The sequence below is a fragment of the Pinus tabuliformis genome, chromosome 1_2 (assembly GCF_031772625.1).
Source record: "Pinus tabuliformis cultivar Carrire ecotype Pingquan chromosome 1_2, CPIR1, whole genome shotgun sequence".
NCBI classification, from domain to species: domain Eukaryota; kingdom Viridiplantae; phylum Streptophyta; class Pinopsida; order Pinales; family Pinaceae; genus Pinus; species Pinus tabuliformis.
In genome coordinates this window covers 664,117,238-664,189,326 of record NC_142298.1, presented here as the reverse complement: position 1 = coordinate 664,189,326, position 72,089 = coordinate 664,117,238, and the positions used below count along the sequence as shown (strand labels likewise).

The following is a 72,089-nucleotide window of genomic DNA, read 5'->3' as shown; positions in this document are numbered from 1 at the left end:
CTTCAAACATATAATAATGCATAAAAAAAATATTATCCATTGCAACATAAAAATTTACCAATCTCCTAGACCTTTAAAAAGATATTATCCATTACAATAGCAAAATTAGAACCACAAAAATAGCTACCAATAAAAGCTTTTGCAAGGGTGACCCTTAAGTAGCACCTTCTACTATCAATCTTTCCGCTTTATGTATGATAATTTGTTGGGCATACATTACAAAATATGATGCAATCATTTCACTCATTACTACCACACAATGTACATTTATCATTTTTTATTGAAAGTTTTTAATATATTATTATTATTATTTTTAAATATTTCATGTGTGATTTGAAAACTTCTATGATTAACTACACTAACAAATATATATATATATATATATATATATATGAAGAAGAAGGATTACTTTTATTTTTCAAATCTGATTTTAAAATAAATAAAATAAAATAAAGATCATTCATTTATCTTTTTCCTTTTTTTTACAGAAGGAAAACCAAATCCAATTCTAGCTTTTTGAAAACTTCTAGGATTAACTACACTAACAAAAAAAATATACATGATGAAGAAGAACTACTTTTATTTTTCAAATTTGATTTAAAAAAATAAATAAATATCATTCATATACTTCTTTCTTTCTTCTTCTTCTTTTTTCAGAAGGAAAAGTAGACCCAACTCTAGCTTTTAATAATATGAAAAAAAAACAAGTCATTCACACTTCATGATGGGAAGTAAAAATAGACTCCCAGTATAACAAGAATAAAAAGAATTAAAAATATTATTGGAAAGAAGTTGGAAGAAGATGCAAAGAGACCATACAAAACTTCTATATGATTTTATCATTTTTTATTGAAAGTTTTTAATATATTATTATTATTTTTGAATTTTCCCTGTGTGATTTGAAAACTTCTATAACTACACTAACAAATAAATATATAAATATATATGTTGAAGAAGAACTACTTTTATTTTTCAAATCTGATTAAAAATAAATAAATAAATAAATAAAGATGATTCATATACTCCTCCTCCTCCTCTTCTTCTTCTTCTTCTTTTATTTTTATTTTTTATTTTTATTTTTTTTTTTCAGAAAAAGTAGACCCAAATCTAGCTTTTAATAATCTGAAAAAAAAAACAAGTCATTCACACTTCCTGATCTAAAGGAAAAATAGACTCCCACTATAACAAGAATAAAAAGAATTAAAAATATAATTGGAAAAAACTTAGAAAGAAGATGCAAAAAGACCCTACAAAACTTCTATATGATTTTATCATTTTTTATTGAAAGTTTTTAATATATTATTATTACTAGCATTTGCACCACATGTTGCAAAGGAAACGCCGTAAGGCAATGGCATAAGAAACAATAGCATAGAAGGAAGAAGTCAAATTTTATGCAATTTTGTTTCTTTAGTGGTGTTTCCTTTTTATCATATGTTATGTTTCAGGGAGATTCCAACCAGTATATGTTCAAAGTGAAGGTAATGCAAAACAATTCACTCCAAAGGATTTATGAAAATTCACTTTATTAAGATTATGGAACCTTTATAAGTAAATGACTTAAATCAAACATTTCATAAGGCCCAAGACGTCCTCTTCATCTCCCAAGCTCATGTGGATCACATTGTAAGTGTTTTCATTATTAATTAGTGTTTTTTTAAGGGGTGGTTAAATTTCTGATTGCACAGCCTATGGTTCATATTGAAAAACAACTATACCTCAATCTTTTCAAATGTGTAAAAAGCTCCATGGCAATTAAAATTATAGTTAGAATGCTATTCATTTTGAAATATGCAACTATATCTCAATCTTTTCGAATGTGTAGAAAGCTCCATGGAAATTAAAATTATAATTTCAATGCTATTCACTTGAAATATGGGGTCTTAGATATTGACATGTTTATGTGTAGAGCTTGACATATGCCTTTCATATTTCTATTTGTGCTTACTTTTAAACAATTTGGCAATTTGTCATAGTGCATATTTCTCTTTGGCCTCAATGTTACTATGAGAATTTTTCGATGGATAATTAGTCAAATATCATAATTTGAATAATGGATAAATTGGTTTCAAGAGCATATAAAAAATAAATAATGATGTGGGTTCCTTTCACAAGTCATACAAACGCTAAACTATGCTCTAATATGGGGAATTGAAGTGAAAATTAGATGGGTAGTCAACGATATATAGAATTTTATTGTAATGCACATAAAAATTAAATGTCATTATTTAATAAACTAAAATAATGAACATTTCACAAGTCAAGCAACTATGCTCTAATATGGAGAATTGAAGAGCAAATTAGATGGGTAGTCAACCATATATAGAATTTCATTGTAATGCACATAGAAATTAAATGTCATTATTTAATAAACTAAAATAATGAATACAATTATAACAAAATGAACGGAATTTTAACAGGTAAAAATTTTGGTATTTTAACTTCAAGTAATAATTCATTTTTCTCCAAATTGTTATTTAGTATTTGTTGATATTTAAAAATTTCTAATGAACTCATATTTATATTTTAACCTGAAAAATAAATTCTTTGGGCGATCGTGTATTTTTCACACCTATGATGCTTTTCTCCAAATTGTTATTTAGTATTTTTGATGGATAAAAATTGATAATTTTTTGCAAAGTAATATTTAAAAATTTCTAATTTATATTTTAACTTCAAGTAATAATTCATTTTTCTCCAAATTGTTATTTAGTATTTATTGATATTTTTTTGCAAAGTAATATTTAAAAATTTCTAATTTATATTTTAACTTCAAGAATAATTCATTTTTCTCCAAATTGTTACTTGATATTAAAGAATACCAATAAGGTTCATTTAAGCTACTTGACTAAAAGAATCAATTTGTTACCGGTTCACCATTCTGAATACTAAATACTTTCATCTACATGGTATTATACGGTATGTTATCCTGTATAATCATATATGTATTTCTTAAAATTACAAATTAACATAAACAATACAAATTACAAATATTTATATATATCTAAACATTTAACCAACTTTCTTAATTGACATATTATTAATATGTTATTTTATAATAATTTATATTATATTTATATTCTTAAACTATATATATAATAATAAAATTTTATAATTTTATAAAATAACTGAAATTTAAAAGGATTAAATTGAACTTTTTCAAATATATCCTACAATTATGATAACAGCACGTCACGATTTATCGACCCTTATCCTCTATGTTAGGATAGAAAGCGCTCCCTGATTTATCGACCCTCATGCTTTGTGGACTACTCCATAACTGTGTAGTTATATATTCATGAATTTTGTTTACAAATGAGACTTTTTGAGGATATAAATGATGTGGGTAAAAGAAATTTTTTTTTAATATAAAGTAAATAATAAAATTTGTCAAAAGTCTAAATAGTTAAACATGGTAAAATTCACATAATTTTTTTTCATTTACATTACTGTATATATTACAAGGAATATAATATTTACAGGTTAACTATTCACTACAAGTCTTGGAACAGAGAAATTTAAATTATTTGCTTGTGTAAACCTTTACGAATTGAGTACTGCCTATATGACTGCATATACACAGCATGTGTGGTTCACAGTTATCATCCCCTTCTTTACTCATGGTACGTAGCACGAGCAACAGTGAAGCTCCTCGAACTCATGGTACGTAGCACGAGCAACAGTGAAGCTCCTCGAACTCAGCGTTGCATGAGGTGTGAGGATCCTAGGGTCAGAGTTTGTCTTAAGTCGGGTTCAAGCTATCTCTCGGCTTTTTGGTCTCATTTCCGATCTTCATTCCCAGGGCTCCGTTCTACCTTTCTCCATCCCTTCCGTGGCGCTGGTACTGCCTTCGGCGCAGGGCTGGGGACTCAACGCGTGGACTCCACTGCAAGGTCACAGGTTTACCCCCGCGCTGCAACTTCCTGGTGAAGGCAAGGTAACCCAGTTAAGTTGATTGACATTAGGTACAGTTTCTTTTTGTTGTTTTCATCGTTTCCCTTTCTCATCGCTAAGCAGCTGTGGTGATTTCTACAGGTTCTTCTTCAGAGGATCCCGGCTACTTTTGAAAGCAGAGAACTGTGCTTCCAGCCAAATTCCTCCGCTCACCATTTTTCGGGTAAGCAACTACCACGGTTTCTTGGTTGTTTGGAACTGGATGGATCCGGTTCGTCTCTTAATGCATTCTGCCTCTTAGCTCTTAGATTTCCAAAGTTGAATGTATGGGAAGTGGTGAAAGTCGAACAGCTCTGCGCTGTTGCTCGGTACTCTTGTCCGTTGCATTCAAGGTTTCGGTTGACATTTAAATCTAAGGAGTTTAATGTCCATTGAGGTATCTGTAAACTGATTCCTGAGCTCTTAATTTAAGTCTGTTTCGGGGAGACCTTGCAATGCAATCCGTTCAGTTGGTTAGCTCCACTTGTTACTAAGTTCACTGTTCGGTACACTGAGATGTTAAATTATTTAAGAAATGCACTCTGTTTTTGTATACCACGGTTTCCTATTTTAGGCCTCCGCTCACCATTTCTCGGGTAAGCAACTACCACGGTTTCTTGGTTGTTTGGAACTGGATGGTTCGTCCATTAAAGCATTCTGCCTCTTAGCTCTTAGATTTCCAAAGTTGAATGTATGGGAAGTGGTGAAGGTCGAACAGCTCTGCGCTGTTGCTGGGTACTCTTGTCCGTTGTATTCAAGGTTTCGGTTGATATTTAAATCTAAGGAGTCTAATGCCCATTGAGGTATCTGTAAACTGATTCCTGAGCTCTTAGTTCAAGTCTGTTTTCGGGGATATCTTGCAATCCCTTCAGGAAGGGGTTAGGGCTGGTTTATCCGGTACACCGAGATTTAAATTATCTAAGAAATGCACTCTGTTTTTGTATAGCACGGTTTCCTATTTTAGCGTGCAGCCAAGGGTTTTCGCTTGCTTAATTCAACACCATGCCTACTCTGGTGCATTACTTGTACTCTGATATAATTGTATGATTACCTTATTTGATATTAATGCTGTGCCGAGAATAGAAAATTCTTTATTAATATAATTTTTTTTTAACTGAAAAAAATGAAAGTTAAAATAATCGGTAACTCTTTTATTTTTTATTAAAATTTTCCAAATAATTTTATCACTTTTCTGTAAAGCTTGCGGCAGATAGGTTGGTATTTTATTAAAATTTTCCATATATTTTTATCTCTTTTCTGGAAAGCTGCAGCGGAGAGAATAGATATACGGCCAATGTAAGAAACCATTTCTTTATTAAAATTTTCCCTATATTTTATCACTTTTCTGTAAAGCTTGAAGCAGAGAGGTTGGTATTTTATTAAAATTTTCCCTACGGCTTTATCACTTTTCTGTAAAGCCGCAGCGGAGAGAATAGAGACAACGTCAAGGTAAGAATGGTACGACGAAAATGCACAATTTTCCCTATAATTTTATCACTTTTCTGTAAAGCTTGCGGCAGATAGGTTGGTATTTTATTAAAAATTTCCATATATTTTTAATCACTTTTCTGTAAAGCTGCAGCGGAGAGAATAGATATACCGTCACGGTAAGAAAGGTATGACAAAAATGCAAAGAGACCTGGTAAACCTTCTAGGTAGGGTACATGGTTCAATTGAAGAAATCTCCCATTTGGAATAGCTATCAAGTGTATATAGTTTAGTTCTGTTCGGATTGGATCACTGAATTTATGGGACCAAACTTCACCATAGGCTTGAGACTAAATCTTTTAATTGATATATGGTATATAATTTAAAAGTAATTAAAATAATTTTATTTTATTAGGTTAAATTAGATAGTGGTAGTTTATTTGTATTAGGTTTTGGAATTTTTTTAGTGTGTTTTCTAGAGTAATTTGTTTAAAATTTGGTAGAGATTTTTTAGAGTCTTAATTTTTAGTTGTAAAATCTTTACAATCTGAGTGCCTTGCTATTTTTAGGGTGTTGAATCCATATATGTAGTTAAAAACCCATTTTAAAAAACAAATATTAAGATTTGGCCAAAAAAAATTGTCCCATTGTAATTGAAATTTCAAAATAATATTATATAAAAATAAAACTATTTTTCAAATTGAAAATTATATTTATAATTTTTTAATCATTTTGATATAAATAATATTATATAAAAATAAAACTATTTTTCAAATTGAAAATTATATTTATAATTTTTTAATCATTTTGATATAAATAATTGTAAGTTATCATGACCATGGTTCAAATAATAAAAGAATCATCAACAAATATTTTCCATAACTTCCAATGTAATGGTGAAGAGGCAAGGCCTTGGCCTCATAGTACTCCATTTAAAGGTTTGCCACCACAAGGGAGAGAAGAGAGCCCATGGCAACCCCACAAGTCTTCTCATAGAATTGACCCTAGAAACTAAAGAAAGTGGAATTTTCCCACATCCCCACTAACTTAATTATGTCAACATTGGTTATGCGGTTAATAATATCAATGGCTTCATTAATGGGGATTTTTGCGAACAGAGTAACAACATCAAAACTCACTAAAATATCAAAGAGATGGATCTTGATATCTTTAATCTCATTGACAAACAAATAAGAATCCTTAACAAAGGAGTTGGTGAGACCCCATTTCATGATAAGTTAGAATTAGTGAAGCAACATCTTAATGATTAGTTTAATTTTATCAAGTTTACTATGGAAATTGAGGTTAATGGTAGTCTGCCAATGGTTGCATTTCGCACGAGGTGTTTTGTAAAGAAATCCATACAAAATAGTACCTTCACACAGAGTCTCATCATTACATGGACCAAAAATTTGATTTGTTACACACCCTAGCCACTCGAGCATTAAGGGTTTTTTTATGATAGCCACCTTAATGAGGAAAGTGCCTACCTCCTTGAAGTTTTTTTGAATAATGATTATAAGAAGCACCAAGGCATCATAGCCTTCCAAAAAGAGAGCAAGGATCCTAGATTTAGGAATGACCTTAGTGATCCTATTTCTAGTATTCAATTTTCCTTCATCCAAGTAAACATGGATAAGATTTCTCACATTTTAAGAAAGAACCAAGTGAGTCTGCTACTTTCAAACATTCTGACCCTGCAAACATGAAAGGTACTTACTTAATCCCATGCTCATGTGGGGTGAGGTAGGTTGTTCCATTAAGTTGAGGATTCAAGCACATGTTGCAAAGATTCAACATAGTTGATCCTATTCTTCAATTCATGTTGCAAAGATTCAACATAGTTGATCCTATTCTTCAATTCTAGCTAAGCATGTTAAGAGAACCAAACATCATATTTGCATTCAAAACCATAAAGTCATTTCCAAAATTGAGAATTATCATCATAGGAAGTTCAAAGAAACCATTGAGATAAAAAAGAATATGGGAAATCTAAAACATTATGGCAATTGGAAAATCAGTAAGTCTTAGATTCCCACCCTTACTTTGGGATTTTCTTCCTCCTCAAATCCTCTCCTTCTCGTGTATTTCTCACTTCGATTCTTGATTATATTTATTTTTATTTGAGAATGATCATTTAATCTTGTTTCTATTTATTGTTGTCCCACCTCTTCTTTCTCTTTATTTCTTTTGTTGATTCTATAATGGATTTTCTTGAATGGGTCCCTAATTTTTTTTTATTTTTATTTTTTATTATAAGGTTTTATTATATATATATATATATATGTATATATATATATATATATATATATATATATATATATATATATATATATATATATATATATATTCTATTATCGTTTCTCCCTTTATGTTTTCTAACCTAATCCCTTATATTAATCATTTACTTATCCTACTAGTATTATTAATTTATATGTATTTACCCTTGTTAATATACCACCTTAGATCCATCTTAACCCCAGAGCTCCTACGTCGAGAAGGATCAAATCTCTCGAGCTGCAAACCTTCTTTTTGGAGTGTAGAATTTGATGGAATGTTTGTAGTTGGAGGGATTTGATCCATCTTGATGCATGATAGGTTTGGGGTTATGATGGATCTAGGATGGTATGTCCATCTTAAAGTGGGGGTGAATCTAGTTCGTTGAGAATCTTATCACATTTTTTTTTAAAATATATATGTTTAACTCATACATTAATTCTATACATCTACATTTTAGCGAAAACTTTGAAATATTCGTGAATTTTTAGATCTAACTTCTATTTCTATATTTTCCTTTGTGTGTATTTTTATTCTTCCCTTTGTCTCCACCTTCCATTTCTGTGTCTATCTCCCTTCCTCTCTCATTCTCTCTCTCCTCCTCCCTCTCACCCCTATCTCTCTCTCTCCACCTCTCCCTCCCTCTATCTCTCTCTTCTTCCCTCTCTCCCTCTCCCATCTATATCTATACCTCCCTCCATATCCCCTAAACACATGCCACTCTCTCTCTCACTCTCTCTCTCTCTTGCCCCCTTCATCTATATCTTTCTATCCCTTTGTCTCTCGTTCTTTATCTCTCTATATCAACCCACAAACATACACACTCTCTCTCTCTTACCCTTCTCTCTCTCTCTCTCTCTCCATATATATCTTTCTAACATTTTTATTTTTCTTTTACTTTTTCTCTAGCATCTCTCACCATCTCTTTCGTAATGTGGAGTGCCTCTTGACATGAAAAATATAACGATACACAATTTATACTTCATAAAATAAATAAAGCATAGATGGAATAATCATGTTCATTCATATTTAAAAAATACAATGATGAATGACTTAATATTTATAGGAAGAAATAAAGCATGTGATAATTTTCATTCATATTAAAAAAATGATAAAAATAAGGACTATTATTGTTTTTTATTTATTTATTTATTTTTTATTTATTTTCTGAAAATAAACTTCAAATCTAATCAAAATAGAGAAAATTTATTTTTTATATTTTGCTGATAGGCACATTATTTCAATTCATGGTATAGAAGTCTATTGATGAAAATTATTTTTTCTTATTTTTCAATGATCGGGATGGAGTTTCAGCGTAATATATTCTTCATCTAACAGAAAGATGGATGGTTGGGATGAGAGGTAGGTCGAAAAGGCTTCGAGACGTGGTGGCATTGGATCGAAGGGTCATATGAGAGCGAAGGGTGGGCATGGTGGCGATGATGGCATGTCAAGAGGAAAATGGAAACATTCAATGTTGGCCATTGAAAAATAGATAAATTGTATTTCTATCGATGGAGTTCAAGTGTTGCAGAAGTGGATCAACCATGGCATGTCAAGAGGGAACCACACGTTACCAAATGGAACGTTCCAACACTGAAATAAATATGAACGTTTTAAATATGGAAGAGAAGAATGGTTTGTGTTGTTGTTTAGCCAAGTTTTTCTTATGTATTGTTGGATGTATTCTTCGGCTGGGGTTGATCAGATTTCTCATTGAGGTAGACAAACAATCTGCGAGCATGGATAATTGTGTGCAAGCTGTGGTTCTAGTTTTAAAAAAACTTTATTTTGTTTTTCGGTTGTCTCACCTCATTATAGTGATGGCGTAAGAGTAGTGTCAAAATTGGGATAGGTATGAATTGTATTTGGATATGATTAGAGTTTTTTCTTAGAGTGAGTGAATGTAAGAAAGGCCCGGAAGAGCTTGTTAAATTTTTAGTGACTCTTGTTATTTAAAATTGACGTCATGTGACAAGTATGGATTAGGAGATGACGTTGTTTGTTTTGTTTATATAGTACCATTTGTTATGGATTGTTTAGAAGAATCATGTTTGTTTGATATGTATTGTCATCGAAAAAGAGCAAAAAAGGATTTACGTTTCAGGGGCTACAAAGGAGAAACACTATATGTGCACGGAGATGAGGCGGGAGGAAGAGATAATGGGAAGGTCGAATTGAAGAAAATTTGATTTGAAGAAAGTATAGGAGAGTGATAGGCATTACACAAAAAACAAAGAAAGAATATTTGAAATGTGGTCAAAGATGGGGTGAGTGCAGTAGTCGGGTGGATGGAGGTCGGGAAGTTTGAAATGTGGTCAGATATGGATTGAGTGTGGTGGTTGGGAGGCAAGATGGAAATGAAGAGGAGTTGGATAAAAGCATCAGACCGACCTCGACATAGAAGGTGTTGCGGTGTTTTGGTTGCTTTCTATATATATATATATATATATATATGGGGTTGCATTTAAATTTTTTCTTTTATTTTTAGAAATGTTTTGGAAAGGATATATTTGTTTTCCATTTCTAAAATGAAAGTTTGAATGTTTTGATACTTGGAAAGAAGAGAAGGTGATTGGTGGCAAGGAAATCGGTTAAATTTTTTTTCTATTGGTGGTTGGACGTGGACACAGTCGGCTGGATGGAGGTCCGGATGGTTAAGCTTAAAAGTTAGTTGGTGGGAAGGTGGACTCCAGTGTGCACAGTTTTGGTCGTGCTTGTGTTTTCAGCATGCAGGGAATGTAATTTATAAAATGTTTTTTTCATGATAATGTTATTTATAAAGAATAGTTAATTGTAAAAAAAATAAAAGAAAAATGATGTTGATTTTCAGAGAAGTAAAACAATTTTCTATTACTCATGGGACCAAGTTAGGTGGATGTGGTTGGGATGGTTTTTGGTAGAATTTAGTTGGTTCAGAGGAAAATCTCACCATACATGGTTTTTGCCGTACTTTTGTTTTAGGCGTCCAGGGGAAATGTGCTTTAAAATATGTTTTTTTTTGGTTCTCGCAAATTTTATTTTGCAACATAGTTAGTTGAGAAGACGTTAAAAAAGAAGAAAGGGTATTTTTTTTTCAAGATTGGAAAAAAAAAATGTAAATGTATTGAAAAATACTTGTTTTCAAAAATGAAATATTTTCAAAGAAAAATGGATGGCTTTTTTATATGATGTTGTTAAATTAAAGAAAATGTGTTTTTTTAACAAATGTTTGTGTAGTATATTTTTTAGGTTATTTACTAGGGTGGTTTAAATGTTTGACATGATGCAAGTACAAGAAACTAGTTGGTGGCACATAAACTGAGAAAAAAATGAAGAAGTGATAATTTTTTATATCATGTTATTTGACGAAAATTGTGAATTTTTAACAAAATTTTGAACTGTGTATTTTTTTGGTTTTTTAAAATGGTAGTTTCAATGTTTGAGAAGATGGAAATAACAAAAAGTGTTTCTTGGAAAGAAGATTGGAAAAGATAGAATGATAGTGGTGGTGGAGCTCATGATAGTAGGGTATTCGGAGGTTGGGATGGTGTTCGATAGAAGTGAGTTGGAGGGGAGCCCGACCCCAACATGCAGCGTTTTGGGCATTGTGGCAAAATCATTTTGTCTTTTTTGATTTTTTTGTTTTTGTTTATGTTGTTTTTGAAGGGTTGTTGGTTGAAATGTTGTTTAAAATGAAAAAGGTTTGGTTTTTCAACAACGTTAGTAGTTTTTTAAATTGTTCTGAATTTTTTGTGAAGGATGTTTTGTGCCAATTTAAATCTAATAATTTGCACACTTGATAGGATGAATTTTTTTCTTTGAATTTTATCCTTAGCAATCTCACATGCAATCTTTGGTATGGTTTCAGGAAAGTAGTTGATTTTCCAATAGATCCAAGTATCTAGGAGTTTTTTCCATTTGATAATCTTGTTCTTGTAGTTCATTGGCTTCCTCTATCGGTGCTCATAAAATTGGGGCTCGTTTGTGAAGAATGGAATATTCTATTGGAATTCTTGCAATGGATGTAGCAACAGAAAATTTGGATTTATTTCTTTGGTAGCTTGTATGGAAGGTGTTTGCTTTGTTGGATCGTACCTTAACGACAAAGCACATATTTGTATGTTGGTTTTTTCTTTTCTGGACTCTGAGTACATAATTCAGTGTACCACTAGATCGATGGTTCTATTCACATGGCATAGAGGATCTATGCATTCAAATAATTATTTCATAGTAAACCATTTTACGAAGACCTATAGAAATCTTGGAAGTGTGACTATTGGAGAGTGTGGGTTCTTCTCTTTTTAGAGAAATTTGGTTCACGAAAGTATGATTGGGTTGTGCTGAAACATGTGTGCAAGAACATGGAATCACATTTTTTTGTTTGGAGAAGGACGAAACCCCCTTTTGGTGGTGTAACGGCCCCAAAGGAGGTTTCCTTTCATAAAGGGAAGTTATTTTGGCTATATTTAGACAAATATTATGAATGATACCCTTTCTATGGCTACACAATCTATTGGTTGGATGTTATAAGAAACCAATGTGGTATTCCATTTGTTCTTATCCCCGACATATGGTTTACGACATTAGGATTGCATGGGAACCAATTGGGTTGTCTAGTGAACAATGGTTCAACATCTGTTTAGTCGCTTGAAGAGGTTCAAAATTTTGAGTTTGGTGTAGTTTCAATTGAACAGAGCTTAGATTACTTTGAGCATGAGTGGGGTTCAGTTGGAAATTGCTTGATACTATGTCAATGGATATAAATAGTAAATGTGTAGGGTACATACCTTTTTGTGTAGTTCAGGGAAAAGTACTTATGTTGATTTTTATGGAAGTACAACTAAAGGTCTATGATATGGTGACTAGATTGTGCATACCGCAATTGTGGATGCTCTCTCGCTACCAGAAATATTTGGGTTCTGTGTGGATTCGGTTGAAGGTTTGAATGATGTTATTGGAAATGGAAATTTTTTCTCAGTTTCTCCAGATCTATATTCAATAGGGGATATGGCAATACTGCCTCTCGATAACCTCATTTAGCATTTGAGGCTTGATGGATTTTTTTAATGGGATTGATGTGTTTGTCATGTTTGTTTAATTGTGGAAATGTTTCCAAGGTGACTCATATATGAATTTGGAGTGCTTGGTGGAAACATATCCATGTGAAATTCTGTAAATTCTTTTGGACATTAGTTGTAATGGTCTACAATTTTTTAGGTTAAAGAATCTTGTTAAATGAGAATTTTTTGCAATGTATCAATGGATTGTGTGGAGTCTTTTGCTATATAATATAAAATGTATTTATATTATGGTTTTGTTTGTTTGTTTGTTTGTTTATCTTTGTTTGTTTTTGTTTTATTTTGTGTTTTTTGTTTTAATTCTTTCTGTTGTATCTTGGTTATGTAGACTTTAAAAGTAAAAAATTATTATTGCAATAGATGTTTGTACAATTGTGAAGCAAAACAATGAAATAAGTATCAATGATAAATTTACCAAACTTTTATTTTTGAATTAGTATGCATGTGAACTTTTTTTTTTTCCGAATGGAGAATGTGGAACTAACTGAACAATGAACAACTAAAAATCATGAGAACACAAGTAAAGGGAAAGTGGTCACTCTCAGCTCGACACCAATTTTTTTTAAATTTAACTCTAGTGAAAAGAAATAGATAATTGAATACATAGGTCTCAAAGGCCCATTAATTAATGTGAAAGGTTACATGTAGACCGCCTGTGTGGGAGGGGTTTCGCTGTTCTTCTCAGTTGTTGATGTCTGTGCTTCTAGGGTAGAGAGGGGATGGTGCACGTGTTGATGAAGTTATTTATTCTTCTACTTATGATGGTGCCTCAAGGTGCTTGAAGGAAGGCTTTTCCAACTTTCCATTTTTAGGAGATTGGGTATATGCTGTTAACATCTTCATCTTGGGGGCTCGGGAGAATAAGGTTGTGCACAGAAGTATGAACTTTCTTGGAGGCCCCAGAATAGTGCGGGAATAAAGGGTATGTTCGAGGAGAAGTGTAACCCATTCGGTAGTGGAAGCCAAACTCGTAGGGAAAAATGAGGGTTGGAGCGTTAGAGCTGTCATGCTTGGAATTAACTGTCCGAGCTAGCGAAAAGCAGAAGGTGTAGGAAGACATTTACGACTGTAGGGTCAAAGCTTAGGATGGGTAATACAAGAGAACATCTAAAATAATGAAACATGTTGGAACAAAGTAGAGGTATTGGTCTGGGAAGCTCTTATGAAGAGCCATGGTTGAGGAAAGCAACTCAAAATGGTGGATGTAGAGGTGAGAGCTATTTCGAGGGTGGGGATGAGGTATTTTATTTGATGCATTCAACATGGGAGGGAAGGGATCCTTTTGTCGATTCATGGTGAAGGTATAGATCGATTTGGACGTGCTTAAGAGAGAAGTGGTACGACTTTATAGTGTAGATTGGGTAGAGAAGTGGTATGGATTTATAGCATAGTGAAGTGGTATGGCTTTATAGCGTGTCGAGCATTGGTTGGTTCGTGTGACGGTTGAGGATTGTTGTTGGTCATAAAAGGATGGTATGCATGGTGATTGGTGGTTGGTTGGTGTACCGACTGAGGATTATCATTGGTCAGTAAGGACAGTACACTTGTCGAATGTTGGTTGGTTGGTGTGATGGCTGAGGGTGGTCCTTCATAAAAAATAATGGTATCTGTGGTGAGTGCTCGTTGGTTTGTGTGATGGGAAAGCATAGGTCCTTGGTAAAAAAAATGATGACACACATGGCAACGCCTAGCTGGCTGCTAGGGTGGCAAGCCCAGTGTTTTGTTAGAAATGGGCCATGTGTGAAGTCATCCTATGAATTTGAGGTCAGAGGGCGGAGGTCGGGTCGGGTGGGGAGGAATAGCGGGGGGAGGAGAGAGCCCACCTCGATTATGCTGACTAAGGTTGGAGGTTAGGACAAGTGGGGAGGAATAGCCAAGGGAGGAGAGAGTCAGCCCCGACGGTGCCAAAAGAGTTCGAAGGCTAGGATGGGTAGGGGGAATAGCAAGAGGGGGAAGAGAGTCGACCCCGACTATGTGGAAGTAGGTCGAAGGGTGAGAGCGATGGGGAGGAATAGTGAGGGTCGATGAGAGTGGTGACCTAAAATAGTGGACCATGTCATGGCACTTGATTGTTATTTTTCTGTGTTGTGTATATGTAGATTTTATAGATTGATTTCTTATTAGTTATATGAGACTACGAAAGTGGTGGATTTGTGTGTGTTATAGTGATAAAGATGGTGTTTATATATATGGATGTCTATTTAATATGCTAGGTTGATTGTAAGTATTTAAAGTTTATTTAGTATACAATTTTATTTCTTCTGTGAGGTTTTATGCTTAAACGATTATACTTGTTGAGTGTGTGGGATGGGAAAGAATATTGAAAAGTGAAATGAAAATAGAGTTGAAATCTATTCTAGGAATTTCAACTGAATGAACAAGCAACTGTGGTTCAAAAAGCGCTTGGTCACCTAGTTCACCTGAGAGAGCAAATGAATATTGAGCGAAGTGGTTTGGCTTTATAGCATAGATTGGGTAGAGAAGTGGTATGGATTTATAGCATGTCGAGCATTGGTTGGTTGGTGCGACAATTGAGGGTTCTCATTGGTCAGAAAACGATGATATAATGTGGTGATTGGTCGTTGGTTGGTGTACCAATCGGGGATTTTCATTGGTAAAAAAGGACGGTATGCATGGCAAGTGTTGGTTAGTTGGTGTGATGGACGAGGGTGGTCCTAGGTAAAAAATGATGGTATGTGTGGAAATTTTTGGTTGGTTGGTATGATGGGTGAGCGTGGGTCCTTGGTTAAAAAATTATGACACACGTGGCGATGCCTAGCTGGTTTTCAAGGTGGCAAGCCTAGTCGTTTATCAGAAATGGGGTGGGTGTGAAGTCATCTTATGAAGTTGATGTAAGAGGTCGAATCGGGTGGGTAGGAATAGAGGGCGGAGGAGAGAACTGACCTCGAATATTATGACTGAGCTCAGAGGTCAGGATAGGTGGGGAGGAATATCCAGGGGAGAAGAGAGTTGACCCTAACTGTGTTGAAAGAGGTCAGAGGCCCGGACGGGTGGGGAGGAATAATGGGTGTGAATTCATCCTATGCACTTGAGGCCAGAGGTCAGAGGTTGAGTCGGGTGGGGAGGAATAACGGGGTATGATGGGTGAGCGTGGGTCCTTGGTTAAAAAATTATGACACACGTGGCGATGCCTAGCTGGTTTTCAAGGTGGCAAGCCTAGTCGTTTATCAGAAATGGGGTGGGTGTGAAGTCATCTTATGAAGTTGATGTAAGAGGTCGAATCGGGTGGGTAGGAATAGAGGGCGGAGGAGAGAACTGACCTCGAATATTATGACTGAGCTCAGAGGTCAGGATAGGTGGGGAGGAATATCCAGGGGAGAAGAGAGTTGACCCTGACTGTGTTGAAAGAGGTCAGAGGCCCGGACGGGTGGGGAGGAATAATGGGTGTGAATTCATCCTATGCACTTGAGGCCAGAGGTCAGAGGTTGAGTCGGGTGGGGAGGAATAACGAGGGGAGGAGAGATCTGATCTTGACTATGTCAACTAAGGTCGGAGTTCGGGACAGGTGGGGAGGAATAGCCAGGGGAGGAGAAAGCTGACCCCAAATAGGCCGAAATAGGTCAGAGGTCAGGACAGGAGAGGAGGAATATCGGGAGGGGGGAGAGAGCCAACCTTGACTATGCCAAAGAAGGTTAGAGGGCGAGAGGGATGGGAAGGAATAGTACGGGGGGGCTAGGAGATAGGCAAACCCAAATATGGGACCATGCCATGGTTCTTGAGTGTTATTTTTCTGTGTTGTGCATAAGTGGATTGTGTAGTGTGATTCATTATTAGTTATATGAGACTATGGAAGTGGTGGTTTTGTGTGTGTTGAAGTGATAGGGATGTTGTTTATATATATATATATATATATATATATATATATATATATATATATATATATATATATATATATATATATATATATATATATATATATATCGATGTCTATTTAATATGCTAGGCTAATTGTAAGTATTTAAACTTTATTTAGTATTGAATTTTATTTCTTCTGTAAGGTGTTTGTGCTTAAACGGTTATACTTGTTGAGTGTGTTAGATGGGAAAGAAGATTGAAAAGTGAAATTAAAATAGAGTTGAAATCTGTTGTAGGAATGTCAATTGAAGGAACACACAACTGTGGTTTAAAAAGAGCTCGATCACCTAGTTCACGTGAGAGAGTGAATGAATATTGAGTGAAGTGGTATGGCTTTATAGTGTAGAGAAGTGGTATAGATTTTTAGCGTGTTGAGCATTGTTTGGTTGGTGTGACGGTTGAGGGTTTTCATTTGTTAGAAAAGGACGATACGTGTGGTGATTGGTGGTTGGTTGGTGTACTGATCGAGGATTGTCATTGGTTAGTAAGGATAATATGCATGTCGAATGTTGGTTGGTTACTGTGACAGATGAGGGTATCCCTTGGTAAAAAAGAGTGGTCTATCTGGCTAGTGTTGGTTGGTTGGTGTGACGGGCGAGGGTAGGTCTTTGGTCAAAAAAGGATGACACATGTGGCAATTCTTGACTGGTTGATGGGGTGGCAAGCCTGGTGGTTTGTCAGAAATGGGGCTGGGTTGAAGTCATCATATGAACTTGAGGTCAAAGGTCGGGTTTGGTTGGAAGGAATAGCGGGGGTAGGACAGAGCCGACCTTGACTATGTCAACTGATGTTGGAGGTCGGGACAAATGGGGAGGAATATCTAGGGGAGGAGAAAGTCGACCCTGACTATGCCCAAAGAGGTCGACAGTTAGGACAGGTGGGGAGGAATACTAGGAGGAGGGAGAGAGTTGACCCTGACCATGCGGAAGCAGGTTGGAGGACAGGTTGATGGGGAGGAATATTGGTGGAGGGGAGGAGAGAGTCAACCTCTACTATGGGATCGTGCCATGGTTCTTGAGTGTTACTCTTTTGTGTTGTGTATATGTGGATTTCGTAGAGTGATTCCTTATTAGTTATATGAGATAATGGAAGTGGTGGTTTTGTGTGTGTTGTAGTGATAGATATGTTTCTGTATTCAAGCTTATGTGATCCATAATGAATTAAAAAAAGTATTTTGGTAGAAATCACATGAGAGAATTTTTTTCCCAATGCGTTTCGATAGATACATTGTTTATATATATGGATGCCTATTTAATATGCTAGGGTGATTGTAATTGTTTAAAGTTTATTTAGTATTGAATTTTATTTCTTCTGTAAGGTGTTTGTGATTAAATGGTTATACTTGTTGAGTGCGAGGGATGGGGAAGAAGATTAAAAAGTCAAATTAAAATAGAGTTGAAATACATTGTAGGAATGTCAGTTGAAGGAACAAGAATTGGTCATTGAAAAGAGCTTGGTCCCTTAGTTCATAAGAGAGAGCGAATGAATATCATTGACAATGGTATCGAAAGAACAAGGATGCAATAAATGTGCACAGAAGAGGCATGTACCAGGAAACAAAAAGTGCATTAATAATTTGTCAACATGATGGACTGGAAAATGGTACGTACGAGAATATTAGTGGTATGATGGGAACAAGTTTTGCATGAAATTGTTCCTTTGCGTGGATGTTGAACACGTTGCAATTTGTCTTCAGAATCAAAAATTTCTTGCCATTAAGTTTTTTTACCAATGTTGTGTTTGCAAAAAAAATGTTGGTGCATGCGAGAATGATGGTTCCTCAATGAAGAATGGAATAAATGGACTATTAGAGTAGAGGCACATTTGTGGGGGTAAGCGGTTTGCATCATCGGGTTTTATTTGTGGTAACAATGTGGTCGGTGACATGGGAGGGAATTTTGGTCAGTCTTCTGGCAATGTATGTTCGGGAATTTTTTCCAAAAATTAAATAATCAATATCATGCTTCCACCAACTTCTATTCATGTTAGGCCTCCTGGAAGAGAACAAGTGCATCAAGTAGTTTTTTTTTTTTTTTTTTTTTTTTTTATTTCGATAGGATTTTTATATGTGAGTGGAATATATCAATTATTTTATGTTTTGGGTTCCTTCATTGGTTTGTGTAGAGTAATGTTGGAAGGAATATTCGTGGAGAGACAGAGGTAGAAGGAATAAAGAGTTTGTGCGTTCGTCGAGATGGGTTTTGGCCATCTGGGGCTTTTTATGATATTACTATGCTTTCTTGGATGGTTGAAAATTTGTGACATTGAGGTGGGAATGTCGGAGCAAGTGTGTATGAAAGCAAGTGTGTACTCAATGTTGATATTCCTAAAGATTCTATAGAGATTCCCTCTTGTCGGATAGGACAAGTCGTGCAACTAGATTTATTTTTCTACGATTTTTGCATTTGAATATGTGTTTGGAAATTGTTAGATTCATCTTTAATATATATATATATATATATATATATATATATATATATATATATAGATATATATATATTTGTTTTTGCTGTAGAGAAATATTGGAGTGGACAGTGGTCGAGAAGTAAATTAGGAAACAACGAAACCTTTTTCAACTAAGTCAAGTTCAGCTTGGTGGGCACATTAGGGTAGAAAATGTATGTGTATTCTCTGAAAAAGTTAGTAAGTAATCACTTTTTATATGTTTCATTTTGGAATTATGATTTTGATTTTGTGCAAGCAGAATGAAATGCACTGCAACCAAAATAGAAGAATACATTCCCATGAGTTTATGGAAAGAAATTTACAATCCAATGCTCAAACTTGGGAGGTTGTTTCAAATCATCCTCAATCTCATTTGGTGTTTTGCAGAGAGAGTGGTACTGGATGACGTGATTTTACCAAGGAGATGATTGGGGTGCATAAAATGTTATGTCGCAAGATTGATAACTTGTATATTGTGGAAATGTGTAGAGTCTGTAATGAATCATATCGTTGTATACATGTTGTGAGATCACGTGAAGGGCCCATCTGTAAAAGGTGTAAGAGTGAGAGGGTTCTCACCATTTCTACAATTTAAAAACATGGATCCTTGTGAGAATCCTAAGGTGTTAGGAGTTTTCAGCCAGGTTGAAGAAATGCTAATAGTGCAAGTGAATCCAATATTGCAAGTGACACATGCCCGAGGTGGGAAATATAAATATAGTGAGGATACAATTAGTTTCCCACAAGACATATCTTTGGTTGTGAAGAAGCCTACATGACGTGTAGAGAAACTAGATTTTCAGATTGTAAGGAGATGCAGTGTTGACTCCTAGTATTATGAATACTATGTGAAGAGGCAGTGTGTTATGGATGCATTGGTATAGAAAATTTAGATGGATAAATAGTACAGGGATATTAAAATTGATATGGATTATGTGGTTGATATGCTAGAATGGCTCACTAATGTGATTAATAGGAAATAGTATGTGGCTACCGATCTGGGTGAAACAAGGAGAGCTAATGAGGACATTGAAATGTTGGGGTTTGGTGGTTTGCACTTCCATCCATCACCATTTCACTCTCGGATGCCTAATGAGTGCAGGGAAGTGGAACAGATAAGGATATTCATAAGAAGTGCAGATTCTAGAAGCGACGAAGCAATTGAATGACCATATATTGGCACATCCCCTATCAAGGAATATAACACTGAGGGGTTTCTAGACATGGCATTCCCAATTTTGTTTCCCACTAGTGATGGTGATTGGTTGCATCCACGTATTTGCAATGTTGAAATGCATGAATATGGATTTCATCTACTTAGGTATTGTGATTAGAGATTTAGAAGGTACCCTCAGTTTTGGTATTTCCTATTGAGTATGATTATGTGCCATCATAGCCAGTGAACAACTTCTTTCTTCTTGAAAAATAATATTAATGAGAGTCGACCTACAACTGTTCAACAATTGCATAAGTAGCTTGGGGACTTGCCTCACAACAAACTGGCAGAGAAATTAATCTGTTTTGGTTATTGTTTTAGGGGTACAAGGGCATATTGGACAAAGTTTCATTCTAAGTTGACCGACATGATCACACAAATGGGTTGCCGAACATTTTTTTTAAGTTGAGTGTAGCTGACACTAAGTTGCCTAACTTTCATTGTCTTATGCCTTCCATGATGCATTCTCATACACGAAAAAAACATGTAAAAAAGATTGAGAATTTTATTCTGTAGCCGCACATATTTTCTCTCTACATATACCAAAGATTCAATATATTTGGCAAAGTCGTTCTTGAGAAGTATCTAGGGGCCAACGACTTTTGGTATAGATTAGTAGTTCTTTATTTTTAAGTATCGTCTATGGGCTTGGAATGGTGGATTTTTTTGTTTTGGGTTGGTTTTTAGATGCTAACTATGGGAATTCTTTTTTGGCAAGTATGAGTGGCAGCCCTGGGGCTCAACGCACATCCATGGTTTCATGTGGCTTCCAGGAGCTCCAAATTTGGAAACATTAGGTTGGACGAATTGTGTGCATGTTGATGAAGCCAAGTCCTACATTGAAAAATATGTAACAGTGTGGAACCCACGTGACATACATTGCCGTAATGTGATGGTTCCTCACAGTGTTAATAATGACCTAAGCCTTTTGAAAAGCTCACAGATTTTTTCTTGTGATCGCAATGAAGATTATGGGAATTTGGTCAACATAGTGACAAGACACACAAAATGTAGTGTTGATTCATGTTTATGAAAGAAGCGCTCTATCCTTTCATGTCGTTATGAAGCTCCATGTGAGGTTTGTGATGAGTCTACAATGTACGTAGATGAAAAAGGGAGGAAGAAATATGAAGCGACATGGAATGATGACCATTTGAATGTCTACAATGTAGACCTTCTCACTATGTGGCAAGAAAACATTGATTTTCAAGCAATTGTTTCTCGACACATAGTGTTGAAATATATTGCAAAATATTCTTCAAAGGTAGAAACAAGGTCTGAAATTGATCATGAGATGTTGACAAGGGTTAAAAGTGTGGGTGGATCTAACACCCATAGGTTGTCTTCATATAGGAGGTTTCTTGCAGAGATGCTTATTGAGTGAGACATTGGTGCATAGGAAACATGACATATGTTTCTCAAGATGCCTCTTGTTGTGTGCAGGTGCAAATTTGTTTCATTGAATGTTTGCAAGAAAGTGTTGCACATATTGTTGTTGCAGTCCGATGGAGTTTCATGTTAGAACAATTTTTTCGAGCTATATCAAAATCGCCCCCATTACCTGGAGCATTTTTTATTGATAGAAACAAGAAGATCATGGAACCATGATGAAACGTGGAGGCACGACTTGTGGAAATGCATCATGTGCATGTTATTATTCATGTCTGGCCGCATTTCTATGTTATTCTAAACGAGGGGTTAGATGAGTTTGAAACATTTTTTTGGAGTGAGATTCTTTTTTAGAAGTCGTTTCGCAACATTGGTTTAGACATAGGAAATTCAAGAAAAATTATCAATTAGAATTGGAGGATTCTTCAATATTATGCATGGCATATTGATCGAGGAACTTTGCCAGATGAGAGTAATGAAGAGGATGTTGAGCCCTTTTGTCATAAACATAATGTTGACAAATATTCTGAAGAGTGGCAGGTTCTTTCCTGGATTGTTCCTTCGAATAATGTAGCGATTTCCGACCTTGACAATATTGGGAGAAGGGACTACGATATTGATTGCAACTAGTAGTAAAGAATTCTGTGAGATGAACTTGTTGAACATGCTATCAATTCTATAAAATATTTTTGGTCAGTAGGTGTTGTTAATGGTGACTCAACTGGGGAGACAACAATTGCATACTCCTCTTTGTCTAAGAAACGACGATATCCTTTGGAGATTGTTATGTGCCACTTTGTTGATGCTAAAATGGATGATGTGTTGGGAATGACTATTCAACGTATAGGTGAAATAGGGAATTCTCCTCTTATTTAGTGTATTTGTCATGATCATTATGCTGCTGCAATGGGTGGTAGGAGTCCACTGCGGTTGCTTTCCACCACTACCATCATTTCTTTCAATATACATGGAAGGACATGTTGATACCTCAAAAATCGCAGCATCAACATCGGGAAAAACCACCTAGTCTAGACCTTAAAAGCAGATCCTTTTCCGTTGGGTGTGGTGGCTTCGACTGGATATAATGGGACTACTTTCCCGATGATATATAAGGGATGGATATGTGATCGATTTATAGTATCTAATGGGAAATTATGAATGATCTATTTTAACATGCAACAATATAAAAGTAATTAATCTACCCCGGGAAGTCTTTCTCCTAGTGCAATTTTTGATGGTTATTATCTACAAGTAGGCATATAGATGACTCATAAAAAAAACATTCATATGATAATTACTTTGTTCAAGTAGTTGAACAAAGTAATAATTAAAACGTTATTGCACTAATATTTATATATTACTGACACACATATATATGAAAGATAACAACTCTTAAACATTCAATAGTGATAAGTCAAAGAATTGTTGTAAGAACGTATACATATATCAATAATAGCAAAATAAATAAATGACGTTTCACATAAAAATATGAAGCGAAGACACAGATAGTAGTACTGTATGCATTTGAGTCTCTTTCGATATGAATCGCATTCAGATCCTGCCTTTTAACTTGGGAATACTTTCACAAGAAGCAATAGTGCATATCACATAAAAGAATTCTTTATCAAAACTTAGAATTCAGGTCCAGTTTTTTATAAAAATAAATATATCGGAAGCACAATAGTGCAACTTCTGATCTAAATCTTACTAGAAAAAGTTGAGGACATTTTTAGGTGTATCCCTTTGTCATCGCGACATGCGATCTCCGATCGCTTTATCGCAATGTAGAATTATTTATAATATTTTTCAAAGGAACACTTTATACTTTATTCAAAAGGTTTACAAAATGAATTACTTACATCGGGCCTTTTGATAAAGGCTTTTCTTATAATGAGGTTAATACCAATTTTATTTATCAAATCACAAATCTCACTAAGTTTATTTAATAGGGGACTCATTTTTTATTAAAAATTTTGTGTAAAAGTTTTTTAGAAATGGGGGGTTGTTGTAGAACACAGCAATTGGCAATTCACTGAAAGAAACATTTATCTCTGAGAAAGTAATGTAATATTTTAATCTTCTTAATCTGAAAACCTTAGTAGATAGAGAAAATCTAATATAACTAGGTAATCATAAACTCTAAATAAAATGAAAACTATTTTTGCTATCTCTTTCTGATGTCAAAATTACATACATTCTAAGTTTAAGTAAACATTTATTGGTTGATAATGATAAAACAAGAGACTTCTCCAACTTATCTTATATAATGATTCTCTTGTCACAGGTAGAGCCGCTGCTGCCATCAAATGTCTATAGTCTTGACAGGGTTACCTTTTAACCATTTAATCATTCATTGTCTCATCCATTTCAGAGTATAATTTAAAAGAATGAATCCAAAAGATATGTTTCCATACATTTTGTATTGAATTTTTCTTTTTCCTTATTTCTTTATTTTGTAAGATAAAAAGCCTTTGTCCTGGTTTGGTGGCCAGCTGTTGACAATGCCATTTACTGGTTGTAATTTAACTAAAAAAGCTGGCTCGTGATGAGACCCCTTGTCTTATAATTATAAGCCATTACCTTGTTTTGGTATGCAGTGTTGGTAATGTCAGTTGAACTAGTCCCCTATGATCATGGTAAGCAAGCTCATGATGAGACCTCTTATCTCTTATATCAAATATATTTTAGAATTACACTATGAAAAATCATAAACTTTGATGGATGGGGTGAATAATTTTCTCCCTAAGAGAACATGGATGACAATTTTAAGAGTTGAAGATGCTAATATTGGATCAGTCTTTGCTTTCTATTGATAACCCTTTTTGGGCTTTTAAAACTTAGAATGATTTACAATATTTTCAAGTTTTGAGAAGATTTTACAAAAATAAAAAGGGTTTTCAGAGTTTAATTATACTTAATTTCCTAGAACTTTTTTCTTTTCTTTCAAGGCTTCCATCTATCAAAAGTAAATATTAACACTATTTTTCTTTTAAGTAACCTTTTCAAAATAGTAAAAACCAATAGAGGGCTATTTATAACTTTATTTTCCAAGAAAGAAACTAAACTAATTATTCACACAAATATAGTTGAAAATTGAATATTTACAAAGTGAGAAAGGGTTACTTACTCAAGTGAAGAATTTTTTCAAAATAAGCCCATTGACAGGAACAAAATCTTTCTTTCCTGAGAGATCTTGCAAAATGAATGTTGATGGGCCTATCTTCTAGCTGATTTGAAATGGTCCGAGCCACATTTTCTGAAATTTAGTGTGTTTTCCTTTATCCTCATGGGCTTTGTCCCATTTCAAAACAAGATCACCAACTTGTAAAAGTTTTGGGCCGGTGGAAGTTGTTTCAAAAGAAGACTCAATAATTTGTTTATGCTTCGCATGTGTAGTTTGGGTTTTCTCTCTTTCTTCTTCTAATTTCAAGATCTGATTATGTCTCAATTGAATAGAAGATGATGGATTTTCTTCAATAAACTGCACTAAGGCTAGTGATGGAAGTACTAAGTTTACTAGTATGACAGCCTCCTTTCCATACACCAGATTAAATGGAGAAGTGCATATTGAGGCCTTCTGTGTTATACGATCTGCCCATAATGCAAATATCAAAGACTTATGCCAATTCTTATGATTCTGATCAATAGTTCTCTTAATTATTTTGATAAGATTTTTATTGGTGGATTTTTCTAAACCATTACCCTGAGGATAGTAGTTTGCAGAATATTTCAATTTAAATCCTCTTTTGATAGCAAATTCAAGTATGGAATTACCAGAGAAATAAGATGCATTATCGAAAATAAGAGTGTTTCGTACACCAAACCTAGTAATGATGAACTGGTCTATGAATTCAATGATTGTCTCAGAGTTTTTTGTTTCAAAGAAATTGCTTCTACCCACTTAGCAAAATAATTCGTGGCTGTAAGGATGTACCTGTGCTATTTGGATGAATGTGGAATGATTTCTCCAATGATATCCAATCCCCATTGTTCAAAAGGTTGCTCAATGTTGACTGGTTGCAAAGGAAAAGCTGGCTTTCTTTGTCTTCCACTGACAATTTGACATGTTATGCATTTCCTTACATATTCATGAGTATATTTAAATAAGGTGGGCCAATAATACCCAACATGTACAATTTTGTGAGTTTTTGTATCAGCTCCAAAATTTCCTCCTGCTGGACCATCATGTAATTCCTGCAAGACCTTTTGCGCCTCAGTTTTTTCTAAGCATCTTAACAAAATCGAATCATAATTCCTTCTAAACAACACATCATCAAAAATCATGAATTTTTTGCTTTCAGTCTTATGGCACGTTTATTTTTATAGGAAAGATTAGAAGGAGCATATCCATTTTTCAAATAAAATATCAAATCTGCATATTGGGATTCAAGATTGATGGTACTTATCTCATTGATTTCTTCAATATTGTTGGTACCTTCATGTTCCTGAATATTATAAGCTCCTGCTAACAACCTGCAAAAACCTTGGCCTTTGACAATCTTTTCTGGTCTAATGTCCAAATCATATTCTTGTAATGTCGTAACCCAGTTTGTCCTTTTTTCTCCCAATTCCCTTTGCACTGGCAACTGTCTTACTGTTGAAAAAGGGACTATAATTTTTGCGTGAGCCTTTAAGAGAAAGGGCCTAAAGTGTTTAATGGATTTGAATACAACAAAGGCTTGCTTTTCAACTTCAGAGTAATTGAGCTCAACACCTTGAAGATTTGAACTATAAAATGAAATTGGTGCTTCCAAGTTTTGATCATTGATTTGTGTCAGCACTGCTGCGTAAGATGAATCAGATGCTAGAGTATATAAAATAAAATGATTTGAAAAATTGGGAGTGTTTAAAGTGGGAGAATTTATGATTTTTTTCTTGATTGAATCAAAAGCCTCCCTTTCTATAGGCCCCTATTTAAACACTGAGTTTTTCTTGATCATGATTTGTAATGGTAAAACAATCTGTGAAAAATCTGGAACAAATCTTTTTACAAAATTTATTTGACCTAAAAATGATTGCATTGATTTTTTATTATGTGGAAATGGAATATCAAAAATCTCTTTGATTCTATCTGGATCGATAGAAATGCCATCTTTTGAAACAATGAACCCCAGGAGTTTACCTTGGTCAAGAGCAAAAAATGACTTCTTAGGATTAAGTGAAATCTCATACCATTTACAACATTCAAAGATTTGTTTCAAATCATGTAAATTATTTGATTTTTTCTTAGAGAAGACAGTGAAGTCATCCAAATAGACAACTACTGATTTATTAATTAGACCTTTGAATGCTATATCCATTTCTCTTTGGAAGGTAGCTCCAACATTAACTAAACCGAAATGCATTTTTTGATAGGCATAAGTTCCCCACTTAGTTCTGAAAGTAGTCTCGAGTCTGTCATCGGGGTGCACCAAAATTTGGTTATACCTTAAAAAACCATCTAAAAAAGACATTAATTCAGAACCAGCTACTGAATGCAGAGTTTGCTCTATTGTTAGTAGTGCGAAGTTATATTTTTGACTTGCCTTATTAAGATTTCTGAAATCAATGCAAATTCTAATGTCACCATTCTTCTTTCTCAAAGGAACCAAGTTGGACGCCCAATTTGAATGTCTAACATGAAAAATTATCTTAGCCTTCAAGAGTCTGTTTAACTCAGCTTTTATCTGACTTTCAAGGTTTGGATGAATTTTCCTTAATTTCTGTTGCATTGGTTTTTCTTCAGATATCATTGGAATTGTATGTTGTATGATAGAAGTATCATATGTTTTCAAGTCATCATAATTCCAAGCGAAGACATTTTTATATCTATTTAATAATCTGATAAATGAAAATCTTTCTTCTGAAGTAAGTCCTAATCCCAGATTCATCTTTTGTGGCTTGGCCTCTGTGCCAAGATTTATTAATTCAAATCTTAAAGTAGAACTTTGAAGCTTTGAATTAGTAACCTGTTTAAACCTATCTTTGATGTCATAAAGGTCTTCAAGTTTGACCACTGGTTTAGGTATTGAATTTTCTTCAAGTTTTTCCTTCATTTGAAGATCATGCTCACTTTCATCAATAATTTGATCATCATAGGACTTATCAGAAGTTAAGAAATTTAAGATGTCATTGTCATGATTGAATACTCGCTAGTTAGTGACATTATCAGGAACCAATGGCCTGAAAATTAACTCTACTGAAAATCTATCGGGACTGTAATCTTCAGATGGAAGGAGCTTAGAAGCAACATTGGCTAGTAAATCTGCTGCTGCATTCTAAGATCTAGGAATGGGAGAAATATTAAATGCTAGAAAATGAGATACAAGGTCTTGTACCAAGGATTGATAATGTTTAAAATGACTAGAAAGGCAATGTATAGTATTTCTAACTTGCTTTATAACAATTTCAGAGTCATAGAACACTTTCAAATATTGCACCTTAAGACCTATTGCTTTGTAAAGTCCTTGAATCAAGGCTTCATATTCAGCAGTATTATTTGTGCACTCAAATTCTAATCTACATGATAGCATAGTCTTTTCTCCCTCAGGACTAACTAAAATACATCCTGCTCCTGCACCGTCATTAGATTTAGACCCATCAAAATATAATGACCAAAATAAAGTTTAATCTACAGTTTTATTTACAATTTCCTCAGCAATTTTAACACACCTTGATGTATCTATTTGGGAAAAATTTTCAATTTGAGATGTGAAATTATTAACTAAGAAAGGTGATGATTGAGCACTAAAATTACCAAAGAATGATTCAGATGAGTAGTTACCAAGAATATTATTGTTGAATGTTATTGGCTGGTTTTCTTGTTCGAATTCTGTTACAGTATGAGTCATATGCTTCTCCCAATCAATCTTGATATGATTTGGCTTCCCTTTATAGGGAAGCCACATGTGAGACCAATCGGTAGATATGTAACCATGAAGTTTCTCAGACCAGTCTCTAATTAAAATCAAACCATAAAATTAAGGAATATTAGTAATTAATATATCAATTCTCTAAACCACTCTTGGATCAATTGATAGCCTAATGGTAACTGAGTTGATTTCTCCCAATACTTGGACCTTAGTTCTATCCAACTGCACAATATGCACTACAGATTGTTGGGGTTCAATATTCAATTTAGAACAGACCGAAGCTAGCATTATATTTTATGAAGCCCCTGAGTCTATCAAGCAATTGTGCAGATTTCTATTATAAATCTTGTAGGTCAAGAGAAAAGGAGGAGTATGGGAATTTGATCTATCCCTGATTAGAATAGCATCAGTAGCTTCTACTCTACCATCTGGTGGCTTACCTGTCTCATTAGCAACTTTGGACAATACAACATTTGGAAGAGGAGAAGAAGGTACCGCATTTAATTCATCAAGCAGCAATTTTTGTTGATGTTTAAGCCTACTAAGCTCAAACATAGTGATATTCGCTTTCGTTTTCTTCATGTCTTCAATGATGTTGTAATCCATAGAGTCTGCAACTATTAATGTTTTAGATGATGAAGGTGGATTGGAAGCTAATGGTTGATTTTGAGTAGGCATCACTGTAGACTTCTTTGTGGGAACCATTTCTTTAGTAGTAGTACCCTTGTTATTTTTCTTTTGAGTTTCTTAAACAGGTTTGCGAGTTCCTTTACTCCTGGTACTTACTGGAAAAGCTTCTTGTTCATTTTTAGCATCAGAATTGGGCAAAATGAAGTCCCACATCCCACGACATTCTATAGCTTCTTCTTCTTCATTTTATTCAGATGATAAGACCGTGTCTTCTTCTTCATCATTCTCAGGGTCTGACTCTGCGTTGGATATAGCATTAGGGGGTTTTGATTCTGGTTTCTTAAAGTTTCTAAATGGCTTCTTGGTTGAGGTCTCAGCTACTTGTTTCTTATATTATATCATTTCATTTGACATAGTTTTTAGAACCTTTTGGAGACCTTTCATATCATATGGATCTTTACCCATTTTCTTCTTTGAATTATCTTTGAAGGTAGCCTTTTTAGATTTTCTATCTTCAAGAGCAGCTTTCTTTTCTAAAGCGATGATACATTTTTCCACATCAATTACCTCTTTCATATTCTCTGCTAGAGTAGGTTTTGCAGCTCTATCTACAAAGGTAGCCATGTTTGAAGGTAAGGCTAATATGTACCATTCACTTCTAACCTGTTCACTAGGTTTTGAGGCAGTAGGAATTTTATTCAAGAGTTTATTAAATTGTGAATTGAACTCTTTTATAGACTCTCTAGATTCTGTTTTATGATTTGAGAGATCACTTATTAATGTTGCTATCAATCTGTCATCACCATATTTAATTAAGGACTGCTCTTGGAAAATATTCCAACTAGTAATGGATCTTGATGGTAGCGAAAAGTACCAAGACTCGGCTAACCCTTGTAGAGTATATGGGAAAATCCTGACAACCACTTCTTCAGTAACTCCTTTTAAATTCACTGACAACATAAAGTTGTTTATGTGTTCATCTGCCTAAACGACTGCATCTGGATTGAATTTTTGCAACTATTTCTTAGGATGGGCTGGCAATGGGTTCAAAATTGCAGGCATTGTGACTGCACCAGGATTGTTCCATGGGTTCTGTGCCATTGTTGAGCTACTGATAGATGATAGTTCAGATGAAGTTCCAGATGGTTAGGAAGCAGATGTTATTGAAGTTCCAGATGGTTGAGAAGCATATTTTGAAGTTCCAGTTCCCTGTTGAATGACAATCTGGAGTGGGGGAGTGGATGGTTGACAGGGAAAATTTTAATAACCTCCCCTAAATTTATATGTATAAAAAATTGTTGAATTTCCATGGTATATAGGAAAAATGGAAGGCGATTTTATCAATAATATAATATGTATATATAATTTTTTGGTGAATCTCTCACCAGGCATGGTGAATAATTTACTCAATTATAAAATCTTGTAAGATCTTGGCGAGTCTTTCACTAAATAATAAACTTTGTAAAGTCTTAGTGAATCTTAGCATTGTGAATTCTTAGATAATTTTTTGAAAAAGTATAAAACCATATATGACAAGAGCCACATGGTGACAATATCACTGTTTTTTTTTTCACATTTCCACGACATGGAACTTGTTTATAAAATTATAAAATAGCCAACCAAGTCCCTTATAATATGTAGGTAAGCTTATAACAGAGTCTGATAACTCTACCATGCTTGTCTTCATTCAAGTATCATAGCTGCTATACTTAACATTGTGAATCACAACTCTCTCAGAACTCAACTCTATAGTGTAATTAAAACCTTTGGAAATTGAATCTGACAACTCTATAAAAAGGATTAGTGAAATAGAAGCTTTTGTGAATGAGCCCACTAACTATCACTGCTAAACAATCAATTTAGACTATTAAGTCTTCCATCTTGATCACAATCGTGCTCACGATCAAGGGAGTGCGATCACATGGCCTGACATATTGGCCATCATAGCTTCCAATAATCAACAACCACCTTGCAAGGATATCCTAGCTCATGTCTCATGAATTTTATTCATCAATCTTAACTGATATAAATCTTATAAAGATAATATTAGAATCCTCTCCATATTCACTGTTAATACAAGGGTAAAGGAAATTTTCTAGCTCAAGGCACTAGCCAATACCAACTTTGGTATTTGTGACCCCTTTTTGGGATGCACCTACCCTGCCCCGTTGGGTTTTTGCCTTGTAACATAGTTCAAGGATCATAAGACTTTCCAACCTTCCTACTCCATTAGACACACTTTATATGCTATACATAGTGAATGGAAAAGAAGCATTATAGAACACACAATTTCACAGAAGGAAGAAAAATCTTAGCCAGTTCAATATCAAAATCTTAACCACTGATTAATAAAGAATAACAAGTAGTGTAATGAATTGTTCCGAGTTATTTATTTACAAGCTGTAAAGAATGTAGTGGAATGGAAAATATTACTTAGGAAACTCTTCAATATTTTCTACTAATATGTTTGTGCATGTACATATGAAATTAAGAGCAATGTTGAATACAAAGTTTCCTTTTCTCTTGCCTCCATTTTGACAAATCAGTGTGAAATCAGTGTCACTTTGAATCTCTTTTCCTGTGTGGATGTTTTGACAAATCAATGTGAAATCAAAGTCACTTTGAATTTCCTTTCCTGCGAGGGATCACATCCACAATGGATTAGTAAAAGATAATCTAATATATATTATGTTCAAGAAACTGACTACAATCTACAGTGGAAACGAGACCTCAATTCTTATTCTGAATTTGAATATCTTAGGACAACATAAGAGATAAAAATTCATATGGCCTTAGTAGCTAGAAAACAATCACTCTGTCATTACAAGACCACCTAGATTTTGGCACTTAATCTAAATAATGGCACTAGTTGCAGTGCTTATTTGCATTAACACCATGGAAAAGAAACAACAATGTTTCAAAGCACACATACTGGAAAAGTTGTAACATTCCGAGAACATTTAATGATAGCATCTGAACTTCGTAGCTATGGTGGGGAAACTAGGGAATCGAAATCTTGGAAGATATCTCATACCAAATCTGAGAAAAAAATAAAAAAGGGAAAAAATCAAAATCTATAAATCAAGCAATGAATTGTTTAGAAATCAAATACAATTCCTTTAACTAACAGTTAAATTGTGGTGATATATTTAAATATTTAGTAAGAGGGGAACTTCAAACCATGGAATATTACCTTTGTCATTACTGTCATCCCTTAGTGACTGAGATTACAAATCAATACCTATGGAAAGATTGTAAGAAATTTTGTGAAATAGTAAAGCATAACCTCTATTTTCAAGCAACAAAATCAAGACATTGTTACATCAAGAGGCATAATTGATACATAATCAATGAATCAAGTCCTTGTATGGCACAGGCTTGTTTCACAACCTCTATTTTCTCAATAACAAAATCAAGACATTGTATGTGGTTATTGCCAAAAGGAAATTGTGTTCTAATTTGGAAGAGGATCTTATCAAAAGACATGGATTTATTCAAAGCTACAAAGCCTAATGGGTTACTGAAAAATAAGTTGGAATATGGGATCATGATACTTAAATTGAAAAAATATGCTTTCCTTTTAGAAACATTACAATTATACAATGTTTTTTGAAAGCATTAGAATTTGAATTTGGGCCTTTCTATCAAGAAAAATTTGCATTAACAAAATGTAATTTCCTACCTGAAACGTTGTAGATATCCAAGAAAAACTTGAAAAGCATAAGAGAACTTAGCATAATGTACTTTCTTTCCTTCCTTAACATTCTTAAAGAGTTGAGGTTCCAAGTCATCAGGTAACTTTCGAAGGAAATGATAGTTAGTAATAATCCAACTCACAACTGAAGATGTGTCACAAATACGAGGGGCCATCTCCTCCAAATCACAAAAGTGCTCTAGGTTTAAATCTAGCATTATTGGAAGCTTAATGCTCATTGAGTGTTATTGAACCAAGACATTTTTCCAATCTTCACTAAAAGCTTAAAGATAGCTTGTCTAAGTTCTACATGACTCTACTATGCTCTTGAAGTGGGGGCACATGCAGCCTCTCCAAGTGAATAATCTTAAACTAAGTGAAGATAAGGCCGATAGATCATTTAGTGTGGATCTCTTTAACCCATAATGGAATACCATGTCTATCTTGAACCCATAATTGAATACTATTACAACTTTCAAATTTTTCATGGAACTCAAAAATTTTGGAAGAAAGTATTTGCTTCCACAAAAGAGTAAAACTAAAGCCTCTGCTTGAGGAGAATTGATGTCACACCACTAATACTTCTCCATGGAATCTGTATAGGTAAACCACAAATGCAGAATTCCATTAGAATATTGTGTTTATTGAATACACAAATGAAATCATTGCATTTCTTTAAAATATCTTTTGAAATCAAAATTACCGAAATTACATATTGATAACCTAGTGGGTGTAGGATAAAATTCACCCATGTCATTCACAGAAAGCATGAGAAAAAATCTAATACTATATATAAAACCAAGAAAAATTCAAATTCATCACTTCTAGGGACCTCATAACCACTCTGCCAATACACAAGTATGTTCCTATTTGCAGTTAGAAAAATTACCCAATTTACAATCTGTTTACTCCAGCCTATGTTGGAAAGTTATAGAAGGATGACTAGTGCAATCAATCCATTCCTTTTAGCCTTGGAGTTGTTTCAATTTAAAATAGAAGTATACAAATATACTTGTCCAATGTCTACTGCTACTGAGGATTAGTTAATTCATAAGAAAGTATGTAAAAATACAAACATAAATTCACACTCATGAATATCCCAACTTTCTATCAAGTGCTATGACTAGTGATGGAAATCACAATTATTTTCAAAAGCCTGGAATCATGCCTAAGCATCCTCTATGAATGACCCAACGCCTTCCTGGTTAGCTCTCTACATTAAAGTTGCAACAAACAATATGACATTAGGCATGGCTTGAAAGTAACAAACCACCGCAAAACTCAGGCATAGATGGAAAGTGCATACCACGTTTTCAAGATATCGGTTATAAAATCCATAGCATATAATAGCACAAATTCAGAAACTCATAATGTCCCGTCTGTTGAATATTGTAGCCAATTTTCTCACAGATTATACTGCAGAGCATAAAACTGCTCATAAATTAACGTAACACACAAGCTTCATATTCCTTGTATATGGCTTCATATTCCTTGTTTTTCTTCAAGTTTGTTGCCATTGAACACATAGACCAGAGATAAATCATGGAGGAACTTCATTGAAAGCAAGGATATATAACATTGAAATAGTAACTGCACATATTTTGAATAAAATTTGTAATGTTTTACGATTACAAAGAAAATTAAATATGTCAAAATAAAATGTGGAATCTGAATTTGCTTTACAAGACTTAAATTATTAAAGATAATAACAAATCTTCCCAACCATTCAAGATAAATCTGATTTAACTTGAATGCACATATTCTTTATTTCCATTATCTAAATGTTTTATTGTCATGAAAAATAGATATTTCCATCTCAACATATCCTTGATCATTTGACATTGCCCTTGGTTAGTTTTTAAAGGTAATGGATAAACATTTACAGAAGTTCTAATATTGTAAGCCTTACCATTTCCCTTTCATTTGTCAATTTTAATTTCCACATTTTTTATTTCAATGAAACATTAAAGGCTGCAAACTTTGTGGTTAAGATCAAACTGGTAGAAGAAGGATGACTTTCTATGAAGCTCAAGCCACTCACAGGACCCTTTAATACCACCATGCTTATTTAGCATGCCCAGGGTCTACAAAACCACAAGACTGACATAATAGATTTCATGCTTCAAGAAAACAGAAATACTTCAAGCTCGACTTCCATTACATTTTTTACACGCACTATATGGTCTACCATGTCCTCTAAGATGGACAGAGGTTCTTTGTGAAGACACATGAAATACAACTGAGTGATTTATGGCACAATGATTAAATAATGATAAGCCAACAAAATATGTACTATTCAACATAAGATATTCTCACTGAAGGGAAAGATTACTGGCTGAGGATTTAGACTCCAAACGCCTAATTGGAAGTTGGTTTATGTGGCGTCAAACCAGATGCACTTGGACTCATATTTTTTCCTTGACTAACCAGGGGAATGCCTGAATGCTTTTCCCCTCTGCGAGGGCTATGTGTCTGTCTGATCTCACTTATACGGGGGCTATATATTTGTTTAGCTTCTGTAATTTGGGGACTTAATGCAGACTCAGATCCATGAATTGGTGTGCAATCACTCGAGCTAGTTATCCGTGGACTATATGTGTGTTTGACCTCACTGCAACTTCATGTAATCATCTCATCCAAAACTTTGCCATCATTTGCACCTGTTCCCATGCTTCCTAGTCCGAACCCCTGAATTCTAGCTTCCTGCAATCAATATATGTTACAGTTCAATTTATTACTGTTCATGCTACAGGGCTTATGAAATAGAATTGAGTAATATTTTTAAAATTTGTTTGATATGTGTCTTGCACTCACTGTTATATTGCATGGCATTCCAGGGACTTCTTCATACTCTGCTACATCCAATTCTTGAAGATGTGCTCCTTTGAAAAACTTGGGAAGGATATACTGCCTCGTTGGGGCTAACAAGTTACAACATGATTAGTAGTGGGAGGAGAACACCATCTAGAGGCACCCATTGATACCAAAACATGCGAGCAAATAACATGTCTGGAAAATGGTGAAAGTGGCAATTGTCGTGAAAGGCATCGTTTCAAGAAATGTAGCATGATACTCCTGAAGTTCTCTGTAACCATCAGTTCAACATTGATCAGCTTTGAAAACTATATTACAAGCATTAAATTCAATCACATTATAGTTTGAATAAAGTTCATACTTGTATCTACGGCTTCGAGCAGTGAAAAGAAACAATATCCTTTCCAAAAATTGATTTCCTGGCAAACTCTCTATGGCCATGAAGGCAAAGTAACCCCAAATCACAGAAGTTGGGATCTTTCTAATGATGGGCATTGCTGCAAGGTAGCCAACCACCATCAGAGATTGCAACAAATTACTCAATCGATGTTCTTTCACCTCAACAGGAAGCAGGTCATCCACGTCCTTGTCAACATTAAAAATTGATTCATCTACTGGGGCATCCATATTCCCAGTACTTGTGGCCAACTGAATTATGGTCTCTTTCAATTCCTCAAGTGCTTGCACAAATGGTTGGGACATGAAACGAAAAATAAATAAAGGGAGAGGAAAATTAGATAAAATGAAACACCCAAACTCAAAAATAAGACCATTACCAAGGCAGGTGGAGGCTGATAAACCAGTGGGGTCTGCATTTGCTCATAGGCTTCTTGCATGTTTCCGGATAATTGCCCCAAGGTTGAATTTTTCTGCATAATTTTCCGGATTGTTTTCACTAACTTGCTAAGCACCAATTGTAGCAAAAGTACTTGTAATTTACTCATCTATAAAATGTCTGAATTGTGTCTTTGCCCTGAGAAGTTGCAATTGATAATTCCAATATATTGGTACCTGATGTTTGAGGGTAGCTAAGCTTTTCATGTGCATGGGAGATTTAGGAATAACACCATTTGAAGGAGGTATGCCAACAAGACCACATAAAATAGTTTGCCACAATAAAAGGAAAATTTATGAATCCACTAGAGATTTTTTATGGAGGTGAAAACAAAGAATGAAGAGTTAGATCAAGATGTCTTCAGGAGAGCAAGAGCTCTTCCAGAATAGGGTAGCCAGTGACAACTGAACCTAAACATGAACTCTGACAAACATTACAACATAGTTCTAAATAATATATATATATATATATATATTGAGGTAATTTGCATACCAAAAATCCTTAGAGAAGTCATAATGGTATGAAGAAGGTTTTCTTAAGTTGAATTCCTTTTGTTAGGAAAGTTGGGATGCAACCCTGTGATCAAAATAATAAAGCACTGTAATCATTGTTGTCGGAATGAAAGCTCAAAAAATGTATAACAATGGCACATCAAGCATTTCCTGTGTGGAAAAATAAGTACTGTTATTGCATGGAAACGAAAACAAAAAAGGAAAAAAAAATGGATTCTATGTTTTGAGGTGGTGGATGAAAGGCAAGATCAGTGCCTTATCATGTTTGGTCTATGGGAGCATGCATTTTATGTCAAAGGGAGAATATAAAGAAGGATTATGGGTTATAAGCAGCCAAGGATCATCCCCCTGCCTTGTGTTGTTGCCACCTCCAACCTTCCGAAGTTCAAACCAACTGTTTCCAATCAGCGGAAAGGCCAACACCACCGCCTTCCAAATCACTGAAGGTTTATTGTAGGATTTATTTGGAGATCTTATAAAATCCTCAGCAGACAGAGGCTGTACAGTGTATGTACTTCCAACTCACCACCTTTCTTAATAAGCCCTTCCCTTGTATAATTCTCTAGACATATTTAGCAGCCAGGGCGCTTTCCAAGTAATGGAGATTTTAAATGTCCCATGCTCACAGCTCTTTAGGAAAAATAGTTTTTTTTCCATGAGACCCAAGGAATATTCTTTTTTCTGTTTGTCCCCAACCCATAGGAATCTGAAACTAAGTCTTCTTACCTGTTCCAGGACCTGTTTGGGAATAAAGGAAAAAGACACTCAGTACACAGGGATCGCTTCAAGTAGGGATTTCACCAACACTAACTTACCCCCCTTGATGATAACCATCTATTACACCATATTGACATCTCCTTTTCAACCTTAGAAACCATCCACACCCATTCTATTTTTTTGCAATCACTCAATTTAGATAAAAACTTAGCACTGCGATTACAGTTGAGCTAATTGAGCACCCAGATTAGAATTATTGTATTGGGGACATTATTATTAGACTGGCATCTGTTTCAGAGCTACTAGAAGTGTCTGGTGTTATTGAATCATCAGTTGATGATAAGGTGTGTCAAAACATCTCATCACTTGAGAATTGTATGACAATAGAAAATGATTCAAAAATTGAGAAAGATTGTGAAATGGAGCCAAAACCTAAGTATTGTATTAGAACAGAGCTATCTTCAGAACATAGATCTTTGAGAAAAAGACAAAAAGCTAAGGCTGGTTTGGCCTTTAAGGATCAGTCTGGTGATGATAAATAAATTGAACTGAAGCTAAAATGTGTAAATGAGACCAAAATTACAGAGCAAATTTCCCAGCAAGGGTCTTCAAGAAGGTGTAAGGCTAAAGTAGGTATGGATATCGAAGAATCAGATTTATCCTCGATTGAGAATATTATAGGTCTCAAAAACGGGGATATTGAAGTGATGTGGGTATATGGAATGATTTAAAAAGTAAGTGATCTCTTGTTTTTTCTTGGATCTGTTCTTTGTTACATTGATGTTTACTAACAACAGATAGTAAAGAATTTCAAATGATCAGTCATATTTGACAATCGTAAACAACTTAATTTCCAAATAAAGTATTGTTCAATAGTCTTGAAGAACTAGAACCACCACAATCCAGCTACACCAATGGTGCAAATCGTTAGCAAAAGTGGCATTTTTTTTTTAAACATGGTATACTTGATCATGTTACTTATACAGGTTTCCATCTATTTTACCAGTCTCTAAAGAGAAACTCACTAGTGAGATGATGCAGGCTACGCTACAACATGTCAGTAATCTTTTTATCCCCACAACCAATATACGGGTCAGGGTAAAAAACCTAGATCTTTAAAATACTCGTGCTCCTGAGCACTACAAGCAGTGATGCGTCTACTGGGCTCCAGGAAAAACATTTTTTGGGAGGGAACATGGTGGCATAAAAACAAAGAAACAAACAACAAAGTTGTTAACATTAAGAAAAATTGTTTCCAGACATCCTTTGATCATATTCCAAAGAAAAAAGATAATGTTTGTCCTCACCGAGAGAAGATCAATTCCTGTTGGCTCAAGACCTGGAACATGCACCTAACCACAAAGCAACTAAGAGGGTCAACGTTGTTAAAACTTCACAAAACTTGATCATAACCAAAACAACTTTAGCAAGAAGACATGTCAATCACCAATGAAAGAATGTAAGAACCTAAATTCAGACATAATTTCTTACACAAACAAGATAATGCTACATCTAAGGTGGCAAAACAATGATCAACTACTTAGCCAACCTCTTCTGAAGAAGCACAAGATCACATGAAGCAATGAGCAGGGATAATCACAATCATTAATCCAAAGAGTTCAAAAATGCAGTGCTACCCATGAGCAAACAACACCAACAATGAGCTATCCATGTAGATCAACTATCAAGATAATCAAAGAGTTACTTCATCATCAATGCAAACATATGGTGCATGAAATCCATTGAAGAAAAGACATCAATATCATAGAATATACCCTTATTCTCAACAAGGCACCCCTAGCGTTAATTCAAAAAGGATACAATGTCACTAAAAGCCTTTGTAAAACCATCAAGAACAAGGAGGTTTAAATTTTGAAATATAACTGGAAAAAAACTATGCCTCACAATAAAAAAACGTGCTTCAAAAACAGAGTCACTACTATATATCATATTGCAAATTTTAACAAGAATTCTTGCTCAGAAACAAACATCATTTATATACAACATTTCACCTTTTTCTATGGGCTGGACTTTTGAGAAAACTTTCGTGGTTAGAATCAAAAATAGGCGTTCTCTTTCACAGTTCACCATTAGAACCTTGCATGATTCAAATCAAGGGTTCCATCGCCATTGAGATGTTATCATCAAAACCAGCATAAAAACCACTTGAATATCATGTCCTCTACACATCAACATAACAAGTAAATACTTGCGCTATAAAGCATAGAAAACCATATTGCACAATATTATAAAATACCCTGTTAGTAACAACAGATGGCAAAGATTTTCAAATGATCAGTCATATTTGACAATCGTAAACAACTTAATTTCCAAATAAAGTTGTGTTCAATAGTCTTGAAGAACTAGAACCACCACAATCCAGCTACACCAATGGTGCAAATCCTTAGCAAATGTGGCAAAATATTTTTTTTTTTAACATGGTATACTTGATCATGTTACTTATACAGGTTTCCATCTATTTTATCAGTATCCAAAGAGAAACTCACTCGTGAGATGATGCAAGGTACACTACAACATGCCAATAATATTTTTATCCCCACAACTAATATACAGGTCAGGGTACAAAACCTAGATCTTTGAAATACTCGTGCTCTTGAGCACTACAAGCAGTGATGCGTCCAAAAACACCAAAAAACTCATTTCCAAAATTCCTACACCTTTGTCTAACTGCAAACACATCTAATGTCAATTGGCTCTAGCTCCACTAGTTAGGTGGAATGATTGTTATCCTCCCTACAATGGTTCTATTCCCACCAATGACATGTTGATATAGCCTTTGGCCCTAAGGAATTTGCTGAAGCATAGGTGCCATCCTCAGAATGAGGCAAAGTTCCCTGGGTTTTCTCAGGATATATTTTGCAAAAAGCATTTTAGTCAACTAGGTCTAGCCCAAGCAATTGAGGGGGAATGTTATCCCTCCACACCCAGGACCAATTCTCACAAGTGACATTTTGACCTTTTAATGAATGTATTGTTGATTGCCTCGTACCCCAAATAATTTGGGTTTACCTTGGATACCATCCTTAGAATGAGAGGAAGTGCCAGAACAACATGAGGACAACATGAGGTAAGCATGTAAAACTAGCAAGAAACCTATTCTAGATATAATGTTCCACCCTAGCCTAGGAATGACATTTTTAAGGGTTCACATGTGTGCATAAAAAGCACCTCACCCCACCTCAAGCCTCACACTCCACTATCTGAGCAAATCTTCCATGAGGTCAAGTAGTAGGGGGAATTAGCACTAGAGGAAATTATAATTCCCCCCTATAGAACTTAGCTGAAGTTGTAGAGGTATAAAGTCACACGTAAGCACTATCCATAACAACATATCGCAAGGTTCCATAGGGATTTTGAGTCGTCGTTTTTGAGTGAGATGTGTGTCCAATAATTTCTTTGTAATTCATCAATCTAGCTTTTATAGGACTTGAACCATTGAATCTGGCTTCATTGGATCTCCCTAACCCTAATGAACCTAGTGGATATCACCATCACATGTGGATAACACTGCTTCAAATACAATACCTAGTAGGGTAGACTGAACGCATGAACTCATGCACCCAACACACTTAGAAAACTGCACCATTCATAAAATAGACATTCATGCATGCCCTCCCCTGGATGGGTAACTGTGCCTTCCTAATTGAAGACAATACATTCATATATGTGCTTCATCCAGTGATCCTACTAAACTATTGCGCCTCCATTAGAGGATCTCTTATGGGCCTCCACTAAACATCAACTTTCCTCTGTACAAGTTGTAATGTATTTGTTGAAGGATGATGTTGTTGCTGAAGGAGAACAACTACTGAGAAATAGGTTAATTCTAAGACTACCTCCACTCTTGCATCAGATAAAAGTAAAACTATTGTCAAATTAAGAAATATTGTTAAGCAATTTTCTCTTTGTATATTCAACGTGCCAAAAATGAAAAATATTATATCATATGTGGGTACATGGAGCAGTTAGAAATCAGTCTACTGTCATAGACTGAAATGGAGTACAACCCTTTTACAAGGCCTATGGTACCAAGTGCAACATCTAGTTTAATCACAATAATATTCATTGGCTTGTAGCAATCTTCTTCTGGAAAAAAACTAAAAGAGCTTTATTACGCTTTGAATTTCAAATGTTTGTTAAAGGATCAAGTGGTAGTTGCAAAGAAGAACTCAAACTGGGTGATATCAAAACAAAATAATTTAGTATTTCCAAGACAAAATAACATTACTGATGTATCTCTAAATTCCATGAAAACAAAACAATTTGATGTATTGAAATGATATTAGGAGATTAGTAAAGAGGATCAAATTAAGTGATGTTATGGCCATACCATTGTATCCATTTACGCTTCGAGCGAAGAGACTCAGCAACAACAAGAACATTGAGTGCCCTCCAAGACAATGTAGTCCTTGTGGTTTGTAGAGAGTCTTCACACTCTAACATTGGGCTCCTCAAACAAACTCTGCACAAGGTCATTACAAATGTAAAAAATCAGCAAGACACAAATTTGGTAGTAAATATGACCAAAAGAAGAACTAGTGCAAACAATTTTCACAATCCTGCTTTTGAAACCAACATTATAATCTCCTTAGCATTATGATCAGCTGTCAGTGTTCTTCCCAATTCAGCGAACTCAACTCTGCCTTGACAAAGTGTAATTGCATAAAAAGAATGTCGGTCTCATGCCAATAGATCTCCTACGATGAATGCACAGGAACCTAGTACATAGACCATTTTTCTCTTTGCTTAGCTACCTAGGGCTTATTTCCCTTTCCAAATATCAATAATTCTTTTCCAAGAAAACATAAAATAAGAATAATATTTTACTATATTCTAAAAGGTGAAGATGCTGAAATCATGCCACAAAGTGAAAGGAAATCAAATATCTTTCCTCAAACCACCAAATATATAAAGAAAACAATAATAATTATAAAAATAAAACTAGATTTGTTGATCTATGCATGAAATGAGTCAAGCGACTAAAAAAATCTGACCAAAACAAACCAAAAATTTCAAACTTGACAAAATCCTCTAAACAAGCAACAAACAAACCGCTAAAATTTTCTAAGATATCAGAGCTAGACATCAACGCAATTTCATGTACTTGAATAAGCCCATTGTTGTTGACTTCTTAAATTAGTTATTTATCATTTAATACTAGGACACTGTCTATGTGAAAAGAAATAGGTCCCAACTTCATCAAATTCGACTTCATTTCAGATCAAAGATCAAATCCAAAGGACACTAACTTGTTACTCTTGGATGGTGCTAAAGTTAGATACACTAAATAACAAAAAATAAAGATATGATAAAAAATAGACCTACAAGATTGTATTGGTCGAGTGTGACAGGCACACCAATAACTGAGACTAGAGAGATTTATAGAAGGTAGTAGTTACTACTGTGTGTCTATGTTGCGATTAGTGGTGTGGTGGAGAGACCTACCAAGAAGGGACATTGGTCTCGGGAAAGTATAGTAGGGAGATCCATAGAGCATTTATGTAAAAGGAAGATGAGAAGTGTTGTCTTCAAGTTAGTTTATGTTATGGTAGAATTTTGTTGGTGATAAGTGGTAACAAAACACTTACATCAATAGGTAAAAAGTAAATTCGGGGCATGAGTTGAACTGACTCATGTTATCTCATCCCTTAATGGTCCTAAGGATATGTGGGGACCCAAACAAATTAGCACCTGAAAGACTTGAAAACATGGCTGACAAATGACTGACAAAAAATAGCTAACAAATGACTTGAAAGTCTTGTTAAATTTGTTATTTATCATTTAATAATAGTCAGACATATCTACGTGAAAAGAAATAGGTCCCAACCTCACCAAATCCAGCTTTATTTCTTGTCACAGATAAGAAACAAACAATGTAATGATTAATATGAAACATCAATCTTAAAATAACACACATCATTATAATGTTGCTGCAATGTTACAATGAAAAAATACAAATATAGAACCTATTTTTACCTGAAGTTGAGATATAGTAATTTTGCATGATCAATGGAACATGTATACCAAAATAAGAGTCCTAGGGTATTTCAATTTCCCAGTTTTCATCTTGGTCCTCATTTTCTAAATTGTGAACATGATCTTCTCTAAATGAACTGTCATTATGAGCCTCCAAAACATTATGTTCTATATCAAGTTCATTAGAGAGATTTTTTATATTGTTTTCTCCCCTTCTATCACAAACTGGTCGCCAAAGAGTGAGCGCTCTTTCATATGGAAAATTGTCAATGTCATACTTTGTTACATATAATCTTAAACATCTATCCACATGTTTATCAAGCTTGTTCCTCAACTTTGAATTCAAGAATGATAATGCACTAAACATTCTCTCATCCTCCACTGATCCCAAAATCATGGTTTGACACAAATATGCTAATTTGAAATATTCTGATATGTTTTCTTGCAGGTATTGGCTAGCACTTAAAGTAGTCCATAATCTTGTTATAGCACCATTTTCATTAGGATTCTCCAAAAAAGGATATTGCTTCCACATTGTTTCAGCAAATCATCCACCTTGTTGATACAATTTTGATGAATCTAAAATACCTTCAATTTGTTCACCATGTATCGAGACTTTCTTGCGAAAATGGTCTACTAAACATTTTAATCTTTTTTGAAAATCAGCTTTTAAAGTTATTGGACATTGACAATTGTTCCAATATTGAGGGTATACCACACACATGGCCTCCAACAATTCATCTCGAGGATATCGTTCTCTTATCTCTAATGATAGTGATCTTGCAATTTCTATCAAATTTTATCTCACTGAAATCACAATATTATCAAATTGGTCTCTTGACACAGGGCAATCTTTGGTGATTCGTCCCGTCTTACTAATATAATGAAAGGGAACCATATACCCACACACTGCGATACATAATATCCATTTTTCATCAAAGGTCAAAAAATTTTCAGTATTTTCTATATTGATGATCTCAGTCCAACTTTTAAACTCTGGACCAGTAAAAGAGTCTAGCATCATATACAAATTATCCAATGCAAGACATGCTGACTTTCTCGCATTTGTGTATTCCACAATATATATTGTGTGATTCTGAGACATTTTCACGAGGACATTCATTTCATGTAGCATAGGAAGAATTCCAAACAATGTTAATAATGTCTCTATATTAGTTAGTTGAGAAAGAAGATCTTGAGTTTTGTCTACATTATAGCGATTTTCATACATCAACCCTACCAAAGATTTGAACTCACTAAATAGTCTTTGAGCTAGTCCATTTAATGAGATCCATCTTGTATCAACATCTTTTAGTAGTTTTTTTCCATCCGTAATACCATCTGCAAATTCTTGAAACTCTAAATACCGTTTGGGACTATGAGAAAAGTATGCATGAGTCTCACGTATAAGATCTTCAACTTTTGAAACTGATGGAAACTTGCTTACTATTTTAAATGCAAGATTCATCCTATGATCCATACAATTAATATTAAGCATATATGGTGAAGTTGATAGTTGTAGCCTAACACAAAGGCCATTCCTTTATCCTTGCATTACCGTTGCTCCTTCTGCTCCAACACATACCAACTTTTTTGCAATCATTAATTCATCCATACCACTTTCCTTCAATCCATTAAGAACAAGTTCATAAATATTTTCAGCTATAGAAGTCTCTCTCATCTTATTAATCCCAAGTAGATAGGAATTTCTAATATGGTCATTAACCATATAAATGCTCATGCAAATCCATGAAGTATTATCTATAGTCGTAACCTCATCTAAAGACAATGCCAAAAACCTAGCATTTGCAATCTTCTCTTTCAAATCATCCTTTTCTACTTGAGCTAGATATCCTGCCCATCCCTAACCACTGGTTACAGACCAATGAGAAGATGGAAAGTTTGGAACTTGAAGAAAAGATAGTAATTTCATGTGATCTGGATAATCTGTCATAGGACGACCTTTAGATAAGATGTGAAATACAGTGCTCAATTGTATCGTCTTGGATAACAATTTTTTTTCCATCGTCTTTTCAAATAGAGATATGATGGTTCTTTTGTCTGCCTCAAGTTTCCTCTTACTTAATAAATATTTTTTATATTCTTCTGCATATTCAACATGTCGACATTCCTCCTCTTACTTAATAAATATTTTTTATATTCTTCTGCATATTCAACATGTCGACATTCCTCAGAAGATTTTCATCTAACAATAGATTTCTCTTTACCATTTAAAATTTTCTTTTCATACACCTTTCCTGCATGCTTTTGTACCGTATCTAGTTTCATTTGAAATTTCACTTCCTTTTGAGTTTTTGAACTTACATGCAATACATCTAACTTGTCGGAAAACCTCGTTCTCATTTGTAGGAGGTATTTCTTCAATAAACGGAGAACTTGAGACCAATTTTCTTGGAATCGTTTCCTAATGGCCCACTGGCCTCTTTTCCTTTTCCGCGAATGGATTGTGTCACTTTCCAAGGAAAAATCTTTAACATTTTCATCACCAATTTCTATTGAAACAACATTTATCTCACCCTGACCACTTGAGGAACCTATTATTTCATCCATCATATGGATATCAAATTCCTTTCCACAAGAGTTAACCTCTCTCTCAGTAACAGATTGTTCAAAGCAGCTTGAATCATGAAGAGAATGTGTATTTTTGGATGGAGCCTTTTGAAAGTATGATAATACATCTATTTGCCTTGATGGTTTCTTCCCATGATTATCTTTCGACATCTCACTAAATATTCCACAAGTAAAATTTTAAATCGATCTGCAAACCTGCATCGACAGTTTCCAAGTGTTGAGATATGCTTCATATAAATTCACTTGTTCATAGAAAATAGAATTGTACTTTGCAAAAGAATTGTTGAGTCAACATTGAAAGAACATATATCAGAAATTGAATTTTAAGGCAAAATGGAATTTCACAAAAAATATTTAACAATGATAATGGGAAACTATTAAATTTTAAGATATAAAATATAATAATTCATTTGTATAGCAATGAAACAACATCACTTATGCGATCGGAATGAAAAATGTCTCAGGGCGGAGAACGAAATAGGTTTTTTCTCCCTGGCTTGGCTTTTGCTCGAATGGCATCGCCGTGAGGCTGGGGTTCCTTGCCGCGACATGCAGGGATGGTGGCGAAGGCGAAAATGCCTTTCAGAGTGGACCAAGTAACGAATGGGGCAATATTGTGCCATTTTAGGCGGATTTTGCTCTCTCTTTACCTCAACGGAAGACCAGGGAGCCCCTCGGTGACGGGGGTTTTGGTCCTTCTACGGAAACACTTATTTTTTCTCCCCGGACATATTCCTGGATCATTAATGGTGTGGATTTAGGGTTCTTGTTCTTGGTCCACGATGTTTTTCTACAGAATGGGCATCTTGGGGTTGTTGCCTCTGCTTCCCATAGGGGAGTGCGGGCCTGGGTTGCTCTTGTTCCGGCAACAGTTTTTGTTAAAGGCATATTCAGGGTCGTTTCTGGGTGGGTTTCACTAAGCAGGCAAATCTGTCTCGGCTCAGCGGTGGTCAAGTCACAGGTTCCCTGCCTCCAATTCAATCAAAGCTCCAAGAAAGGCATACTCGAAATAGTCTTGCCCTGTGGTTTCAAGGATGGTACTGGAATTAAGAGGCTAGTAAGTACCCCCTACTTTCAAATTTTCATAAATGCCCTTGTTGGGACATCACTTATATTTTGGGTAAATAAAGAAGACAGTGTGATGATTCTGAAACAATGTATCACACAAAAAACTGGATAACTTATGAACAAACAAAATTTGTTATATAGAGGTAGTATATTACAGCCACAGGATAATCATCTCCTGCAAGATTATGATATCCTATCAGATTCCACAATAATCCTCGATTTGAGGCTCAAGGGAGGAGTGATGGCACCCAATAACCCAAAAATGCAAGTGGGGGAGGGGGAAGCAGCTCTGCAAAAGACACAGGAACAAAGTAGAAACTTGCAAATGGGAGACAATCATTCAAGAATATACTTCAAGGGAAAAAATTAGTCACAAAACCAACCAAATAGGCAAGGACTGACCCAAACCCATGCATAGTGGAGCAACTGAACCACACCCCAAACCTAAACCTATACATGCCAGAAATAGATGATTATTGCACCTCTTTTGAATCCCAAGCCATTATATGCTGTTTCAAATTTCGCCTTTGGGCTATAATTCACCCCTAAAATTTACCATGATGTCAACCAGTCTGTTGGAAATCCCCCAGCCAAGCTGAATTGGCACATGGACCTGGAGGACCTCAATTCAACCTTAATCATAGAGACAATATGAAGATCCTCCTCTGTTTGAATTATTCCTAATTTCCTACAGAAGGTGGTTGACAGGATTCAGGACCTGGTCCCCTCCTCCCAAGCCAGCTTACAGTATGTCTACCATGCCTAGAACTCAAAAGTTGATGCTAAGCCAAATGAAAGGGTATTGCTACCTGAGGAAGAAATTTGAACAACCAGAAATCTAAGTATGGAAAGGGTAGAGCCTCCATCCCTTAGCATGTGAAAAATAAATGGTTAAAATATAATAAGATGGAAAGCTTAATTTGGAAGTCTTGACAGGGTCAAGGAAAGCCACTATTACTTCCACATCAAGAGGTTTGTTTAGAGAAAAGCTCACCTACTAAAAGTTAGGGCTTCTTTCTAACCAATCAGCAACCTTAGGAAGATGAGACTTCAAGAGAAACAATCAAGTCTGAAGATATAGGAGTTGATGGATGCCATTGCTCAGTTGGCTTGGCATTCTCTGTTTTATAAATCAAACAGTGTAAGCGGAACTATTTTGAGGAGTGCGGAAGGTTTAAGCATGTCTAGTTCCCGTTTTGGGCAAAATGGTGAACATTGAACCTTAGAAAATAACACAGATCCAGAATTATCAAAACCTGCATTTTGCTTTTTATGATCAAAGCAAACCTTTGTCATTGAAGGATCTCCTTTATGATATACTAGTCAAGGGTAAAGTTGGCCAAGTTTCTTAGTGATAACAACAAAATATTATACAGTCTGGTTAAGAAAAATATTCAAATTCTGATTGGCTTCTTGCTAAAGATATTTCCTCAAGAGGTTTTTCATTTTGTAGCATTCTCAGAAATTTTATAGTCTGGAGTGTCAAAGAAAGTTATCTCAGGAATGTTCTCAACTATGATCAAAAGTCTAAAGACCTACCTGTTTTTACTGACATCTAAGTGACAATAATTTTCTCATGTAATTCTTCTTAAAGTCAACTTTTTCAAGGGGTTGTGCTCCAAGTGGGCTATTAGAGCCTGCCAACCCGCAACTTCAATGACCAAAATATTCTAGGCAATATAGTCAGTACAGAAGAAATATATTTTATAGATATAGTGTCATCGTGCAATCCCTGCCAAAAGAAAAATTTAAGCCTGACCAACTTGTAGGACGCTGCAAGTCAGGACTCAGATTTAAAGGTTGTCATGCCTTTATTACAAAGTTCTATCTAATTTTTAAGCATAAGATATAAGGTTGAAAAACAATGTAGATAAGGCAAGATAATTTTATTTAAGTCTAAATAAAGCCTGACAGATAGGTAAATGGGACTAAGAAATACAACCAGTGATGCCAATATGTAGGGGAATCCTTATATGGTCTCGTTAAGAAAAATATTCAAATTCTACTTGGCTTCTTGCTAAAGATATTTTCAGGTTGATTATCCTGGTGCTTATCAACATACTCCATTATATTCAAAAAAATTGAAGTCACTTTCAAAGAAGGATCTGTAAAATTAATCGATTTGCAATTGTCTTCATCTTATATATTTTTCTGAAGAGGAAAACAACTATGATCGTCTAGTTTTGATTAGTAAAAAACAAAAGGGGTTTGACCAACTGGTTTCAACTGAAAATGGCCAAAACCAGTCTCAGCCAGTTGGCTTTGAATACACCGATTTTCATAATTCAATTGGACCTATTTCTCCTTTACCAAAACATTATTTATTTATTTTTAAATACCATATTAGCTACTTTCATATCATCACTGTGCTTTCCCCTCTTTCATGCAATAGCTTGGGTGTAACAGTGTAACAAATTTCAAGAGTTAAAAAGCTCCTAATGGCATTTGTTTTATTTGAAGGTTAACCGTGTCTTTTTCTTAGGGGTTCTTCCTTTAGAGATAAAGGATTCATGTTACTAGGCCCTAGTAAACCATATCATGCCATAGAAGACATAGCATTTGAGACTTACCTTATGTCATTATGTAAAAATTCTATACAATTCACCTGGTTGTTGATGCATGATTATTCAATGAGATGCATTGTTGAAGGAATCCCTGACAAGAGAGTTAGCATGGTAGAGCAAGGATATATTACCACCTAATATCTCGTAACAAAATTTTCAATACTGCCTTCTTTATCAAAAAATTACTTCTTGGTCTTAAGCACCAGTTAATCAGGTTATGTCATTTCCCAAGTTATTCATAGCAGACCATAGAATAGAGTTCACTCTAGAGACATTGGTAGCTTGTTGCTAACAAAAATCGCTTTTTGGTCTTGAGCACCAGTGAATATGTATAGGTAGTCTCCCAGGTTATTCACAACAAACCTCATAATAGAAAATGGTCATCCTGGAGGCATGGGCTCTACATGTCTGAACTGTTTACTAGTTTTTATCTCATTACCTACAGCTTGGAAGATTTTTGTTTTTGTATTGCTCCTTTAAATAAACTTAGATATGAGATGCTTTCAGCACTTCTAATTGTTTCCTTTCTTGTTTTTTGACCAATCAGATGGATTGTTTTAAAGTTTGTAGTTATTACAATTTCTTTCTTTTCTGTATCTAGTTTCCTATAAACTATAATTAGTTATGGTTTAAATTTTCTTGTTTAAAGGCTTAGATGTTGGAGAAACTATTACTTTGCATTCTACTACCTTTTTGCTTCTGTCATCGAAAGAAAGCTAAAGTTTGATGGTCAACACTCTATTTAAACATAGAGCTTCATAGTGACATCTATCTTGGATACAGCCAATCAACTCTACAATAGCAATAATTTTCGCAGTTCTCTGTTTGCCTCTTACACGCTTGCATAAATACACATACAACCCAAAATGTAGGTGTTGTCAGTTAAGGATAAATCTAAATCAAAACCAGCCTCTGTTTTAAAATAAGAAAAGGATGTCTCAGGGATGATGTGGAGAGAAGAATTGGACCTCTCTTATGCTAAATCACTCCAAAATGCTATCCATCTTGGAGATTTTGAAGGCGCATGGGAGGGCACAACTGTAAACTAGTAAGAGTTTTTTCAAACAAAATCTTATCGTCGAATTGGACATTGCATTTAAAATTGGGGGAATTGTAGATAAGGCAAGATAATTTTATTTTAAGTCTAAATAAAACCTGACAGATAGGTAAACAGGACTAAGAAGTACAACAAGTGATGCCAATATGTAGGGGCACCCTATGCTACCCCAAAAGCATAAAACAAAATATAATAGGATCAAACAAGAGAACATGAACTAAATATGAGATCAAAAAAGTGGAAAGAGGATAGAGTGCAAGAGATTAACTAGATGTACATAAGACAGGATGAAGAGGAAAAGGGTAAAAAGAAGAATCTACCATGGAATCAATCACTGAGAATGATCCAATACACTGTCTAACGATATTGTCTAGGCCCTGAAAAGTACCCATGCCTGAGAGGACCTGGCTAGATGATCCTGGGAGGCATCTGCCAAAAATGAGCAGACCTTCTCCGCACATTCAAGGGCAGTGCAGTCAAGGCTTAAAGTGTGTGCATCATTGAACCTTTTGATGAAAGAAATTCGTAACCAAGCAAGCCACTAATTCTAACTTGTATAAGAAAGAATTTGCATTGAAATCTTCTAGCAATTGGAGAGCAAAACCTTGGGATTGGCAGGGTATTGTTCAAAAACACCAATACAAATTGAGAGAAGCCTTACGACAGTGGTTTCAGAGATGCCATTAACATCAACCGTAGGGATATTTAAAATTTCTGAGATGAGAAATCCACTGTTGCTAAATATCTTGGATCATTCCTCGAATGGTTCAACAATGTAGGCCACTTTTCTTGTTAAAAACGTATTGTCAGTGGTTTATCAAAGTCCAAATGACTGAGGTAAATGGAAAGATAATGTTAAACATGAAAAATCCATTGCATGCTCTGAAAAACATAGCAAAATAAGTGGAATTAGAGATTCAGCCATGGGTAAAATTAAGAGAAAAGCAAATTTTTGCAATGCCTGACATGGTCTAGTCAAATATTATGCATACTACGAGCAGCTCCAGTGTTGTATATAAAAACAGTCACCGTGGATAAACTTGGCAGCAAAATAAAGCAACATTCAATACAGTTGAGCATACCTTATAAAGTTCTCATATGTTGAAACGGACTCACGTGTTGAATACTATGATCTCTGTTCAACTTTTCTATTAGATGTAAAGAGGTCATTATCAGTCATCACTTCCTCAATACTTCCACCATGGTACAAGGCCTCGACCACAATCAGAATGGACCATTTCTTGAAAAGTTGATATACCATTCAGGTTACTTTTGAAGCCAAATCTTCTTTCCAAAAGATGAAATCCAAATCAGCATAATGATACTTCTACATGTTTGTTCAGCTTTAGTTGATTCTCTTTTGCTTGTGGGGTAATAGGCAGATGGAGAGAATATTTAATAAAATTTGATATCCAACCCTTAAAAAAAATTCATGGCTCTTGCAACCACGATTATATGTGCTTCCAAACCAGCGGAAGCATTCAACTTTGGCTGGCAAAGTGATTATCACCCCTGTTCCAACTGCAAGAGGCATGAATCCACCTAATTTGGCCTTCTAGAACAACTAATAATCTGTATCATACTCAACAACTATCTTCTCCCCTACTTCAAACTTAAAGAAAAACAAGGAATATGAAGCCAACTTACCCTGATTCAAAAGCCGACTACAGATGGGCGGGACATGCATAAAGGGGCCTAATTTCTCACACTTAGCCAACAATTATGTCAAGTACCGGTTGTTGTTGCTGCTGTTGCAGTGGCATGAGACGTTCAGATCCAAGAAACCATGGATACCAAAACAAGAGAAGAATAAGTGGATTGAAAATGCAAGAATATTGCACCGAAACTGTTGCTGCTAACTAGAAAATTAGGATTTGTGAACTATGATCAAAAACCCTATTTCAAAGCAATTTTATACAGGATGAATCCATGAAAATAGGGAGCCAGGGAGCCATATACACCATGAATCCATGAAAACAAGGAGCCATATACTCGATGAATCCGGAATTCGTGAAAATAGCGGGCTGAATCCGTGAAAACAGGTAGCCACCCTCCATTTGAAAACAAATTAACGCCCGCTCTCCATTTCAAAACAAATCTAACCTCCCAAGACCAAATCGACCCTCACAATTTCACAAACCACTCCCAAACTAGAAAAACCAAACTGTAAATCAGAAATGGCGATTTTGATCTCCCAAACTAGGATCAAATATCAAAATTGGGCGATTTTAAGGGAATATGATTCGGTTAGTTTATCCACCCTAGTTTAAAATAGAAAAATAAATTAATTTTTAAATAAAATGAGGGCTAATTATATAAAAAGGTTTTTATTATTTTAATTAAAAATTCGCCCCATTAAAATATAAGAAGCCTTAAATTTCGCCTTTGGGCGATTATTCGCCCCTAAAATTTGTTATGATGGTTGACTTTGCAATGGAGAAGATGAAATGGATGATGATGATGAGAAAGTTTCACTATCAGACCCTTCAATTGTCTTCCTTGCTCTTTTTCTTTTAGGAAAAGGTAATTCAGTATATTCAATACCGAGCTTTTCACTTTGAAGTTTGGTGAGGGGATGAGAAGGAACGAATTGCGAAGTTACACTGCCTTGAGATAACTTAGATTTTTGTGGTGATATTGAGAATCTTTGAAGTTTATGAATTAGAGACTGTACTTCAGGAGATTCTCGAGTTGATTTATATGAGATGTTTTGGGGTTGAGCAGTGGTTGTTGTTTCCTCAACTTCTCGCATAGAGACTGGAGATTTAGCATGCGAGGGAAAAGTAGGAGATGAGTTGGAGGGAGATTTACTTTCAGAATGGATTATAGATTTGTATTTTCTCTTCATTCACAGTTCATGCCCTCCTTTTAGCACCAAAAATTTTGATACCTCGAAAATCGCTGCATCAACATCGGAGAAAACCACTCGGTTCGGACCTTAAAAGTAGCTCCTTTTCCATTTGGTGTGGTGGCTCCGACTGGATATAATAGGACCAGTTTCCCAATGATATATAAGTGGGATGGATTAAGTGATCGATTTATAGTATCTAATGGGAAATGATGAATTATCTATTCTATCATGCAACAATATAAAAGTAACTAATCTATCCCGGGAAGTCTTTCTCCTAGTGCAATTTTTGATAGTTCTTATTGACAAGTAGGCATATATATGACTCTACTCATAAATAAAATTATTCATTCATATGATAATGACTTTGTTCAAGTAGTTGAACAAAGTAATAATTAAAACAATATTGCACTAATATTTATATATTACTGACACACATATATATGAAAGATAACAATTCTTAAACATTCAGTAGTGATAAGTCAAAGAATTGTTGTAAGAACATACACATATATCAATAATAGCAAAACAAATAAATGTTGTTTCACATAAAAGTATGAAGCACAAACACAAATAGTAGTACTGTATGCATTTGAGTCTCTTTCGATATGAATCACATTCAAATCTTGCCCTTTAACTTGGGAATACTTTCACAAGAAGCAATAATGCATATCACATAAAAGCATTTTTTATCAAAACTCAGTATTCAGGTCAAGTTTTTTATAGAAATAAATATATCGGAAGCACAATGGTGCAACTTTCGATCCAAGTCTTAATACAAAAAGTTGAGGACCTTTTAGGTGTATCCCTTTGTCATTGCGATATGTGATCTTTGATCGCTTTATCGCAATGTAGAATCGTTTATAATATTTTTCAAAGGAACACTTTATACTTTATTCAAAAGGTTTTACAAAATGAATTACTTACATCGGGCCTTTTGATAAAGGTTTTTCTTGTAATGAGGTTAATACCAGTTTTATTTTGGCGGCTAAATGCCTACAGGCAGGAACTAGCATAAGCAAGGCTACAAGGCATTGGAGGTTGGCCAAAGCGACAGAAAGTATATCAGAAATCATCACGGAGATGAGAGGCATAACCTTCCAGACAGTAAGGAGAAAGGCTAATGGTCTGGCTGACCATCTGGCAAACTTTGGTGCAGACAACCCGAACATCGTCATGAACAGGTGTTGGGATGAGATTGATAACCCAATCATCAAAGAAACATGCGAACAGCTGGCGGCAAAAGATTTAATCCAAGCCACCCAAACTCAATAAGGGATGGCACTTGGCCCCGGTATCAGATTTACAAGGATACCGGCAGTAGTTATAAGTCCACACCTTTCAACGGGATGATTGGACATTTGCAACAGTGGAGCTCCTGGCGGCGACAGGTTTCTAAGAAGGGCGATCATTACAATTTGAGAATCGGGATGCACAACCTCAGCAACAGGGCAATCATCACGCATGGAGAGGGTCCGTATTGTAAGTTTTCAATGCCATTAATGGCCATTCTGTGTGAAAAGAGGTGGATCAAGGCTCCGCGGATCAGAATCGAGTATGCCAGTATACGGGGCATCTCAAACCTCACCCGCCACCACCCCTTCCGAGGGAAAGTACCAAACACTTGGCGTATGGCTCGTTATTCCGGTAGCAGCCTTCTGCAATCCTATTCGACCTGCGTCAGCCTCGCTTGTGCGATCCTCAATTACACTTATCACCAAAGTACTACCACCTTCAAAGGCAGTAACTCCATCCTCATGAGAAAGCACAAAGAAATCTGCTATAAAGCAGTGGGCAACTGCCCTGTTTCCTTCATAGTGCTTCGAGTTTGTATTAAGATTGAGTCTGAAAACGGTATTGGCGTGAGTTGGGAAAGATACGAAGTGTTGGTGATGGATGCGGGAGGCAGTCGCTGCGTTACAGCAAACCGGGACCTACAGGAAGCCAAGGGAGGCTATGAGACCCGCACTGTAACAAGGATCAAACGCAAGATTGCGGAACTCGAAGCTCAGGCCAAGTAGGAGGAGGAAGGAAGAACTGAGGAGGATATTGCAGCGGAGGTTGACTGGTTGAAAGACCCGGGAACCCCCTCGAAAAGGGCCACTCAATTTGTCAGGACCAAGGCGGAAAGCTGGCACACCAAAACCCTTATCGCCAAGGCTCTGGACTCAATTGAAAAAGAGAAGCAACATATTGTCACAGAGGTGAATCTGACAGAAGCTCAAATGGCTAAAATAATTGATTACAACAGCGTTCTGGACAGCAAAATCTCTACTGTGCATGAGGCAGTCAAAACTCTCACTCGGATGCTAACGCTGCTCATCAGGTTAATGAAAGACACTGTTAACAAGGCTCCTGCTGCACAGCCGGCCACCACTGCTGAGGACCAGCCCGAATCCCTTGAAGCTATGCAGGCGAAGGTTGATCGTCATGTGCGGGAGATAGGCCTGGATACCATCGGCCAGATGGGCAAATACATCTAAGGAGTTTTCTGTGCGGTTCTCCTTTGACCGCTTTCTGTCTCGGCTTTATATGTCTGTTTTGTTGCTTCACACTTCTGTCTCGGCATTAGCTTGTCTGTGTTGTTGTGTCTTCTGTATTGTGTCGGCAGGACTAGTGATTTAGTTATGTTTTGCTCTGTTTCGAGCCACCCTGCGCGGTGGGCTTATTTTGGCTCTCTGGTGTCACAACTTCTAAGCAGGCGATCAGCTGTCGTTTATTGTACATCCCTGCTTGAACTGCTTCAGCAGTTTTTTTGTATTATACTTGTTATATAATATAATCTTCTAAATTACAAAAAAATACCAGTTTTATTTATCAAATCACAAATCTCACTAAGTTTATTTAAAAAGGGACCCATTTCTTATTAAAAATTTTGTGTAAAACTTTTTTAGAAATGTGGCGTTGTTGTATAGCACAATAGGACAGTACACTCAAATTTAAAAATTTCCATTAAAGATATGATACTAGTGAGTGGACAAACACTAGCAACGTTTCAAGAAGAAATGAGGCATGTTCGTTACGTTCTGATTTATGAGATGAGATTTATAGGTCTGAGGCTTTTTATACAGGTAGATGCATTTTTTTAGGAAGCCTTTCCTGAGAAGGAGGACTCTCCTTTTGGTGGTAGATCAATGATTCTTATTTGTGACCTTGGCCAGCTACCTCTTGTCAAGGATAAACCCTTGTATGCAGGGAGAACAACAGAGAAGGTTTCTGGGGAAAGCTTCAATATTGTTTTCACTTTGGATAAAATCTTCAAGAAAGAGGGAGATGATCCTAGAGAATAATATTTTTGAAATATTTTAATGAATACCATAAATTTAGAGCTTACTCTACATGATTTGGATCTTCTGATGCCACATATTGATAGTTCACTATGTCCAAAGGAAAAGAGTTTCTTTTATTTTCTAGTTCACTTGTTTGCAACAAATAATTTGGTGAGCCTGCATAATAGGAAGATGTTAAAATCATTGAATAGGTCAATTGCAAGGTGTGTAGTAGAGTGAACGAGAAGAACATAAATTTTGGACAACAACGATGATGTTTTAGAGCATGTGGTGTTTCTATGTCATGGAGAGCATGTGATGTTGACATGTAATTTGTGGGTTGAATATGGGTTGCTAAATCGTGTGCTTGGATATGTTGAGGATATCCACCATATGCCTGGTTCGAAGTTCCCTGAAATTCCAGTGTTTGCTACAATTATTTTTTTAGAAGTACACAGGCATCCCATTGATATAAATTGTCCAAGCATTGTTCCTATAACACCGGTTGTTAGAGGGAATATGAAACAAATTCCTTTAAGAAAATTTAGTATATACAAATTACAGGGGATGAATTTGTGACAAGCCACTATCAATATAGGGGATAGAGAGAGACATGGTTTGAAATTTACAACTATATCAAGAGTGAAGTCATTAGATGTTCTCCAAGTTTCGCCGCCTCTTTCTTTCCAACGTTTTTCTAAAATGCATAACAATGCACATGTTACACTTACGAAGAATGAGGAGGAGTGGTTAAAGAGAATATCATTGTAAGAAATTTGTTTTGTTAAATAAGAGAATTGTGAAAGGAAAATCGGTGCACATGCCAACTCGAAAAGCATTGCTTGTAAACAAATTTTGTTAAGTAGATGAACTAGTGTTGGCTTGTTGGGGCCCGACCCAGGTTTTGAGTTAATTAGCCAAACAAATCCCTGTACTACTGGCCCTTTCGCCAACTGTCCACGGAGCGCGAATTGAGGTCTCACCCGAAGTAGTATGGGAGGGTGCTAAAACCAGGTTTCCACACCCTTGAGATGTCTGAGAGGTTCGATTAGTCCTTAGTTTGTTCCTACGTGTAAGTTGCTTTGCGCATCCTCTGTTCCTCATGCCCTGATAGCCTTCATGCAACCCTAACCAAGGGTTGTGTTGCGCTCTTTACTATTACTTGAGATCTTATTTATCTTCCAGTATTAATTAAGAGCCTTTGCCTACTTGAATGTCTTAAGTTATAATTAGCAACACAAAACATTCATACAAGTTCGCATAGGAAATAAACAGTATACTTACAAATTATATCAATCATGCATTAACCCAGTAACATATACATAGAATTATAACAAAACTTCTCTTTATTGATTTTCCACCGGTTACAGACTCGACCTGCCTTGCGCACACATCTGCAGGGGTCTGTGCATTTAGCTGCAGAGCCTTCTCCTACTTTACGACCCACAGACACAATTTACACTTCAACTCAATCACTTAGACCTCTCATGCTCTTATTCTATTTCTCTTGTTCTAGTTATCTTCTATACTTAGAGCCTCACTCTATTTATACAATCCCATGGTCCGTGGACCATGGGTAGGTCTATCCAGCCGACATTACATTACAAAAACTAGGGTGGACAACCCTATGACTCTATCATACTTTTGCGTGCCGCACCCGTAATTTACGGGCTTTTACAACAAGAGTCGGTCAAAACTTGGGTTTTAAGCCCCAAAACATGCCTTGGGGGGATTCCATGCCCAACAACTAGGCGCATTATCGTGTCAATGTGAGGGTTGACAATAAAAGAATATGTGCAGTAAGACAATACATGTTTGTTTTGTTTAATTTCAATGTCATATAAAAAATATTTTTTCATGCATCACAAGAAAATATAAAGATTATCATTATATACATGAATGATGTTAAGAAACTAATAAGAAATACATGCACCAAAAAAATACATTCAAGGTAGGAAATGTGTGTGATAGCTGAATAGGCAATCAAGTCACCATTCTGTTTTTCGAAAGCCTTCGACTGTAAAAATTTGTTTGGAAATGAAATTGGAAATGTTGTTCGAAATATATATTTCCATGTGACAAGAGGAAACGAGTTACTTGAAAATAAACTATGATTAAAACATAAATGATTAAGTGCATTGTAGTTTGAAAAAAATGGTTGACTATGAAATAAATATGCAATCACAGAACAAAAAACAAATTGTTTTGACTAGAAGAAAGACGCAGCAAGGTATGCTGACAAGTGCATAATAGAATATTGTTTTATTCGAGTGCAAAAAAACATTGATAAAGTTAAAGGTTGTCTAGAAAAAATTCTTATGAAGATATAAAGGTCATGAGACCAACTAAGTGTGGTGGGTCAAGTTTGCATTCAAGTAAGAGTTTTGTTCTACAAAAAAAGGTGTTTGTTTGAAAAATTGATGTTGAAATACTAACCTTCTTCCGAAATATTGTGACATACATAGACATGTATAAATATTGTGCCATATATAGACATGAATGAAAAAATATTATGCCATAAATAGATATGAAAATAGTAAAGCATTGAGCATGACATACATCCATTAAAAAATGAAAGAAATTGTAGTGAATTAATCCCAAAGGTGAATATGCATACAACAAACAATTTTCTTTTTTGAAAAAGACTCACGCTTTAGAAATTGGTAGTAAGTTGCTTTCAGGAAGAAAACAAGGTGCATGATAGGTGAAAATATTTGTCGAGCAAATTATGCCAGTATTGATTGAGATATAAACATCAGTAAACTTGGCAAGTGAAGAGTAGGAACATCCACTAAAAAATGAAAGTGATTAGAGGAACAGTATGCATTCAATTCATTGTATTTGTCTTCAAAAAAAAAAATAAGTTCAAAAAATACTTTGCAAAACAAAAGTCTTGTACATCATGAGCATACATATCCCTACTTAAATGTAAGAGGTCATGTAAATAGCATTGAACAAAAGGAAATTTTGTTGAATAGTCTGGAATTAGAAAATATGTAGGATTTGTATGCAAGAAAGTAGAAATCTAGCTTTGAAATTTGAATCCTTCCGAAGAGGATTATGCCTAGGCCAATCTGGCAGGTTGTTCAAACTTCCTCCTCCTCATCCAACTCTTCTTTGTCGATGTTGACCAAATTTGGTGCATTTTCCTTGATGTAGTTAGTCCATTCTAAAAGAAAATGAGAAATTCCTAAGAAGTGAAAAGGATGAAAATGGGTAATATTCACTTCGCACATAGATATCAAATTCTACACAAGTCTTTTTTTTACACTTGATTATAAATTTTGAAATGAATTTCATCTACTCAAAGGGAAACTGCATAAATCTATGAAAGTTTTGTTGATTCTAGGTTTTGAGGGTGCCTATGACTCTTTCATCATCTGTGCCGTTGTGTTTGAGATTACATTGAATTGAGATGGGTTTTGAATCTTTTAATGGTTTGGATCCTAAGAGATTGAATTCATCTATAAAATTTGGCCTCATCTCACATACTGATAGACAGTGTTCTCTAGCCCTTTTGATGCACTCTTTGATTTCTTTTTCCTCTAACTGCCATTGACTCAAAGAAGAAAACATTAGTCTTTTATCTGTTTTGGAGACTTTCGAGATGTGGTTAGGCTAGAACTCTGTTTCCCATTCAAGAATTGATGTCAATTTATGTTTGATGTACTTGTCTTCTTCCACCAAAGATTCTATTTTGTCCTCAAGATCGATATTTTGTTGAAAGAATGTGAAAATTTTGTACATTTCTTTATAAAACTTGGCTTGTGCTTTTCTCAATATTTCACTTGCCTATATTGCTTGCACCTTAAAAACCTCCAGGCTATTCTCCACTTCATGACTTTGAATTGATTGAAACTTAAGAGTTTCAATTTCTTCTTTCAATGTTTTCATCATGGTGACAATGTTGTTGTCACATTCTTCCTTCAAAATTCAGATTTGTTGTGCATGTGTGTTTTTTATTCCCTGCATATCTGTGGAGTGTTTCAGTTTAAATTCATTCAACTAATTTTGGTGTTCATTATGCAAGTTCTCTCTTTTGATGGCGATCCCACCTACAAGCATTTTTTAATGCTTCTTCCAAATTTTTTCACTGAAAGCTTTGGATTTCTCAATTTTTACCTTCGAGGTGTTTTATCTTACGCAGGTTGTTGTTGTAGATGGTGGAAAGTTTACCAACATGGTGCTAGTTGTAATTGACAAAGGCTCTTAGAGCCTCGGAGAATACTTCAAATTTTTCCTCAACATTTCTTGTTGCTTTCCAACTGAATTCCAAAATGGTTTCGAAACTATCAAGCTTTCTTTTCTTTTCTTTTTTCTAGCAATTGACTTGGTTTGACCATTAAAGTAATACTCAGTGAGGGATGAAACAATTTCATGAACAGTTTGTACTTCAGTAGTAGGTTTAAAACGAAAAAACTCGAGAGGGATTTTCATAGAAATTGGAGTCATGGATGTGTCATCAGAGGTATGTGGAATGGATACTTGGGTGATCTATTCTTTCTACTGAGGAAACTCATTTTATCTGCTAGAGAAAGTGATCAATGTTGACATAGGGATGCTAAGAATTTGCTCTTATTTCTTTGTGTCAATGTCGATATATTCAAGTTTCTTGTTAATTTTCTTTGACTCTATATCTTCCTTGGTGGTGTGATCTAGGCTGTCAATAATAACGACATTGTTGCCAGACGAACTCTCTTTTCTTATTGGCTACTCTTTGTTTGGTCTCTCCTGTTTCTGACCTGTGAGTTTTTTGTTCTTTTAATCTTGTTGGTCTATGTGGATGTTCGACTCTTTTTCTCTAGTAGTGCCTGCTTTTTTTTTCTTGTCTCTAGAGTTGTAAAAGAAACATTAGGAATATTTTCGACTTGTTACTCTTCTAATTTTGTAGAGGAGGAAACATGCTTTGAAATAATTTCATTGAAATTGTATTTGAGAATCTTGAGAGATTTCATCTCTTCAATTGCAGTGATTTTATCAATACTCTTCCGGTTAAGGAAGTCCTCATAGAGAGTTTCTCTAAACTATTGGAGTTTACTTCTATCCTCGCTACTCAACAATTGCCCTCTTTGAAAATCTTGGTCAAGATTATCAGTGTTCATGCAAAATTTCATCAAAGGGGGGTTGTTGGTGTGTGTAGGTTTTGATGTAGCTAACATTAATATAATAGTCATTGATGATTCCTCAAGGGTCATATTGATCAAGGGACAATGAATAAAACCAAACATGGTTGACTTCTTCTCCCTCCTTAAATGCATTTCTCCGGTCCTTCAGGAAAAATCTTCAAAAGTAAATTGGTAAGTTGGGCCATATTTTCTTCTGAAGTTTTGTCATTTTTCGAGCTTGTCCATTCACGACGGTTTGATTGGCTACCTCTCTTAGAATTATCCTCTCTGGAATATATCTAGGAATGCTATGAGGGCCAACTTCACTTCCACAGACTCTGATATATGTGCATAATGTTTCGAAGAACTTGTCTCCTATTTGTTGTGAGGCCTATTTAAGGCCTTGACCAACCTTGATAGGGTTTTCTCCAATCAGAATTTGATGGAAATGAATCATCACATAATTATAGATGTCGTAAAAGTGAAATTTGAAGTTACTCTCCCACAAAATTGGGGTGTAATTTTGAATAGGGAGTTGTTGCTCAGTTGGGTAATTCCATTTTATCAGAGGAAACGGGAAAAAATCAATTATTATATCGATAATGTAGGTTGACATGCAAAAGAGGAGATCATATCTTGGAGGAGACATATTGGAAATCATAAGGGAATTTGTTATATTCTGAGAAAGAATTTCAGCCTAATTGAAATGCTTTGAATCATTGAGTAGGTTGTGCATTAAAGACATCCATTGCAATTTTTAATGGTTGGGGTCTTTTTGTCCATATAGACGAGACAACATTTTGATGAGGAACCTAAGAGGTCTTTTGAAAACGACGATCAAATATTCTTTTGATTGCTTAAATTCGAATCATTTTCTATCTTCTCGTAACTAATGTTTGGCAATTTTGTCATAATTTCCTTCACACTTCCTGAACATTGTGTTGTTGAAGTTATTAAGAAATTAGGTGTTTAGGGAGATTTCAGGAGAACTAAGTTTGTAAATTGCCCAGAGTATTTGCAAATTCCAGGAGGCTATAACATTTTTGTCACAGTCTAGTATACTACGGGCGGGGAAATCCATATGTTACATGGACCATGAAAACATGTCATAGTAAGGAAATGTTTTGGCTTTAGCAGCGACTTTGTGCAGTTTTGTACCTCTAATTTTTTCAATATGGTTTTCCTTTTCCTTAGTTGAAGTTTCGGAATTTAACCAAGTTATATTCTCAAAGAAATTATATATTTCTTCACACTTCATCATACCTACCATTTACGTTTTGAAGGTGGTGTCAGAGATAAGAGATGTGTTGACATTGCAGAGTTCTCATTCAAGATTTTATGCTCCCTTTATGTGTTCTTTGATTTGTTGTATGGTCTGTTTTGACGTCATGGATTTACCTTTCTTTCCCATCTTGTGCCCTATAGATGAGTAAAAAAAGTTAAACTTTCTATGAAATATATGAAATTAAATAATGGAATTGTGTATAGTAGTGTATGTTTACCAGAAATGAGGACGGTTGTAGTGAATTTGAACTTGATAGTCTGTAATGAGGGACAAGTTTCAGAGAATCGTTGTAAATAGGGTGTAGAGAAGACAATGCAAAACAAGGAGCAGAAAGCATTCAACTTGTTATATTTTCTTAAGGTCCTTGGGATGTCCAACAATAAATTTGCATGAGATCTGTTAATTAATAATTCAAGTGACAAGGCCTTTCAACCACTTGCGCCCGAAAATCAAGGCAAGGTTCCGTGGTGGGAATTGTGGGAATGTTTCTTTTTAAATTGTGGCTTTCCTATTTTGGTGTTTGTTTTAAACAAATAAGTAGGGAAACATGAAAGATAATTATGGTTGGCATGCATATCGATATATAAATTATTGCTATATAGAGCACACGAAAGTTAGGTAGTCAGAAGCCATGATGCTAACCTTCAGCGTGGTGTGAGTATGAGGGAGGTTGGCAGTCATGAGATCGGGTGTGGAGAATAACTAACTTCATTTTTTTTTATTTTTCTCTCGCGTGGCGTTGTAGTCGGGAGTCAAAAGGTCGGGCAAATGGAAAGTATGCTTGACACCCAACCTTGGAAAGGGTTGGCAAGTTGCATGATTTGGGGTCGGGATGGTCCTGATATAATGTCTAGTGCAATGGATAGCATGAGGACGATGTGTTGCATAGTGGGGCTAAAAGGGACGTCGGAAGTCGGGAGGACTAGAATATGTGGAAGTCAGGAGTTAGGGGTTGGGGCAGGATAATGTTGTTTTGTTGTGTTGCATTTTCGATCTCCGACCACGTGACTTGCTTCAAACCTCCAACCTCTGAAGGCTTGTCATCTGAAAATGTTTGACATCCGACCTCCGACCTTCGAAAGGGGGGGGCGAGTGAGGGGGCGAGTGAGTTGCTCGGAAGTCGATACTTTCTTCATATATTGTATATTATAGCAAATAGTGAGAGCCCGATGTGGAGCATGGTCAGGTTAAGAGGGAGGTTGGGAGGTCAGGAAAGGAGGCAAGTCGGGATGAGAGGGAAGTTGGGAGTCACGCACTGCGATTCTAGTTTCGTTCTGTTACAATATGTGGCCTGCTGAATCGGAAGGTTGAGAACATCAGTGTCGTTATATGAAATAGAAAGGTCTGACCTCCAACTTACATGTAAATATATAAATATATATATATATATATATATATATATATATATATATATATATATATATATATATATATATATATAGATATATATATATATATTTTAATCTAATAATACGAATAATAAAAATTAATATCTTAGTTTCTCTTTAAAATATGGTTTTATATGTTTCTATTTGTTTTTCAAGATCAGAGAGTTTACTTTTTTTTATTTCAGAAAATTTCTAAATTTTTTTGAAGTTTAATGCATTTTTTCCCCGGATATTTCTATATTTTTAATAGTTGAGAATTTAGAAAATAACTGCCTATAATAAATATATTTATATAATAATTATAATAATAATAATAAATATAAACTATAATATAAATGTATTTATTATATACTTATTTTTATGATTATCATTTATATTTTAATAATAATATAATTATTATTAAATTTAGAGATATATATGTTAATATAATAATAATAAAAATTCTAATATTAATTCTATCTTTTCTAATTTTTATATTTAACTGAGGAGGAGGAATCCTCGTTGTCCACATTGATCAATATGATTGTGGATGTGATTAATTTATATAGCTGCCTATATAAATGTGGTTGTGCTAGTTTATAATTTTTAATGATTAGAAGAAAAAAGTAAAATGCAAAATAAAGTCATTCAAGAACCAAATCATATGAAAAGAAAAAAAAAACATTATTACACACAAAGGTAGGAAGAAGATGCAAAGGGACTAGGCAAACTAATTCTACTAAGGAAGTAAATTTGCCCAGACTACCAAAAATTCTTTTCAGAAAATCTGAAAGTGGGAATGTTTGAATTATGCTTTTAATGGTGAAAGTAGATTCACCACCATGTAAAATCCCTGGAACACCCAAAATGTTAAAGTTTAACCATTATAATTTAAAATGATAAAAAATTCTGCGATATTTTATCAAAATCTTACTAGAATTTCCATAATTTTCAAGACAAAATTAAGACCTTATTAATACACCTATGTAATTTTACTTTTTATTTAGTGATATATTTATATTATTTTATTATTATTTCTTGATGTTAATTGCACGAACAACGATATCAATTTGCTTAATATTCCGCATGCGTTAAGAAATATAGGTTATGTGGACGAACAACGATATCAATTTGCTGAATATTCCGCATGCGTTAAGAAATTGAGGTTATGAACGATATCAATTTACTGAATAGTCCGCTTGCCATTAAGAAATTTAGGTTATGTGCACGAATCAACGATCTCAATAGAGAGAATAGATATACATATATAACGAAAATGCAAACAGAGCGGGTAAATATACTATGTGCTTTTTATCAATTTTTTTAAGTTTTCCATATGCGTGTCATTTTGCTTTAAAGTTTTCCCTATGCTTTTGTTTATTTTTCCTTAAAACCTTCCATGTGCTTCTATCACTTTTCTATAACTGAGAGACCACTTACTTACATTCAAGTTTCCTTAAAAGTTACAATATAATTAATCAAATTTTAGATCATCGCCGGTTTGTGTTCCTAACTCGCAGATGATCTGGTAGTGAGAGGAGCTGCCTTCATTCAGTGGTTATTTAGGAAAAATGTGAGTAAATCTCTACATTCTATAAATAACTCCAGTCCTGATTGTTGTTATGTTTTTCTCTTAACTAGGAACAGGTTTTTCGTGGTTTGAAAGCACGAAGAGGCGTGGTATTCATCAAAGCGGAGGACGAAGAATAGTAGAGTGAGTGCGTGGGCTATCGACGTTCATCGCTGTTTGTGGAAGTATGTTGCAGAACGTGCTATCATTTTTTACAAAGTACCTCGTATGGTTCCAAATCGCGCTTGGAGTATGGCAGACCCTGAAGTTCACCCCACTGGCGGCGGTCATCAAAGGCTTAATGGGAAGCTTGCTGTGGTTAGTCTTGCCTGGCGTCTTCCCAGATTACAAAAAACTGCGAAATTTCCCAGGCTGTTTATTCAAGACAGTGAAATGCGTTGTGCTGATCGAAAGCAACTCACAGAGCAAAACCAAGCGACTGACCAACCCCAGGTCACCACAGGAACATTCGACTACTGGAAGGACGGGGTTGAATAGTACTGGGCATACTCACCCAAGTCCGCCAATTCTGCGAGTTCCGGGGGGCCGGCGGTTGAAAGGTACTTACTCAATGCTGCCAGAGCTTCCGAGCTCGTCGTTGAATAGTACTGGGCATTCTGAGCCAAAGCGTCACAGAGACTGTTGCGGCACAGAGACTGTTGCGTCAAAGCGTGAATGCGACTTCAGGTATTTGGGTAAAGAATTCAAGCTAAAGAAGGCGGGAAACAAGGTATCTGTCAATGAAGAAATGTCATATTACATCAGTGAGAGACAATGGCACAAAATATGTGAAATGGAAAAAAAATGCTTTAAAAAAAAGGACGGTAAAGGGTCAGAAGAAGAAAATAAGGTAGTGTTTGTTAAAGGATGCAAGTTTATTTGGGAGAAAATATGTGCTATGAAAGAAAAATGCTTTAAAAAAAAGGACGATAAAGGGTCAGAAGAAGAAAATAAGGTAGTGTTTGTTAAAGGATGCAAGTATATTTGGGAAAAAGTGGCGACAGGCAAGGTCATGGAGTTTGAAGAAGTGTTGGATGATATTATATTGGAGAACAATGATACTGTGCTCATATCAAACGATGTTTGGTTTTTGCCCGTGGACTTGTCTGAGAAGTCGGAGGGAAAACTCCCAAAGCTTTTGAACTGGGTTGGGTTAATCCCCCAAATCAACAAAGCCTCAACTTGGGTTCCTACATTCTTCACCGCTGCAGTTGCTGTGTTGGAGTTCTGGGAATCACTGAGGTCATGTATTTATGGGTTCATCAATAAATTGTTCTGCAGGTTAGTGCAGTATATATGTAACAAACTGCCTTATCCAGTGAGGAGGTTCGTGTATTGGTCGTTTATTTGGGTAGAGAACTTGATGCCCCGCAATGATATCCTATTAAAAGTTGAGGGGCGCGATAATCTGTACGTTGTCATAGGTGGCTCTGCCAAAACCAACAGCCCGCAAGAGGCCACTCGCGTGGGTGTGATACCCCCAAAGAAAAGTAATGTAGAATATGAGTTCAAATCTCATAGGTTCCGTTGTGGTTGCTCCATTGTTATGAAGGCTAAGTATGATGACGACGCACCAAAATGCACGGCTACTATGCAGCACACTAGTGAATGTGCAGTTTGTGCAGTTTTTCCCACCACAGAAAAGAGAATTATTGTGAATTGCCAGTATCCGGAGGAGTTTAAGAGAATAGGGACATTCCTTTCATGCCTGGCAGATTCTAAGGCCGGGTCATTGTTCAAATATGATAGCAATGACAATATAGTGCATGTCCGTACGTGGAGGGGGTCTCTCCGAGATTATGTAGATGCTGGGTTTCCAGAGATATACAAACTCGAGTTACCCAAAGTAATCGTGTGAGAGGCAGCTAAGTAAGTGAGATTGAGTGCGTGCTGAGTAAGTGTTAGTTGTGTGATGATAGAGTAATTGGTAGTTGTTTGTGAGTGTGCTCTTCTAATGGTTGTAAGTTAAAGTTTACTAGTGCAGTTTTTCACATCCCAGAACAGAGTGTTTTAGTGAATTGCCAGTCTCGGGAGGAGTTTATGAAAATAGGGACATTCCTTTCATGCCTGGCAACTTCTAAGGCCGGGTCATTGTTCAAATATGATGGCAATGACAATATGAATATAGTGCATGTCCGTAAGTGGAGGGAGTCTCTCCGAGATTATGTAGATGCTGAGTTTCCAGGGGTATACAAACTCAGGTTACACGATGTATTCGTGTGAGAGGCAGCTAAGTTAAGTTTACCTTTTCAAGGAAAGTGTTTTATCTGTAATTTGTTACTGTCCGTCTTTCTTAACTTGAATCATAAAATTCTCCATCGTTTTCCTTGGATATTCAAATGAGATGCCCATGTCTGTAATGTTTTTGATATTTTTAAATAGATATAGTACATGGTTTTTACTCAAATTTATTATTTGTTTTTTTATTAATTTATATTCATAATTTATCAGTTTAGATTTCTCTTAAATTTAGATCCATCAAATTTTAAGAGGGAGATCAAATAAGTTTATTTCTAAGTTTATCTCATTACATGTTAAATGTTTAAGTACCTACCTTATACTAAACTATAATCCGCTCTCTTAGAGGTGCAAACCTTTCCTCAAATTTTACATTAAAATAAGATTTTTTTTTTATTTACCATACTTCTAATTTATTCATATGTTTATTTATTTGCCATACATTTTTCTTTTCACTTTTGATAACATCTTTATATTTTAAATATTTATATTGTATTTATACCAAATAATAATAATAATTATCTTGATTTTTAAATAACATTAATATTAAATTAAAAATATTAAATTTTAAACTTTATATGTTAAATGTAAACGCAACTAAAATTTTATTATATTAAATGAAATATGACATACCAATAAAATTAGTTTTTAAATTAAAAATAATTATTTTCTAGCTACTTATTTCCTACCCTTATATTTTTCTTCATCATTTTGATATGAACAATTTATAGTTCTACACATGGCAACTGTTTTATAGTTTTGACTGTTTATTTGTCATTGAATTTTACTTCCACCATCATATCGGCATACCTAGCAGCGATGACTAATTATAAACTGTCTTTACAGCGGAAGGACATCTGCACACGTTCCAAACTTTTTAGCATTTTCAGGTAGCCTGCAGCTCAACAATCCAAATAATAACATATATACTCCTTCCATTCTAGCAGAGAACTTAATGTAAATGCCCCCAACACGTGTGAGATCCATGACATTAAAAGATTTTCAAAATAATCTAGTAATGTTCATATGACATAGCTGAAGTGAATTGGAACAAACGCTGATGGATATCGGTTTTTAATCTAAAATTAAAAATTACCCCAACTAACTTAAACTAATAAAACTAAATTAGATAACAATATTTATAGTTAATAAGATTTATATTGAGTAGTTGGGTACAAACGCTGATGGATATCGGTTTTTAATCTAAAATTAAAAATTACCCCAACTAACTTAAACTAATAAAACTAAATTAGATAACAATATTTATAGTTAATAAGATTTATATTGAGTAGTTGGGTATACTATTAGCTTTTTCTTGAGACTCAGATATTACAAGTTAGTTGGGTGTAATGTTTATTATCTTTTTCCGGAGACTCAAATATTACAAGTGTGACATAATATGCAGCGATGTTTAATTTTTATCTGAAATACAAGAGTATTTGGGTATATTTTTTATTTGAAATATAAAGATATTTTTAGTTATCGAAGAAAAAAACATTGGTTAATATATAAAATAACATTTTTTTAAAGTATATGTTATTTTATTTTTATTATAGAGTTTAAGTTTAGAATTATAATTTAAAAAGAAGGTAAATATTAAGTATTATTGGCTTAATTTAGTGTATATGTCAACTCACTTTTACTAGAGAATTTAGGCTGAGAGTTGTAACACATTAAAGAAAGCAAAATATTAATCACCATTCACTATGCCAATGATTGGTTTAGTGTCTTGCTATTTTGTGAGTTGGATAAAATAAAGTGATATTTAGTGCACAAGAGAAAAAATAAAAAAGATTAAAAAAAAAATAAACTCATGATAAAGTCATATTTAATTGACATGATGAAAAGTAAGCCAATAAGTGGATGGTGTTTAATATTTCTCTAAAGGTTTTCCAAAAAAAACCGATTCTCAAACCCTATGAAGAAAATATCTAGACCTTTGATGCTACTTAGTACCTTCAAGCTCACTTAGCGTTATTTGACCTTTAAAATTTCTTTTGCTAGTTTTTCATACAACATTGAATTGGATTGCAGTAGATTTGATGAAGCACAAGACCTCGGATCGATTCCTAGTAGACTTTTCTTGAAACACAAGAGGCCTTTTGTTTGATTCCCAACTAAATTGTTTAGTTGAGGCACATGAAAAGTTCGACCTACTTGTGTGTTGCCCTCAGCTTGTTTATACAGTCCACTCATCTTGCTTTTTGATCTCCAGTAAACTCGCTAAGCCTGTACAGGATTTTTGCAATGCGATCAATGGTGAAAACAAAATGGACAGAGATACTTTCGATGAAAGTTGATCATTATTCTTTATCAAAGTTATAGCAAAATGCTTAAAATCATCTTTGAATTTGTAAGTAGAAGGAAGAGAGTAGTCACCCAACTAGCTCACTCGATGATGAAGCTCTTTCGTACTCTTCTTTATGTATTTTTGGCTCACAAAAATTCATTCATGAGTATATTACCAATTATGTGTTTTATGAAAAATGTGCCAAATCACATAAAGAAAATTGGTGTTCATGCATGTTTATGTTTTATGAGCCTCGTTTTGATCTTTGAAATATCATTATAGGATCTATCAGTGGACTGAAAATTGACAGAGTTCTACATTCTATAATTTTTGCTTGGGTTCTATATTCATAGTTGCAGGGATTTTCAAACTTCAAATAAAGTTTGATAATCATCTGATTTTTTGTGAAATAAACTTCACATTTATGGATTTTTGCCATGAACAAAATGTTTGATAATAACCAAATTTCTTGTGACCTAAATTACATGACTATGGATTTTTTTCCCTTAACATGAAATTTGATAATCGTCAGATTTCTTGTCAGCTGAGCTACACATCTATGGCTTGGTCTGTTTACAGACCACATGGTATACAAGCTTTGGTTTGTTTATAGACCACAAGGTATCTTTATAGTAGAAACAATTTTAAGATATGCCCTTGATTCTTTTAGTCTATTGCAAAGGTTGGTTTCACAATGATGTAAATTTTCCCTACAGAACATTTGGCATCGTTGACATTTATTATAGTTTGAAAGGTTTGTTTTTTTTCACACTTTTGTGTGGTCTCCACCTCTTAAGAAGATAAAGATTCAGCATTTCAAGGTGGTCATTGTTTCTTTTCTTTTTGGGGAAGCCTGGGTTCTTTCAAATAAAGTATTGATATTATGGTTCTTATTTGTTGGAAGAGAAGCTCTTGTTTAGGTGAGGATCTAGCACAATATGTGTATGGGAGAATATTAGAGGAAATAATTATAAGAGAATTCATATGCATATTTACAAATAACTATGGAAATAAAGTTACCAACATATGGATGTGAATCTGCCGAGCGATAAACCTATCCAAAGGAGGCCTACAGTGGCCAATTTCCTTCTATTTAGATGCAAATCCCATTTCCATAAAAGTATTTGCATGAAAACATAGTTCTTTTTTCAAGAAAAAAACA

At 35.0% G+C, this 72,089-nt stretch overlaps 1 pseudogene; it reads right to left on the bottom strand.

The window, feature by feature from the left end:
• Window positions 1–35,157: 35,157 nt before the first annotated feature.
• Window positions 35,158–54,981, bottom strand: LOC149207446 (putative boron transporter 2; annotated as a pseudogene).
• Between the last annotated feature and the right edge of the window lie 17,108 nt (window positions 54,982–72,089).